Genomic DNA, 72,089 nt, shown 5'->3' with positions numbered 1-72,089 from the left:
TGTGTTCAATTTTGACAAAGAAATACTTGTGCCAAAACTTGCAACTTGCCCGGTCGTCTGTTCTGACCACCAGCCCTTTTGTACCACGGTGCCTCAAATGCACTATGGTACCCCTGTGGATGCTAGGTGAGAACAGGTGCAAAAGGTGATGGATGGAAACGTCATATTCCGCCAACTCCGCATACTTGGTCAACAGTAGGAGTATCTTAAGCGTGTACGGCGAAAGTTGTGCCGGACAAACCTGGTAGAATCTACATAATTCTTCTGCTAATGGGAAGAGAGGAAAAGTATAGCCAATCACGAAAGGGTACTCATAGAAAGCGCAGTACCCAGGTCTATGGACCTCTACAAAATCTCTCCCCGCTGGAACCATATTGACGTGGGCGGGAATGCCATACTTTACACGAAGAGCGTTAATGTGAACTTGCTCTGTATCAAAGAGCACGGGGTCAGGAGTAGGAGGGGAATCTTTGAGGAAGTCACTTCGAGACACGGGGTGTCTCGGGAGTAACTCCTCCACTGTAGGAAGGTTGTCACCATCTTCTACCACCGTATCTTCACCGCCCAAAGGGGACACCATGGACAATGGGGCAGCTTCAGGAATCCCTTCGCGAGATCGGTGTTGCCTTGGCATGCTTTCGTTAAAAGAGAAAAGAGGTGTTGATACCGTAGAAACAAGGGAGGAAGATGAAGTTGTGAACGAATAATATGAGAAGAAGAAGCAGAAGATTGTCAGTGCTAGCTCGGAGAGATAAGGAGGGGTATTCAAAAGTGAAATGGCCAAGAACTTTCAAAAAAACAAACCCTCTCCCTATTTATAGGATTGGGTGGCGCTAGAATCAAAGCGGAAGGTCATAGAGTGGAACCAGAATCGAAGCAGCAAGACATCAACTCCTGCCTCGAAAATACGTGTAATGATGATGCACGTGAAGATGACATCATATCCTAGGTAAAATGTATAACCTGGTGTCTTGCTAAGCACGTCGCCCGCCCACCATTGGCCAATGTCGTAACGCTTCTAAGGGTCAAATTTTCCCGTAGAAATGTGTGGTGTCCGCTCATCAAAGACGCACCAAGTTGCAACCTCGACAAGCGGAGGGACTAACTGTATGGGTCCAAATTTAACAACCACGACCATCGACAAGTACGACAAAACGGCGAGTTCCCCATAACTTGACGCCCTGCGGAGGATGACCTTAAGACAAACAAGAGATTGTATGACCCCTGTAATAATATAGGCTCGTTAGGGGATACTAAGAATATTCTTTCGAATATTCCTTATAATCTGTCTTTTACAGTTTAGAGGGGGCTCACTCTCTATATATATAGCGAACAATAACTTTGTATGGGGAGATAACTTTTTTTATGCTACAGTTCTACTTATGATTGAGAAGTTTTCTTGAAAGGATTTTACTGATTTAGATCAGTAAAGAAGTCTTATTATCCGTCTTCTCCTTACCCATCTTTCAATCTAAAAATTATTATACTTGATTAAGATTTACCCCTTCATTTTTTGATTGATTTGTTCAAAAAGGTTTCGATATCTTTTGAGTCAAATAGAAGTCACAATGTTTAACTAAATATTGAGGATCTCGGTCTATCTCAGTACACTCCTTAATATCCTTTGTACATGTCTCAGTTCTTTTCACTACTTTATCTGCATTTTAATTCCCGGCTTCAGTCTTCCCTTAATTCCTTTGTGCACGTCTATGTTCTAAATTGCAATCTGCTGTGTTTTTCCCATTTAAGAACAAAGTGTATAAAGATTAAAGAGTTAAGGTTATCTGGTTTATCAAAGTGTTACAGAGTGACGATTCACATGAATATGGAAGAAAAACAACTGATAAAATTACCCTCTTCGTTTGTTGGGCCAATAGGCCAACCGATTTTGGCCAATATTTCTATTTCTAATCCGGATTCACCAAGGTTGTACATGACCCAAAAGAATATTTCATCCTTTAGGCTATTACTATCCCCACTTTTTTCAATAAATAACGCATACTATGATATTCCTTGTATTGCACAATTTCATGTTGTAATGATATTTCTTGTAATTTAAAGAAAGACGGGAAGATAATTGTAACGACCCGACCGGTCGTTTTGAGTATCTTAGCCCCGATTCCCCTATTTGATGCTCTACATTGTGTAATTATGCTTAGGCGACTTGCGGGGTTGTTTGGTGTGATTTCGGGAGAGTTTTGGTGTGATTTGGGACACTTAGGGGTCGTTTGGTAGGAGGTATAAGAAAAAATAATGCAAGCATTAGCTCTATGCATTACTAATACCTTGTTTGGTATATTTTTTCAACCTGTGTATAACTAATACTTGTATTAGTTATACAACATGCTTGGCATTATCCTGTGCATAAGTAATGCATAGAAAACTATGGCATTAGTAATACCAAGGCCATTAATGCATGCATTAGCATGGTTAAAAACAAAGCTATCCTTAAAATCCCTTAAAGCTAGAGAATATGGAGAGCATTTTTGTAAACAACTATTTTTCTTAAAAATTATGCAATGTATTATAATTTTAATACACCACACCAAACAGTAGATAAGAAATAATATCTGTATAACTAATGCTTGCATTACTAACCCATGCATTACTAATATACCTTATTTTGTACTATTCTTATACACCCTACCAAACGACCCCTTAGAGGTCTTTTGTAAGATGCATTAGATAAAATAATCCACGCATTAGCTTTGTGTATTAATTATACCTTGTTTGGTATACATTTTGAACTTATGCATTAGTTATGCAAGCATTAGTTATACACCATATTTGGTATTATCCTATGCATAACTAATGCATAGAAAACCATGGTATTAACAATGCAATGGGTTTTAACGCATGCATTAGCTTAGTTAAAGACAAAATTATCCTTCAAAATTTATGCTTAATTAAAATATGTTATTATATTAATACAAGTTTAAAATAACTCTAATAGTGAGAAATAAAATTATATCCCTAGTAAATAAATAAATACTTAGCATATTTCCTTTTTTATAAATAAATATTCAGTTATATACTACAATATAGGTAGACAAATTAAATAATTTTTTTAAAACTTTTTTCATATAAAAACATTACTCAACATAAGTTTCTTTTAAAAATATAGAGTGATGGACTAGTTTTGAGGGTATTTTTATAAACAAATAATTCTTTTAAAAATTGTGCAATGCTTTAATACATCAAACCAAATAATGGATAAGAAATATGTCAGTATAACTAATGCCAGCATAACTAATGCAAGCATAACTAATACCAGTATTACTAATATACCATATTCAGCATTATTCTTATGCACCCTACCAAACGACCCCTTAGTCCTTTGGTTGAAGTCTTTTGTTGTAAGAGTTGACTGGAGTATGACTTTTGTGTAGACGACTCTGGATTGGTATTTTGATTGCTCCAATAGATTTGTATGATGATGTTGGACTTAGGCGTATGTCCGAATGTGAATTTGGAGGTCCGTAGGTTGCTTTGGCTTGAATTGGTGAAAATTAGAAAGTTGAGGTTTGGAAGGTTTATAGGTTTGACTGAGGGTTGACTTTATTGATGTCGGGCACGGAATGTGATTTCGGGAGTTGGTATAGGTCCGTTGTTTTATTTGGGACTTGCATGCAAAATTTGAGGTCATCCAGATTTGTTTAGGCTTGTTCGGTGCAAGTTTTGAATTTGAAAATGTTTATTAGTTCATTAGGTTGAATTGAGGTGCGATTCGTAGTTTTGATGTCGTTTGATGTGATTTGAAGCCTCGAGTAGGTTTGTGTCATGTTTTGAGATTAGTTGGTATGTTTGGACGGGGTCTCGCGGGCCTCGGTGTGTTTCATGTTGAGTTCGGATCATTTGGGGACTTAGAGGATTGCTGAAGTCTGCTGAGAACTGATGTTTTCGCACCTGCGATGTTTGGGCCGCAGAAGCGGATGTTTAGCTGCAAATGCGGTATTTGGCTAGGGGAGTTGGATCCGCAGGTACAAACATGGAACCGCAGGTGTGCAACCGCAAAAGCAGAAAATATCCACAGAAGCGGAGTAGAGCCAATTGAGTTGGGACCAGGTGTGGTGTTTGGTCTGCAGAAGCAGAAGCGCAGATGCGTATTTTTGTTCGCAGAAGCAGAATCTCTGGTCATTAGTGGAGCCGCATCTGTGCAGAGTTGCAGATGCAACTGTTTGTCCGCAGAAGCAAAATGCTTGGGCAGAATACAACTTGGTCGGGGGTTTTATTTCATTTATCACATTTTGAGTTAGATATCTCGGTTTTGGGCGATTTTGGAAGACATTTTCATGATTTGGTTAGGGGTAAATATTTTTTACTTGGATTTTTTATCATTTCATGATTTCCACCTCGATTTTAGTATTTGATTAGTGATTTGAATTGAAGAAAATGGGAATTTTGGTAAAAACTTTCTAAAAATATAAATTGGTGATTTGAAGGCCGATTTGAGGTTGGAATTGGATGATATTGGTATAGATGGATACGTATCGGAATGGGTGTTCGGAATTTATGTGTTTGGTTGGGTTCCGAGGTGCGAGCCCAGGGTTGACTTTTTGTTTTCATTAAAGATCGAATCTTTGTTATTCAGAATTATTTCCTATAACTTTTATTTATGATATTAAGTTATTTTGGATAGATTCGAACCGTCCGAATCTGGATTTGCCCGGGAAGGGCTTGTTAGTGGACTAATTTAGCTTGCTTGAGATAAGCATCTTGCCTAACTTTGGGGGGGGGGGGTTCCCCTTAGGATTTGGTTTGTTTGCATTATTTGTATTATGTGAGCGAAGTGTACATAAGGTGACGAGCGTGTACACGGACGTGTGTGTGTTAGCTTTGACCGGAATAGACCGTAGGCTATTAATATGCATTAATGTGATAATGAACTTTATATGAAATTTGTGAAATCACTTTATGATTATTTGATCATACTCATTTCATTGATATAGCCATAGACATGTCTTATTTATTGAACATCCCTCTACTTCTATAATTATTTGTTATGTCCTTGTGCACGGTTGTTGAAAGTTGCGAACTTACACTTTGATGACACTTTGGTACTATTATTGTGATATTGTAACACTTACCTTTATTATTTTGTGGTATCGTGGCACTTGTGGACATGTTGAGCGGATTGATTGGGATGTTAGCACGAGGTTTTGTCGTACGATGTCATTGTCTATGGTTGTATGCATGGGATGAAATAAGGGTGGAATATCACTTTATGTGCACATGCGGCGTAATAAGGGTGGTATTTAATGATGTTATGTGATATTTAGGGGTGTCCTCATTTTTGTTGTGATTGTTGAGACGAGGATGTTATTCTTATTTCATAATTGTTTTTGAAAGTCTCTGTTTTGCATTTTCATGAGATAAATGGTTGTATTTGATATTTCATCGCATGCCTTACCTCTATTTGTTGTTTCGTGATTAAAGATGAGTTTCACTACATTGAGTTGTCGTTACATATTCTAAAAGGGATTGTGATTTCTATTTTTAGATATATTTTAGTTATCCGTTTTCTTCGATATAATTATTGCACATGTTATTTGTCTGGTGAGTATCACCCGACTTAGACCTCGTCACTACTCCATTAAGGTTAGTTTTGATACTTACTGGGTATCGTTATTGCGTACTCATGCTACTCTTCTACATATCTTTTGTTCAGATCCAGGTACTTTGGACCGAACTGATCAGTAGTGAGGCTTAGCACACACACCGGAGACTTCAAGGTATCCCTGCATGATCTGACCGCAGGCCTTAGAGTCACCCTCTTGCTTCATATTTACTATTTATGTATTTCAGACTCTTCTGCACATCTTTTTTGCATATCCAGGTATTTCGTACTGGACTAATCAGCAATGAGGCTTAGCACACACCAGAGACTTCAAGGTATCCCTGCATGATCTGACTGCAGGCCTCAAAGTCACCATCTTGCTTCATCTTTACTATTTATGTATTTCAAACAGTAATATATTTTGAGATTGATTTCAGTGTGCTCAGTTAGAGCTTGTGACTCTATACCACCTAGTTCTGGGGTATTATATTGAGTATTTGCCGCTTCGTCTTGTATTACTCTTATTTTTGCTTTTATGTTAAACTCTGTTTTTGTTGTTTCATGCTTTTATTATTTTGAATAATGTGTCTTGACCGGCTTACCTAGTTGAGAAACTAGGTGCTATCACGACTCCTAAGGAGGGATTTTAGGTCGTGACAAGTTGGTATCAGAGCTCTAGGTTCCTAGGTCCTACGAGTCACAAGCAAGTTCGGTAGAGTTTTGTGGATCGGTACTGAGATACATGTACTTATCTTCAAGAGGCTACAGAACTTCTAGGAAATTTCACTTCTTTCATTCTTGTTCGTGTGGATTTATTTATTTCGAAGCTTGAGTATTGTGTTTCTATTATCTTGCAAATGGTGAGGACACACACTACCGGATCGAATGATCAGGCACTCGTTCCCACTACTGAAGCTTCTAGAGGTCGGGGCTGAGGTAGAGGCCGGGGAGGGACAAGTGTTACCTCTAGAGCACTTGCTAGAGCAGCGACTGAAGAGCCACCAGTAGCTCCGTTTGGGAAGTAGGCACCTGAGATGCCTACTGCTACCCCTGGACTCCAGGAGATTTTAGCATAGTTCCAAAGCATTTTTGGTACCTTGGCTCAGGCGGGATTGATCACAGTTGCACCAGCTACTTCCCAGTCTAGGGGAGGAGCTTAGACTCCCGCCACTCATACTCTAGAGCAGGAAGTCTATATCAGGTACCAGATGTTATGCGAGCACAACCCGTTATAGCGGTTGTGCCTGAGGTTAGGCCAAAGTCATCAGCGGAGAAGCAAAGAAGGCTTGAGAGGTTCATGAAGTATGATCCTCCTGCTTACAGTGGTGCAGTTACTGAGGATGTACAGGGTTTACAAGACAAGTTCCACATATTCTGTGCACTATAGGCATAATGGAAGTGAGCGGGGTCGACCTTACTACTTTCCAGTTGATGGAGTCATCATATAGGTGGTGGCAGGCTTATGAGGAGAGTAGGCCAACTGATGCAGCGACACTTACTTGGGCTTAGTTCACTTATCTATTTTTGAGGGAGTTTGTCCCATAAACCCTCTGGGATGCATGGCGCACAGAGTTTGAGCAGTTGCGTCAGGGGACTACGATGGTGTTAGAGTATGCCATCAAGTTTAGTGAGTTATCCTACCATGCACCTGCTTTGGTTTCTATAGTTAAAGATCGAGTTCGCGGATTTATCTAGGGGCTCAGTTATGGTATTAGATTCTCTATGGCATAGGAGTTGGAGACTAATACTCCATTCTAGAAAGTTGTGGATATTGCTAGGAGGTTAGATCATCTTGGGTAGGAGAGGGAGGATAGGGAGGCCAAGAGGCCTCATGGTTCTGGAGGATTTGGGGGCTCCTGCTCTGAAGGCAGGGTTCGTCACGGTAGAGGTTTTCTCAATTGATCGGTTCAGTCTGCGCTTCAGGACACTCATGGTACCGTAGACCTGATCGACCAACTTAGGGCCGAAATGAACGAGGTAAAGCCTCAGCCGAGGAGTTGAGAAGAAAAATTGATTTCCTGTCCTCGGAAAGGGATGCCACCAAAGAGTATTTGGCATTGACTAAGGATCAGCTCCGGATGGTAAAGGATAAAGCGAAAAAATGGTCTCGGATAAATGTTGAGCTCCAAGAACAACTGGTCTCGGCCATCACAGAATGCGATGCCCTTGGCCGGGAGTACACCGCACTGAAGTCCAAGTTGGAGGCGGCTTCAAACGAGTCCTCCTAAGTTGAGGATATGTTGGCCCAGTATAAGAACGACATGGAAATGGTCGAGGCTTGCATAATAACAAAGGCCGAGTATGTGAAGTGGCTATCCCGGAGGGAGACCCTTGAGGAGGTTCGATCTAGCGGCCAAGATCGAAGAGGCAAAGAGGTCGATGCCAAAGAGAGATACGAGCCTAGGGGTTGGGGCACCAAGTCATTCTCTGGTGAAGACTAGGCGAAATATGCCTTAGTTTATTTTTTGTTTTTCCTTTGAACATTTTTTTAAATTTTGGGGCCGATTCACAGTGCCTTTGTAAATACCTTTTGGTATATATATATAAATCTTTCCCTTCTGCTATATTCTGTCATTTACTTTTCAGTATTTGCTTTATGTTCGAGACTTATAAGTTGTGTATAAAATAAGCCATCGATGCCTTAGCATAGAGTTTGGCATAACCTAGACTTTTCGTTTCCCTAAATCCCGACGAGACCTAGGTCAAGCAACAACTCCGAGTTATTTTGACTTTAGAGGATCTGATAAAAAATGAAGTCTTTATTAAAATACTTGAATGTTTTAACTGGACATGATTATTCTTTGTCGAAGGTGGCTCTTTTTATGGCCGGGTCTGAAGTAACCTTTCATAGGTTTTAACCAAGTGTAAGGACCTTATTTTTTATGTATGGACTTGGACGTCTCGAAGCCGTTTAGCTTATCCGTAGCCTTTCATGTTTGGGACCTGCCTAGCAAGCTCGATGCCTCCGAGATTTGGTAGCTCGAATTGCTTGATCTTATTGTCAGGTAGTAGTCCGCAGTTCGGCAAGGCTCGTAGGCTTAAGGGTTATGGACCTAATATTTACTCTAAGTGATTTAGCAATAATATTGTTGGTGCAAATGTGAACTGACGAAATATAGAAAGCAAACTTCTTTCATTACTTTGAACGTAGAGTACATAACCAAAGGTACAAAAAAGCTTTCTGTCGTGGTGAGAATGAGCTACACGGGCACGGTTCATTTGACCATTACAATTAATTCTAATGTTCAAGCATTGGCTATCAATATCGAATAAGAAAAAATGCCTTCTGAATTCCCGAACTCATGATCTAGACTTAGGGTGTGATGGCCCATTAATATTTGAGACTAAACTTGTGAAGGCTCGAATATTATCGGTCTAACATGGGTGATCCGTAGTCCCGGTCTCAGGCCGGTCTTTAAAACTAGGGTAGCACATTTTAATGTTGGCTCGTTAAAAACCTTACCGTAAAACCCACTTTGGGAAAAAATTGGTCCAAGCGAAAAAGAGGGCAACACATTCTTTCAAACCTAATCATCAGGTTTGACCTCGACTGAGTACCTGCACGGGTTAGTTCAAAGTGTAATAAACTATAAAGGAAATTATGTTTGTACCTTAGCAGTAGTACTGCTTTAAGTGTGCCACATTTCAGTTGTTGGGTAGTTGTACACCGTTCCCGGACTCGATCTTATATGAGCCTTTCCCGGTTATACCGGTGACTCTGTACGGTCCTTCCTAATTCGAGCCTAGTTTTCCGTCATTCGAGTTCTTGGTATGCAATGTAACTTCCTTAATACCAACTTACCAAGTACCCGACTTGGAAGTGTCAAAGGTTTGCCCTTCGGTTGTAGTATCTCCCCATTTGTTGCTTTTGGGCCGCTAATCGGATTAGGGCAGCTTCTCGCCTTTCGTCCGATAAGTCTAAGCTAGTGGCCATGGCCTCTTCATTTGATGTCTCTGTAGCGTATTGGAATCTTAGGTTTGATTCTCCTACTTCCACCAGAATCAGAGCTTCCGCACCATACACTAAAGAGAACGGTGATTCACTGATGCTGGACTTCGAAGTCGTTGGATATGCCCATAGGACATCGGGCAAAGTTTCTTTCCATTTTCCTATTGAGTCGATCAATCTCTTTTTTAGGTTCTGGAGTATAGTTTTGTTTGTCGAATTCGCTTGACCATTCCCACTTGGGTAGTAGGGCATCGATAAGATCTTTTTGATTTTTTGGTCTTCAAAAACTTACTAACCTTGTTGCCGATGAACTGCCTCCCATTGTCGCAAGTGATCTCGGCCGGTATCCCGAACCGGCATATTATATGATCCCAAATGAAGTTAATGACCTCTTTTCCCGAACCTTCTTGAATGCATGTGCTTCGAACCACATGGAGAAATAATCGGTCATGAGTAATATGTATTGCTCTTTTCCAGGTGCCCATGGAAAGGGACCGACAATGTCCATTCCCCACTTCATAAATGGACAGGGAGAGAGGATTGGGTGAAGAATCTATCCCAGTTGGTATATCATCGAGGCATGCCTCTGGCACTCGTTACACCTTTGGACGAAGTCTTTCGCATCTTTTTCCATCTCGTTCCAGTAATAACAGGCTCTGATAAATTTCCGAACCAAGGACTCTGCCCCCTAATGGTTTCTAGAAGTACCCTTGAGTACTTCCCTCATCACGTAGTTGGTCTCCCCCGGACCCAAGCACCTTGCTAATAGCCTAAAAATGATCTTCAATATAATTTTCCATCAACCAAGCAAAATCTGGCAGCCTTAGTACATAGGGACCTCGATTCCTTAGGAACCAACATCAACTCCTTTCTGAAGGTAGTCTATGTATTTGTTTCTCCAATCCCAAGTTAAGCTTGTTGAGTTTACCTCGGTGTGACCTTCATCTATCACTGAGTTCATCAATTGCACTACTGCTCTGAAATTGAATTCATCAGAGTCGACTGATGATCCTAGATTATCCAATGCATCGGCCTCGTTATTTTAATCTCGAGCTACATATTGTAGAGTCCATTCCTTTAATTGGTGCAAGGTCACCTACAACTTATCCAAGTATCTCTGCATCTGGTCCTCTTTTACTTCGAACGTCCCGTTGACTTGGTTAACGACGAGAAGGGAGTCACACTTGGCTTCGATCACCTTAGCCCCTAGGCTCATAGCCAGTTCCAGACCTACAATCCTCATATTCGGATTCGTTGTTAGTCAATTTTACAGTTCTAATAGACTGCCTTATTACGTTACCCGTAGGTGGTTTTAATACGATTCCCAGCTCGGACCCTTTTGCATTAGCAGCATCATCCGTGAATAGGGTCCAAACCCCGAGCTAGTCCCTGAGGTGAGCATCAATTCTTTCTCAACCTCGGGGATCAAGGCTGGCGTAAAGTCGGCCACGGAGTCTGCTAAAATCTGAGATTTTATAGCAGTTAGGGGTTTGTACTCGATATCGTACCTGCTAATCTCTACGTCCCATTTGGCCAGCTGCCTCGAGACCTCAGGTTTATGCATAACATTCCTCAGCGGGTACGAGGTCATGACACAGATGGGGTGACATTGAAAGTAAAGTTTTAAGTGTTGATACCTTGTTTCGGTTTCCTAGATATGCTCAATAAGATGAGTGCTAATTTTTCTAAGTGTGGATACCTTGTTTCAGCATCGCCTAGGGTTCTACTAACATAGTAAATAGGAAACTGCATACCTTCTTCTTCCCAAACTAGGAAACCACTTACTGCTACCTCGGAAACTGCCAATTACAAGTATAGTTACTTGTTCGCCTTCGGGGTCTGCAATAAAGAAGGGCTCGATACGTATCATTTGAGTTCTTCTAAAGCTTGCTAACTCTCCGAGGTCCAAGAGAAGTTGTTCTTCTTCTTTAACCGTGAGAAAAATCGATGGCTTTTGTCGGACAATCTCAAAATAAACCAGCTCAATACGGCTATCCACCCGGTCAATCTTTGTAATGCTTTGATATTGTCCACTATGGTGATATCCTCTATGCTTTTATCTTGTCCGGCTTGATCTCTATTCCCCGATTGGATACCATGAAACCGAGGAACTTGCGTGAACCTACTTCGAAGGCGCACTTCTTCGAATTTAGCTTCATGTTGTATTCTCTCAGCATGTTGAAGGTTTCCTACAAATGCTTCAAATGGTCCTCTGCTCGCAGAGACTTAACTAACATATCGTCAATATAAACCTCCATTGATTTTCCTATTTGTTCTTTTAATATCCGGTTAACTAGGCGTTGATACGTGGCATCAACATTTTTTAGCCCAAACGGCATTACGTGGCAACAGTAGGTGCCGAATTTAGTTATAAAGGAAGTCTTTTCTTGGTCGCTCGGGTCCATCTAAATTTGGTTGTACCCGGAATAGGTGTCGAGAAAACTCAGTATCTAGTGTTGGGCCGTAATATCGATCATTTAGTTAATGTTAGGCAAAGGAAATAAATCATTTGGACATGCCTTGTTTAGGTCCTTATAATCTACACACATTCTAAGTTTGTTTCCTTTTTTAGGCATAACCACTATGCTAGCTAGCCAATCCAAGTATTTAACTTCCCGAATGGAACCTATTTTCAGAAGTTTAGATACCTCGTCTTTGATGAATACGTGTTTGATCTCGGACTGCGACATCCTATTTTGTTTTACAGGGTGGAATTTTGGATCCAAGCTCAGCTTGTGAGTTGTCACTTCTGGTGAAATCCCTATAATATCTAAGTGGGACCAGGCAAAACAATCTCCATTAGCTCTAAGGAAATCAATAAGTTTTTTCCTGAGATCGGGAGTTATCCCCGTGCCCAGGTATACCTTTCTATCTGATAGGTACTCGATTAGTATGATCTTCTCCAATTCCTCGATTATCAATTTGGTGGAATCGGTATCATCAGGTGTTATAAAGGATCTCGGGACACCGTAATCATCCTCCTCATTTGCTGGATGCTCGTCCTGTTTCCTCGGCCCAGTCAGGGTCGGGAACGTTAATTGCTATTTAGTTTCTTTCTCTTTGACTGGTCCCCTACTTTTTGATGTTGTGTCCGAGAGCATTGGGGTTCACTTTCTAGATGGAAAATATCTCCTTTAAGGCCAGTTGTTCCCCGTAGATTGTTTTGATCCCGTCCAAAGTAGGAAAATTCAATTCTTGATGTAGGGTCGAAGATACTGCTCTCATGTTGTGAAGCCATGGCCTCTCGAATAAGGCGTTGTATCTCATATCCCCTTCGATCACGTAGAATTTCGTTTCCTAGGTGGTCCTAACAGTGTTTAGTGGTAGGTCTATTTCACCCTTCGTCATCTCGCATGCCATGTTGAACCCTTTTAATACTCGTACTGCCAGTACGGTTTGGTCTAATAATCCTAATTGCTCTACGACCCTCCATCGGATATTGTTAGTCGAGCTACCTGGATCAATTAGCACATGTTTAACTCAAGATTTATTGATAAGTACGAATATTACCAGTGCATCATTGTGGGGCTGGATGGTACCTTTGGCATCCTTGTCGCTGAATGAGATAGACCCTTCCGGGACGTAATCCCGGGTGCATTTCTCCCTTGTGATAGAAGCTTTTGTGCTTTTTATCATTGGCCCTTATGGGACATCCACTCCCCTAATGATCATGTTTATCATGTAGTGAGGCTCCTCTTGCTCAATTTTTTTGTTAGCGTCCCTATTTTTGAAATGACTTTTGGCCTACTTACTTAGAATTCCTGACGAGGCCCTTTATTGAATAGTCGAGCCACTTCCTCCCTTGGTCGTTGACAATCTTTGATCCTGTGACCGTGAGTACCATGGTAATTACACATCACGTTGTGATCCCTCTATGAGGGATCGGACTAAAGCGGCCTAGTCCATTTGGTTTCCTTGATGCGACCAATGCCCGCCACTATACTTGCAGCATCCACGTTGAAGTTGTACTCTGATAGTCTCGGTGCTTCTGTACCCCCAAGTGATCTTTCAAAACCGCTCTTACTCATCAGACCCTAATTGCTAGGTCCTTGATCACTTTTCCTATCATTCTTGGTTGGGTGGCGACCGGTTCCGTATCCCCTTCTGTCTGAGATGTATGGTTGATACTGATCTCGGAACGACCTTGGCTCCTGGTCCACAATTATTTTAGATCTGTCGTTCGCCCTGTTAGGGTAAACAGACCCCCGAGGGGCCCAGCTAGTCGTCTTCGACTCTGATCTTCAACTGATACCTATTATTGACGTCGGCCCAAGTAACCGCCGGATACTCCACCAATTTTTGCTTCAATTGTTGAAAAGCAATGGAACTCCGGGGTTGGGTCCTTGAGTGAATGAATGCCTTGAGTAAACTCCCTAAGTATCTCATTCTCACTTCGATTGACTTTGAAGAGGTCTAATTTCATCGTCTAGACCTTGATAGTGACGACATAGGCTTTAATGAAGGCATCTGCGAGCATAGCGAATGAATCAATAGAATTGGGGGTTAAGTTATGGTACTATATCATTGACCCTTTGGATAAGGTTTCCCTAAACTTCTTCAACAACATCGGCTCAATCTCGTCATCTTCCAGGTCGTTGCCTTTTATTGCGCACATGTAGGAGGTTACATGCTCATTTGGATATGTAGTTTCATTATATTTGGGAATATCGGGCATCCGGAATCTCTTCGGAATTAGCTTCGGTGACGCACTTGGGGGGAAAGGCTTCTGAATGAATTTTTTTGGAATCCAGCCCTTTCAATATCGGAGGCGCTCCCGGGATCTGATCGACCCTTGAATGCTAAGTTTCCACCTTCTTGTCATTCGCCTCTATCTTTTTCTCACCAGACTCCAACCACTTTGTTAGCGCTTCGAGCATTTTCATTATTTTGGAAGTTTCTCTAGGCTCGGACTCACCTAGTTCTGTGATAAACTGTTCATCCCTTTGAGCTTCTTCCCTAACCCGCTCGGGTTCGGTCCTGTTCTGGGTGTGATTTTGAGTCTGCAGCTGTGCTTTTGCCGCTTGCTGAGCTTGTAGCATTTCAAAAATCAATCGTAAGTTAACTCCTTCACCTTCCCCTTCGGGTGTTTCTCGAGCCGGTGGTCGGGGTGTCCCGCGAATGCTATTTTCGGCATCAGTTGGCAGGTTGATATTGACAGATACTTGTAAGGTAGCATCGATCGGGTCAGCAATTGGCACACCATTAGGATCAATAAGAGGTACATCATTACTCGGCACTACATTGTTGTTCTCACCGTAGTGGCCTAACTCAGCGTCAACGTTCAAGTGAGCAGACTGAGAATTTGACATTTTTAGATAAACCTGAAATAAAACTTCAAAGAGTAAGTGTAAAATAGCGTGTGCTATGAAGATTTGTATTAGATTACCACTATTATCCTTAGCCCTATAGTAGACACCAAACTGTTTACCCTTAAAATGAGTAACAATTGAATTTATACGCGGTTAAATAATATATGATTTAATTTAACACGAATGAACTAAGCACAATAAATAATTGAATTAAAGAAAATTAGAGCGATCAAACCAAATGTAATGGATGAAAAAGTTCAGCTTTGCTTTGGACATCTATAACTTGGTTTTGATTTAGCCCTTTGTACGAGCTCGGTTATAACTTAATAAACATATAGCTGAAGAACACTTTGAACAATAGTGAAAGGACAAAAATTAAGTTTATTGCCTTCATATGCGTGCCAATTATGGTTTTAAAATGAAATTTCTCCCCTTTATATAGTAGGAAAGTTTCAATCCTAGTGCAAGTATAAATAAGGTAAAAATCTTCTATTTCTAGTAAATGTCAATCTGCAATTGATATCGGGCGAGATTCGTACCGAGGGAGGATATTACAGCTTCCAGCTTATCGTGTCTAACCGTCTTTTCCCGTAGTCTCGGCCCTTTACTCTGCTCGGACTTGATGCTCAGCCGTATCCTTGTCCCCGTTACACCATTTGTCCTCCTCGGGCTCTGAAACATGGAACCCCTCGGCTTTACTCGAGGTCATGTCAGATCGTGCTTTCCTCTCTTTTCTTTGCCAAATCGGGGGTAAATTTATACCCTATTTTACCCGTACACAATATCAATCATAAGAATTTAATTTAATAGTTTGTGTCCCTCTTTATATGTAGAAACATGCATTTTCCTGTTTGTTTGATTCTGCACTAATATACTTTGACTCATTGATGTTGTTCTTATGCCCGAGATGCGTTTTCTAATGCTCCTATGCAATAGGAGAAAATTAGCTCTTATCAATTGCAGTTTTGAGTTGCTCTCTAGAGTTTTACCTTCACATTTTGTCCTAATTTAAAGCTTTTTTTTCACGCTAAATTTAAAATGGTTAAATAACTTATTTCATTACTATTTTTCATGTAGGTCCATATAAGTTCACACTCTGACAGGAAAGCAAGTCTTACTTCTAACTTTTAGTTTTATCTTTTTACGTGTAAATACTAGCTTATGTGATTTGGTTAACATGTAATTATTGTTATATTCTGTATTCGAAAATATATTCAAAAACAAAAACGATATAAAACCAGAAATATAGAAGAACAGAATTATTCTGAGCCCACTCAATTCATAGTGTTTCCTTAAGGAGCTTAATCCCCTCCTAGTACCTAAGGTTTAGGATTATTTCCTCCTAGGATATAACGAATTACCCTCACTGGTGTAGCGGTACTTCAAACACCCAGTGACAACGAACTCAAAGAACAATTGCGATATAATCCCCTCCTAGTAGTTGAGGTTTAGGATTATTTCCTCCCAGGATAGAACGGATTACCCGCATAACTTGTGTAGCGATACTTTAAACCCCAGTGACAACGAACTCAAAGATTAGTAGTAAATCATACTTAATGCTTTCTTTTCTGTTAAAACAATGCAGAAAGAAGAAGGAGAAATCAGAATTTTCGTTAGGAAAATCTGAGGGAGAGTTCATTAATGTATAGCCAAAACATTAGGTAATATTGAAGAGTTACAACTCTTCATGTAAGGTTGAAACTCAAAATGGTTGTTTTATAAAACGGCCATTTATGCAAAGTGCCAAATTCAAACTATAACGAAAAAATTAAGACGGAGGAAAATTTACCGTTACAAAAATGGTCTGATTTAGATTAATTAATATTGTGTTAATATTAACAAATAAATTTGGTCCAAAAAATTAATCAATCAATCAAATCATTTGACCAAATCCAAATCCAAAATCAACTCAAACTCCAAAGCCGAAGCTGAAGCTGAGCCGAGCGAGTGAGCGAAGATGATGGCGCGAGGCTTGTCTTCTTCTCAACTCTTTAAGAGCTAGAATAAGTACAATTATATATATACCCATCAAAACTCTTTTCCTCCCCCAATATGGGAGAATGTCCCTTTGTCAAAGAGGGAAATTCAAAATTTTTTATTTTTCCTCCATTTCCTATTCATTCTATTTTAAACTCTAAGAAGCTTAAACACAACAATCCCACACATGAATGGGGAATGGCTATATAACTTAAATATGCATGAAAAACTATGTGATTTACAAGTAAGGATTAATCGCATCTAGATAAGTATGTTTCTCTTTGAACTTTCTGTAGTGACTTATGTCGGATATACTCGATCAATTGGTAGATTTGATATCTTTGAACCGTCGAACTTTGGTGTATACCTAGACAACCATAAGTCATAAAACTAACCCTTGATCGTCTTTGGTTCTCAGTGTTGTGTTCGTTTCAGCCATGAACGCCACCTGGTTTCATAAGTGCGTAGAATTCTGGCCTTGCAAAATTCTCCTTGAAGCGGTTAACACTTCACACTTACATAGGTGATTCCTAAATGTGTCATTCCGTAGATACACTCTTTTATATACCCGGTATCAAATTTAGAAACCATTAAAAAGCCTTAATGCTTTATCCTTGGTACTGAACATTGTCTCATCACGAGAATGGACCAAAAATTTTAGTTGACAATGTTGAATCGTCATTAATGACTTTGTTTGATCTCCACGAACCTAGATCTTGGGATATCCAGTCTTCTAGGTGGAGTTACCGCCACAGTGACTTGTCCTCATCCATAGTCCAATTCCCCTCGATGATCTTTCAACTACCTCTTTAGTTAGGCCTTTTGTAAGTGGATCCAACATATTGTCGCTTGACTTTACGTAGTCAATTGTGATGATCCCCCTAGAGAGTAGTTGCCTAACGGTTTTATGTCTTTGTCGTATATGACGAGATTTACCATTATGCATAATGCTCCCAGCCCTTCCAATTACCGCTTGACTATCGCAATGTATGCATATTGGTGCCAACAGTTTGGGCTAAAATGGAATATCTTCCAAGAAATTCCGGAGCCATTCAGATTCTTCACCGGCTTTATCTAAGGCTATAAATTCAGCCTCCATTGTAGAGCAGGCCATACTCATTTGTTTGGGTGACTTCCAAGATACTGCTCCTCCACCAATAGTGAATACATATCCACCTGTGGACTTAGAATCAGTTGAACCGGTGATCAAACTTGCATCACAGTATCCCTCAATCACTACAAGATAATTACTATAGTGCAAAGCAAAGTCTTGGGTATGATTTAAATATCCCAAAACTCGTTTCATCCCCATCCAATGCGATTGACCTAGATTATTTGTGTATCGATTCAATTTACTTATAGCACAAGCTATATCTAGTCGAGTACAATTTATGATATACATTAAACATCCCAACATACGATCATAATCCAATTGTGATATGTTTTGACCTTTGTTCTTTGCAAGTGCAAGATTCACGTCAATTGGAGTCTTTGCAACTTTAAAATCTAAGTACTTGAATTTTTTAAGTACTTTTTGTATGTAATGAGATTGCGACAAAGCCAGACCTTGAGGAGTCTTATGGATCTTAATACCCAGAATTAAATCGCCAACTCCAAAGTCTTTCATATCAAGCTTGCTAGTTAACATATGCTTGGTCACATTTATGTTGGCAATGTCATTACTCATTATCAGCATATCATCCATATATAGGCAAACAATCACTATGTAATTTGTAATATTTTTAATGTACACATATTTATCACATTCATTTATCTTAAAACCATTTGACAACATTGTTTGGTCAAATTTCGCATGTCATTATTTGGGTACTATTTTAGTCCGTAAAACAACTTAATAAGTCTACATACCTTCTTTTCTTTACCTGGAACCACAAGCCCTCTGGGTTGTTCCATGTAAATATATTTCTCCAAATCTCCATTTAAGAAGACCGTTTTAACGTCTATTTGATGAATTTCAAGACCATATACCGCAACTAATGCTACTAGTGGTCGTATGGATGTAATTCTTGTAATTGGAGAGTATGTATCAAAATAGTCAAGAACTTCTCGTTGTATGTATCCTTTTACCACAAGTCTTGCCTTATATTTGTCAATAGTACCATCATCTTTCATTTTTCTCTTAAAAATCCATTTAGAACCCTAAGATCAACCAATTCTCATGTATGCTTGTTCAGTATGGATTCTATTTCACTATTGACTGCCTCTTTCCAAAATAATGATTCGGAAGAAGTCATAGCTTCTTTAAATGTTCGAGGCTCATTTTTCAATAAGAAAGTCATAAAATCTGGTCCAAATGAAGTAGACGTTCTTTGACGTTTACTACGTCTTGGATCCTCCTGATTATACGTGCTTTCTTTTTTTTTCTTCTCGAAGTCGTTTATATCCTTCACCAATCGACTCACATTTTATTTATAGGTGATATATATTTTCGAAAAATTCAGCATTATCTGATTCTATAACCGTATTATTATGACTGTCGGGATTTTCTGACTTATGAACTACAAATCGATATGCTTTACTATTTGTTGCATATCCTATGAAAACACAATCAACGGTTTTTGGTCTTATCTTTACCCTTTGGGGTTTAGGAACTTGCACTTTCGTCAAACACCCCCACATTTTAAAATAATTCAAGTTGGGTTTCTTTCATTTCTATTTTTCATATAGAATGGACTACGCTTTGCAATGGGGTACTCGGTTTAATATCCGGTTACCTGTAAGAATGGCTTCCCCCCCCCCACAATTCTGTGGCAAACTAGAACTTATCAATAAAGTGTTCATCATTTCCTTTAATGATCGATTCTTTCTTTTCGCAATCCCATTGGATTGGGCCATGTAAGGGGCCGTTGTTTGATGAATAATTCCATATTCTAAACATATCTGTTCAAAAGGAGATTCATATTCACCACCCTATCACTTCTTATCATTTTGATTTTCTTGTTAAGTTGCATTTCAACTTTATTTTTATATTGCTTGAATGCATCTATTGCTTTATCTTTACTATTAAGTAAGTAAACATAGCAATATCGAGTATTGTCATCAATAAAAGTTATGAAATACTTCTTTCCATCGTGAGATGGTATTGATTTTATGTCGCAAATATCTGTGTGAATTAAGTCTAAAGGATTTGAATTCCTTTCAACTGACTTATAAGGATGTTTAACATACTTAGATTCTGCACATATTTGACATTTTGATTTGCCGCATTCAAACTTAGGGAATAGTTCCAAATTAATTATTTTTCGCAAGGTTTTATAATTGACATGTCCCAAACGTATATGCCATAAATCATTTGACTCAAGTAAGTATGAAGAAGCTGAAATTTTATTATTGTCAACAACCATTACATTCAGCTTAAAAAGTCCTTCAGTAAGATAATCTTTTCCTAAGTACACCATGTTCTTACTTATTACAACTTTGTCAGAAACAAAAACACACTTAAACCCGTTCTTGACGAGAAGTGAAATAGAAACTAAGTTCTTCCTTATTTCAAGAACATGACAAACGTTGTTCAAAGTCACCACTTTACCAGAGGTCATCTTCAAGAATATTTTTCCATAACACTCAATTTTAACTGTTGCAGAATTTCTCATAAAAATTGTTCATCGGGTCTAGCAGGAGCATATGAAGCAAATGCTTCTCTAATAGCACAAATATGGCAGGTGGCTCTAGAATCAATCTACCACTCCTAAGGATTTCCCACTAAGTTTCATTCATACAGCATAGCGCACAAGTCATCAATATTATCATTTGTATCAACCATACTTGCTTGACCCTTTTTCTTCTTTTTCTTTGGAGCACGACATTCTGCAGCTTTGTGTCCAACCTTTCCATAGTTGTGGCAGTTTCCTTTGAATTTCTTCTTGCTGGGATAACTGTTTGGTCCAGAAGACTTCTTCCTCTTTTTTGGATTAGTTGGAGCAGTCTCAACAATATTTGCTCCTATAATTGTTGAGTTCCCATGTGTCTTCTTTTCTGCAGCTTTATTGTCCTCTTCGATCCTCAATCGAACAATGAGACCTTCGAGTTTCATCTCCTTGAGCTTATGTTTCAAGTAGTTCTTAAAGTTTCTCCATAAAGGAGGCAACTTCTCAATCATTGCTACAATTTGAAATGCCTCATTGATGACCAAACCTTCAATAAAAAATTCGTAATTAATAACTAAATTAATACTTTCAACAGAAACATTAATTCGAATTATACCTTCAGCAAGGAGATCATGGATTATAACTTGCAGCTCTTGAACTTGGATAATGATAGGCTTGTTGTCTACCATCTTGTAGTCCAAAAATTTGGCTGCAACAAACTTCTTCAAACCGGCATCCTCGGTTTTATACTTCTTTCCAACTCATTCCATAGTTCTTTAGAAGTTTCTGCATTACTATAGACGTTGCAAAGATCATCCTCCAGTCTGCTAAGAATGTAATTCTTGCACAAGAAATCTAAGTGCTTCCATGCCTCAATCACAACAAAACGTTCATTATCAGGAGTTGATTTCGGCAGAACCGGAACGTCCTCCTTGATGAACTTCTATAGACTCAAAGTAGTCAAATAGAAAAACATCTTTTGTTGCCAACGTTTGAAATCAATTCTGGAAAATTTTCGGGCTTTTTCGTCGGAGCTGGTGGTGGCACAGAACGACTGGAAGTAGCAACATTACTCGTAGAGCCAACCACGGGGGTTCCTGTTTCTGTCATTTCTGTTAATCACAAAACACAAACAAAATTAATTAACGATGAAGTATTTAAAATCTTCAAACCGAATAACTTTAACATAAACACATTAAATACCACGGTGAAGATTTTATTTCTTCAAACAAAATACAAAATAAATAGAAAATCACAAAGATTTTAATCTCATAATGTCAACCAAGGAGTAGAAAATCTGAAGATTTTAGTCTCCAAACTTAGAGTAGAAATCACTAGGATCTAGTCTCCCACAAACCGATTATAAGATGACTACAGAAAGCTAAAACAAATTTAGTTCCTTAAGCTTGTTATATTCTTGTATTCAAAAATATATTCAAAAATAAAAATGATATAAAACCAGAAATGTAGAAGAACAGAATTTTTCCGAGCCCACTGAATTCACAGTGTTTCCTTAAGGAACTTAATCCGCTTCTATTACCCGAGATATAAGATTATTTCCTCTCAGGATAGAACGGATTGCCCTCACTAGTGTAGTGGTACTTCAAACCCCAGTGACAACAAACTCAAAGAACAATTGTGATTTAATCCCCTACTAGTACCCGAGGTTTAGGATTATTTCCTCCTAGGATAGAACAGATTACCTTCACTAGTGCAGCGGTACTTCATGTATTATAGCTAAAACGTTGGGTAATATTGAAGAGTTACAACTCTTCATGTAAAGTTGCAACTCAAAATGGCTATTTTACAAAACGACCATTTATGCAAAGTGCCAAATTCAAATTATAACGGAAAAATTAAAACAGAGGAAAATTGAATTATCGTTATAGAAACGGTCTAATTTGGATTAATTAATATTGCATTAATATTAACAAATAAATTTGGTCCAAACATTTAATCAATCAAATCATTTGACCAAATTCGAATCAGAAGCTGAAGCCGAGCCGAGTGAGCAACGATAACGACGATGCGAGGCTTGCTTTCTTCTCAACTCTTTAAAAGCTAGAAGAAGTGCAATTGTATATATACCCATCAAAACTCTTTTCCTCCTCCAATATGGGAGAATGTCCCTTTGTCAAAGAGGCAAATTCAAAAAAATTCATTTTTCGTCTTTTCTCATTCACTATATTTTAAGCTCTAAGAAGCTTAAACCCAACAATCCCCCACATGAATGGGAAATAGCTAATCATAGAACTATGTATGAAAAACTGTGTGATTTACAAGCAAGAATTAATTGCATCTAGATAAGTAGGTTTCCTTTTGAACTTTTCATAGTGAACTTATGTCGGATATACTCGATCAATCGGTAGATTGGATATCTTTGAACCTTCAAACTTTTGTGTATACCTAGACAACCATAAGTCACACAATCAACCCTTAACCGTCTTTTGTTCTCATTGTTGTATTTGTTTCAGCCATGAACACTGTCTGGTTTCATAAATGCGTAGAGAATTGACCTTGCAAAATTCTCCTTGAAGCGGCTAACAATTCACACTTACATAGGTGATTCCTAAATGTGTCATCCCGTAGATACACTCTTCCTGTATCAAATTTAGAAACCATTAAAAAGCCTTAATGTTTTATCCTTGGTACTGAACATTGTCTCATCACGAGAATGAACCAAATGTTTTAATTGACAATGTTGAATCGTCATTAATGACTTTATTTGATCTCCTTGAACCTAGATCTTAGGATCTCCAGTTTTCTAGGTAGAGTTACCGCCACAATGACTTGTCCTCTACCATAGTCCGATTCCTTCGATGATCTTTCAATTACCTCTCTAGTTAGGCCTTTTATAAGTGGATCCGACAGATTGTCACTTGACTTTACATAGTCAATTGTGATGATCCCCCTAGAAAATAGTTGCCTAACGGTTTTATGTCTTCGTCGTGTATGACAATATTTACCGTTATACATAATGCTCCCAGCTCTTCCAATTGCCGCTTGACTATCGCAATGTATGCATACTGGTGCCAACGATTTAGGCCAAAATAGAATATCTTCCAAAAAATTCCGGAGCCATTCAACTTCTTCACCGACTTTATCTAAGGCTATAAATTCAGCCTCCATGGTAAAACTTTCATGAGATGCGATTTTACTTCTGGCTTTTGTTTTGGAGGTAAATTCTTTTTTTTTATTTATGTTGTTTTAATATGTTGTCTTTGAGACACTGGATGGACTATCTCAATACCATGAGGTTAAAAATTATATTTATCTCTCCTAGAATACCTTTTTGATTAGTATACAAAGAAATTTTATTATAAAAATTCTAGCAATAATTAATTATCCATATTTTGATTCTCTTTTTACGAATACGTGAATCGCGGATAAATTAACTAATTTCAAGGAAAGGACCGAATGAGCTTTTTCTATTTAAGTTTTAATTATCAGCCCTGCTTTTTGTGAGGCAGATGGCGTGGGATAGCCACTATTTAAGGTGGTATTTATTTTTTATCCAGCAATTCTAATGTTGAGCAAAAATAGCCACTACTCTATTAAAATTAATATAAAAAGATATTTTTACCCTTCCTTCCATAGAACCGGAGCCCCGACAATGACTGTTTAGAGTTTGTTCGTTTTGTTTCAAAAGAAGATTGTCGTGTCGCTAATGACTTTCCGTCTCGTAGGGTAAGTTGGTTTCAGCCTAACTTTTGGTTTATCCTAAGGCTTGTTTGATCTCTGTCTCAATTTTTGGGGGATTTTTAAATTTTTGGTTTGGGTAGAAGACAAATGGTTGTTGTTGCTGGTAGCGCTTTGCTTGGAGCACCAAAAACACAAATCAAGTTCAAAAGTTAAGGACATGTAGTTCTGAAGTCCTAAACTTAGAGTTATATGTTCAAAAGTTCAAAAGTTAAGGACAATAGGTCCTGAACTTACAGTTACAAGTTCAAAAGTTAAGGACAATAGGTCCTAAAGTCCTGAACTTAGACTAACAAGCTCAAAAGTTAAGGACAATAGGTCCTAAACTTAGGCTAAGAAGCCCAAAAGCTAAGGACAATAAGTCCTGAACTTACAGTTACAAGTTAAAAAATTAAGGACAATAGGTCCTGAAGTCCTAAACTTAGACTAACAAGCTCAAAAGTTGAGGACAATAGATCCTGAAGTTAGGCTAAGAAGCCCAAAAGTTAAGGACAATAGATCCTGAACTTAGACTAACAAGCTCAAAAGTTAAGGACACTTCATCTAGAACTTACAGTTACAAGTTGAAAAGTTAAGGACATGTAGTGCTAAAGTCCTGAAGTTAAGTTCAAAAGTTAAGGACATGTAGTCCTGAAGTCCTGAAGTTAAGTTCAAAAGTTAAGGACATGTAGTCCTGAAGTCCTTAACTTAGAGTTCCAAATTCAAAAGTTAAGGACATGTAATCCTGAAGTCTTGAACTTAGGGTTACAAGTTCAAAAGTTAAGACATGTAATCCTAATGTCCTGAAGTTAAGTTCAAAAGTTAAGGACATGAGCAGAAGAGTATTTTCGTCCGGGAAGTTAAAGTTTATTAAAGCAGTAGTTAAAGACTAAAGATATTTTAAACAGTGGATTAAAAATAAATACATATGGTATTAGTGGACTAAACGTGTCAGGTATTTCAAAGTTTAAGGATAGTTTCTGTAAACACGTATATTTGAGGAATGTACTTTTGTGGTACTACTTACGGATATTTGCGTTGGAAACAATCCGACCCGCTCCGACCCTTTATTTGACCAAAGTATATACCTGTAAAACTGGTGTGTTTGCTGCAATTGGTAGGAAGAAAATGGAAGGACGTAATGACGACGAAGAAGGTGGAAGCAGCGCCATATTTTCTGAACTCAAACATTACTGCATAGAACTACTGGAACTCCGCTTAAACCCTAAGAAAAACTCCTCAACTCTCTCTCATCTGCTTCAACTTCTTCGCCGCTCCTCTCCTGTTTCTCTCCAGCCCTTCTTCGAGTATGTTCCTTTCTATTTAATCAACTTTTTCCCCCTGCTATCTCAATCCTTAAATTTTACTATGTAAGCTTAACTTTTTTGGATTTAAGTTTTATATCGTGAAAATACAAAGAATTCTTACACTATTAGTTCAATTTAACTGATTATAGCAGGTTATCACTCTATTTTCCAGGGTACCATACTGAGTTACCTATTGTTGTTGGTCAATTTTACTTGATAGTTTAAAACGCTTATACAGTGTCAGAGCACAAAACTTATAACTCAATTTTATTTTATAAACGTGGTGTCTGGGCCAGCCTGCCCGAACCTGGATACCTGCTGTCTTACACCAGAGCACATGTATCAGGTAACTGGCTTGAACAGCTAGGAAGAAATCACCTAATCTTTTTTCCCTGACAACTTATGGTTCTCAGCTCACCTCATTGATCACTAGGTTACACCTTTGGGTGCACTTAAGCTCAAATTTTTACAATAGATTCTTTATTTTTTTTATTGAAAATAAAGCGGATGTGTGTTATCCATTTCTGTCTCATGTTGTTACATAAGAAAAGAAAAGGAAGAAAAAAAGATGTTTAGCGATGTGCCAACTATTGGTCTGCTTGTAAGACTGCATGAAGAACAGACTCTGGAGAAAATTGCTTTTGATGTTTGATATACATTTTTCTCTTTCATTTTTTAGTCTCTTAATTCAGTGACAGGCAGATTTCTGATTGATTTTTTTTTTCAGCTTTACATTGTTACCGTTGCTGCTTCTACTGAATGCCGCCGTTGATAGCAGATCATCACACATTGATTCTAACGTGATACCACAGACAGTGAGTGATATCGTGATGGAAGATGCTCTTCATTGTCTAGAGGAACTTCTGAAGAAGTGTTGTTTGGGGTCCGTGGATCAGGTATTTAGACTTTCTGTTTAAGTGCAGTAGCATGATTACTGATAATTGAAGAAAATTTTTGCTACCTTTCATGCCATGCCATGCTTTTAGCATTATTTCTAAGCTTGAAAAACCTTTGGTTATAACGTCAATTCGAAATTCGCACTACCAATAGTAGATAAACTTTTATCTTCTTTCGAGAAGTACCAGTAGTGGATGAACTATTTGAGGGTTCACATCTCCTTTGTCTAAGATTTTAACACTTGGGTTTGATAACCTACCTGTGCAGAAGTAAAAAATATAGCCGTTGATGTTTGATTGGTACTGTTCTCAAGAATCCATAATTTGCTTTTGCAGTTCATTGAACTAACAAAGAAATTGAGTCGCGGGGCGTCACTTTCTCCTCTGGAGGCTTCAGAAGAGTTCCGTGAAGGAGTGATAAGGTGTTTCAAAGCACTGTTGCTTAATCTGCGTTGCTGTTCCAGTGAGTCCTGCTCATGCAAACAAATCAGTGGTTGGCCTTTGCTTCTGGAAAGAAAAAATTTGGATTCTCCACCTGTCTCAAAACTTAAATTCAAGGATGAAGAGTGTTTAGTTGCATTTCTACAGTCTGAAACTGCTTCAATTGCTGTTGGAAATTGGCTATCACTTCTGCTGAAGGTATAATTTTGGTCACCTCGAGGAAAATATATTCTTTAGCCATTCTTCATAGTATTTCTCTAGTATTACTTTTGAGAGTATTTATGGCTTTCTCAGGCAGCAGATGCTGAGGCAGCACGGGGGCAGCAAGGCAGCGCAAGCCTTCGGATAGAAGCTTTTTCCACTCTGCAAATACTTGTTGCTAAGGTTCCTTTTTTCTCCTTTCCAAGCTGCTTTTCCTCTCTTGTAAGCTTTATTATTGGCTTTTCGAATTCTCAGTTATTCCTTCATAGGTTCAATGGAGTTTACTCATGCGAGACCATGCCTTTAACATGATTTAACTTCTTTACTCCATTTAATGCTAGAATTTTTCCCATAAAATGACTGAGAAGTCGTCAAGCAAAGTAGAAATACATGAAAATTATGATTAAGATTCATTGTAGACAAGGTGTCTCTTCTCTTCGTGATACAATAGTATATCTCCAGGTGTTGTTTATCAAAATATACATGTTCATTACCTAGAATCTTGTCAGATTTTGTTAATTTTACTACTATCAGTTTGTTATTCTAGTGCTCAGTCCTAGGCAGCATTGTTCATATAAGTCACATCTTTACGATTTTGTATGATGTCTGGCAGGTTGGCACTGCAGATGCTTTAGCCTTTTTTTTGCCTGGAGTTGTTAGTCAAATTGGCAAAGTTTTGCATATGTCGAAAACGTTCATTAGTGGGGCTGCTGGGAATGCAGAAGCTTTGGACCAAGCGATTAGAAGCTTGGCAGAATTTCTTATGATAGTTCTCGATGACGATTCTAACTTGCCTTTTCTTGATCCGTCACTTGACGATGTCAAGAAAGAGAAATCACCATTGGCGTTTCTGGAGGCACTTCGTCATTTGCCCTCCACTATGCATGATCAAAATTTGAGTGAGGCTGTTGACAGAGGCACCCTTGTACTTAGCTCTACAGAGAGGGAAAGTGTCAGTCCTAGAAACGTGAATGGATCTTTGCGTGTAATTCGTACAAAAGACTGGATTGTTGATACCTCGTCGCATGTTGATAAGCTGTTATGCGCAACTTATCCCCATGTAGGTTATAACAAGTTTCTCACTGGCACTTGAGTTTAGAAGATTTTTTATCAAGTCAATTAAAATTGATAGTTCCATGTTTTTTGACAAACAGTTTAAATTAATAATTGCATTTGTGTTCTCAGCTTTGCATGCATCCAAGCAGAAAAGTAAGACAAGGACTCTTGGCGGCAATACAGGGACTCTTATTAAAAACCAGTTGTGTGTTGAAGGGAAGCAGCTTGATACTTTTGGTGAGGTCCAAACTGGAACTTATATCCTATAATATTTGTATATCTAATAGTTAATGTACAATGGGATTTGATCAGCCCAAGAAAGATTTCTCTTTCATAACAAGTTTCCTTTTCTCTTTCCTTATTCCTCTTTTTTTTTTAAAAAAAAAATTGTGTCAAAACTAAGATGCTCTATGTCTGCTCGAACTCTCAGAGTAGCATTGATTTTGAATTGTAGCTTAAATAGTGGGTCAATGTAGGTAGAGAGATCTCCTTTTGATAAGTTCAACATTTATGAAAATAGACATGGGATCAATGGGCTTTCGAGTAGTGAAGGGCAAACATCCCTCTTAAGAGAAGTATACCATTTTCAAACAGAACAACAAAAGGAAATTAAGACTGTCCGTTTTGGGATTGAGGGAGTCAAAAGTTATTGTGCCTATGGTAGTGCTTTTTGCATTTTCATCAGCTAACTTTCTTGAGATTTAAACTGGCTCTTTCAGACCACTTCCTAGTTGTGATGGGGTTGCACCAGGGTTCAGCTCTCAGCCCGTTTATGGACACACTGATGCGCCACATTCAAGGGGAAATGCCATGGTGTATGTTATTTGCACATGAAATTGTACTGGTTGACAAGACGCGAGGCGGTGTAAATGCGAGACTAAAGGTTTGAAGACAGACCCTAGAATCTAAAGGGTTCAAGTTGAGTAGGACCAAGACAGAATACTTGGAGTGCAAGTTTAGTGATAGGTTCAGTGAAGCGGATAGAGATGTGAGGCTTGATATACAAGTTATCCCTAAGGGAGAGAGTTTGAAGTACCTTGGGTCTATTATCCAATGAAATGGAAAGATAGACGAGGATGTTACACATCGTATTGGAGTGGGGTGGGTGAAGTGGAGGCTAGCATCCGTGTTTTATGTGATAAGAATGTGCCGCCTAAACTTAAAGGCAAGTTTTGCAGAGTGGTGGTTAGACCGACTATGTTGTATGGGACTGAGTGCTGGCTAGTCAAGAACTTGCATGTCCAGAAGATGAAAGTAGCAGAGATGAGGATGTTGAGATGGATGTGTGGGCATAGCAGGATGGATAGGATTAGGAATGAAGATATGCGGGCCAGAGTGGGAGTGTCTCCGCCTTTCCGGTGGAGGATAAGATGCGGGAAGCTAGGCTTAGATGGTTTGGTCATGTGAAAAGGAGAAACAGAGATGCCCCGGTAAGGAGGTGTGAGAGGTTGACACGGGATGGGTTGAGAAGAGGTAGAGGTAGGCGGAAGAAGTGTTGAGGAGATGTGATTAGGCAGGACATGACATTACTTCAGCTTACCGAGGACATGACCCTTGATAGGAAGATGTGGAAGTCGAGAATCAAGATAAACGGCTAGGAGTATTAGTGTTAGACCTGTATTCTGTTACTGTTAGATTTATTACTTGTTGTTCCTCTCATTTCGCTTTTTTAGTATCTTGTTGTTGTTATTGCTTGGTGCTATTGTTTTTCTTCTCGTCTTTCGTGAGCCGAGGGTCTATCGGAACAAATTTCTCTACCTTCAAGGTGAGGGTAAGGCCTGAGTACACACTACCCTCCCCAGACCCCACTTGCGGGATTATATTGGGTTTTTTGTTGTTGTTGTTGCTCTAGCTGATTTGGCTGGATGAGATTATTAATTGTGAAATAAAGTTCCTGCTAATATGCTTCCATATTTTATTCTTTTGAGAAGTAATATGCTTTCATGTTATATTCTGCCTATTAGTATGTAGAAATCTGTTGCATACCATTCAGACATCACATGTCTTAAAAGAGAAAATAAAATTAAAGCAAGACTTGTTTATTAGCTGGCGTTGTGGACCCATTCTATTAGCACTTTGGTCTTATGTAGTAGGTTTAAACTGGCTCTTTCTGTCATATTGCCCTTGGAAGTGGAATTTCATAGTGCTATACCTTGAGATTTAAACTGGCTCTTTCAGACCACTTCCTAGTTGTGATGGGGTTGCACCAGGGTTCAGCTCTCAGCCCGTTTATGGACACACTGATGCGCCACATTCAAGGGGAGATGTCATGGTGTATGTTATTTGCACATGAAATTGTACTGGTTGACGAGACGCGAGGCAGTGTAAATTAGAGACTGAAGGTTTGAAGACAGACCCTAGAATCTAAAGGGTTCAAGTTGAGTAGGACCAAGACAGAATACTTGGAGTGCAAGTTTAGTGATCGGTTCAGTGAAGCGGATAGAGATGTGAGGCTTGATATACAAGTTATCCCTAAGGGAGAGAGTTTGAAGTACCTTGGGTCTATTATCCAATGAAATGGAAAGATAGACGAGGATGTTACACATCGTATTGGAGTGGGGTGGGTGAAGTGGAGGCTAGCATCCGTGTTTTATGTGATAAGAATGTGCCGCCTAAACTTAAAGGCAAGTTTTGCAGAGTGGTAGTTAGACCGACTATGTTGTATGGGACTGAGTGTTGGCTAGTCAAGAACTTGCATGTCCAGAAGATGAAAGTAGCAGAGATGAGGATGTTGAGATGGATGTGTGGGCATAGCAGGATGGATAGGATTAGGAATGAAGATATGCGGGCCAGAGTGGGAGTGTCTCCACCTTTCCGGTGGAGGATAAGATGCGGGAAGCTAGGCTTAGATGGTTTGGTCATGTGAAAAGGAGAAACAGAGATGCCCCGGTAAGGAGGTGTGAGAGGTTGACGCGGGATGGGTTGAGAAGAGGTAGAGGTAGGCGGAAGAAGTGTTGAGGAGATGTGATTAGGCAGGACATGACGTTACTTCAACTTACCGAGGACATGACCCTTGATAGGAAGATGTGGAAGTCGAGAATCAAGATAGACGGCTAGTAGGTAGTCGAGAGTATTAGTGTTAGACCTGTATTTTGTTACAGTTAGATTTATTACTTGTTGTTCCTCTCATTTCGTTTTTTTAGTATCTTGTTGTTGTTATTGCTTGGTGCTATTGTTTTTCTTCTCGTCTTTCGTGAGCCGAGGGTCTATCGGAACAAATTTCTCTACCTTCAAGGTGAGGGTAAGGCCTGAGTACACACTACCCTACCCAGACCCCACTTGCGGGATTACATTGGGTTTTTTGTTGTTGTTGTTGTTGCTCTAGCTGATTTGGCTGGATGAGATTATTAATTGTGAAATAAAGTTCCTGCTAATATGCTTCCATATTTTATTCTTTTGAGAAGTAATATGCTTTCATGTTATATTCTGCCTATTAGTATGTAGAAATCTGTTGCATACCATTCAGACATCACATGTCTTAAAAGAGAAAATAAAATTAAAGCAAGACTTGTTTATTAGCTGGCGTTGTGGACCCATTCTATTAGCACTTTGGTCTTATGTAGTAGGTTTAAACTGGCTCTTTCTGTCATATTGCCCTTGGAAGTGGAATTTCATAGTGCTATACATTGAGATATCAAACATCCAGTAGCCATTCCAATATTATGAAATTATCCGGACTTCCAAATTCTTGTTGGCATGTCCATACGCTGCTGGCTCATAGCCATATTTTTTTTTTGAGAAGGGCTAGCTCATAGCCATATTGATTCACAAATATTGACATTGTAAGACATATCGGAGAGTAGGGATGAAATATTTTTTCTTTCTTATAACCAAATGCCCGAGGACTAGTGGCGCAAGGTTTGAAACTCGCTAGATAATTGGCCCGTCCCTCCACTTTTCTCTGCTTAAATACCAGGCTTTATCCGTGGGAGGGTTCGAACCCGTGACATGCGGCAAGAATAAGAGATGTATTTACAATTAATATCAATTAAAAGACACACACTACACATCTGGAAATTTTCCGCTGTGGGACAATTTCTAACTTACTAAACATTTCTTACATTTTCCCTTTACTTTTAATACTAACACTTAATATAACAGGCCTTCTCAAACTCAAATGGGAAGAACCACTAACTTTATTTATTTTGAAAATACAAAAAAGTGAACAATTTTCAGATTAGTGAATGTACTGTAAAATTGCTATTATTGTTGCGGGAACAGTTGTGGGAAAACTTGCTGGAAGTTGCTGGAATCTTGTCAGATATGGTGCTGGAGAAATGGTTGGAATATTGGCCAGATAGAGGCTGTGCTGCCAGAATGGTCACGGGAAAAGAGGCGCGATGCCACTTGAAAAGTTACAAACTAGTCATAGTGCCACAGGAAGGAGTACTGGAAAAGAGGCATGGTACCTTGGAACGATTATTAGAACTGGGCATGGTGCTGTTGGAATGAGCACTAAAATAGGAGAGATACTACTGAATGATCATCGAAATGATGCAAGAATAGTAAAATTATGAAAAGTGAAACACTTGTTCAGGTGGGCAGCATAGGGCCGACCTTCGATATTTGGAAGTTGATTTTTTCCAAGATCATAGAGGTTCTGACACCATGTCAAAAATACGAAAAAGAAGATATGTATTAGTGACTTGATTAGAATTGAATACAAGCCACAGTTATTCATAGGTCTGGAATACTCATTATTTTTACATTGTGGGACAAATATCTGAGTTGACCAACTCTAACTTAACAAAACAGTTATAACATTCTAATATTAAGACATAATATTCTAACAGATGCTGTGGATTGTATCCGTGTGGCTGAGCCACTTGCATAATCTATTGTGCTATACCTGTTTCTCTTGTGCTTTCCTTTCATGGAACTCAATACTCCATAATGTTTCTAGTGATTGCTGCTACAGTCTGTCAAAAGGGTGCATAAACCACTATTGCAACAAACACATTTCTTTACCTTAGACTTTGACTGTGTGAGGAGACTGTAATTGGCACTTGACACTTAGTTTAGTTTTCTGATAAATATCTGCCCCTTTTTAAATCTTCGTTCGGTAATACTTGCAAGCTTGCGATGCCATGGTTTTCGATGAATTGGTACAATTGTAAATATGAAAGTCGGAATTTATTGACATACTCTTGTATATAAGTGAATTGCATTTCTTTGTTTTTTTCTTTTTGGTGCTATTGGGTCCTTTATTAGCAGTCTTGAAGCTTCTTTGAAGTGCAAGATTTTGGTACAGGTATTTTTCATTTTTCACTAACCAAATATTTTATTCTGAATCTATTCTTGGCTCTTGTAAAATGCAGGAAAGTCTATGTGTCTTGGCATGTGATGACTCCGAGGAGGTGTCTTCAGCTTCACAGTTGTTCTTTGGGTATCTGCTCACTTCACATGGAAAGCATCAAATAAAAGATGATGTTAGGGAAGTTTTTAACAGGTCTTTGTAGTCCTAATCTTTTCTCTGTTGAAACATATATATTTGGTAGCGGCCTATGCACTAGAAGTGATCTAATGGACTTTACATCCTCTTCACAGGCTTGTTGAAAAGCTTCCAAAGGTGGTCCTTGGAGCTGATGAATCATATGCAATTGCACATGCCCAGAAACTACTCGTACTGATCTATTTTTCAGGGCCTTGGCTCGTGGCAGACTACCTCCTTCAGTCTCCTGTAGGTGCAACAGGCCTAGCGTTTTCTTTGTTTGTATCCTTTTAAGCAATTCTGAGCTATCAATTCTTAACTTTGGGGTCATTGTTCTTTTCTTTTATGGTTCTCTTTTGCTTGGAGAGGCGGGGTTGAGTGGATGAACGTAAACTCTCCCACCTGCTTGCTTACTTGCCACTGGACACTTGTGGAGCTGCTATTTCTTACATATATTTAATTGTTACAGAATTTATTCTTTTTTCTTTTTCCTTAGCATCATACCTCATTCAGGTCACACTACTTAAAGTGCAACGCCTTTCATCTTTTTAATGCCTTTCAGTGGAATGTGTAGGTGAGATCTGCTCAATTCTTGGATGTTTTAGCCCTCTGTCTGAGTCAAAATTCAGTTTTTTCTGGTTCCCTTGAGAAGAATGTTATAGCAAAGCCTTCCTCATCAGGGTTCATGCATTCCCTAGCAGAGATAAGAGCTGTTAGAGCTGCTGGCTTTGACAATCTGGGAAGTAGAGAGAATCAAAATAGAAGAGTACATGCCACAGAAAGTGTAAAAAATGAGCATCAGCTGCCGCGCATGCCACCTTGGTTTGTTTATGTTGGCAGTCAGAAGCTGTACCATTCTCTAGCTGGGATCCTTCGACTTGTAGGTTTATCTTTATTTGCAGGTTGTTTTTCCCTTCTGAACTTTTTAACCGTGTATTTACTTCTTTCCTGACCTAACGTTATGACATTTTCCTTTTGTTGCTTTGACTAGATTCTCGAACTGAGGGGTCTCTCTCTGTTATCATTGACCTTCCATTGGAGAACCTGCGGAAATTGATTTCTGAAATACAGATGAAGGAATACAGTGAAGAAAGTTGGCAATCTTGGTACAACAGGATTACTTCAGGACAATTAGTACGACAGGCCAGTACAGCTGTGTGTGTCCTGAATGAGTTGATATTTGGTTTGTCAGATCAAGCAATTGATGACTTTACCAGAATGTTTAGAGCATATGTAATGGCACCGCAAGAAAATAAGAAGTGTCAAGAAGATGAGAGTCAACATTGCAAAATTGAACAATCTGCACCAGAGGGATCTATTTGGAAGATTTGCCAAGTTAAGGGAGAAAGGAATCATTTAGTTGACTGCATTGGCAGCATATTACATGAATACCTAGCCCCTGAAATATGGAGTCTGCCCGTTGAACTTACGACTGCTTTACAACAATCTGATTGTGAGGATACGAACATTAGCTCGCATTTCTTTAATGACAACGTGATGTTGCAGCAGGAAATTTTCTTTTCCATCTCTTGTTGTGATTGTGGTTTCAATCTTATCAATGTCTTTTCTAGCGGCTCAAATAATGCTTGTCATATTGATGTTAGTTTTGCTATTATCAAACAGGTTATTATTGATGGAACTGGCATCTTTTCAATGTGCCTTGGGAAAGATTTTTCTTCGTCGGGATTTCTTCATACATCTCTTTATATGTTGCTTCACAATCTTAGTTGCTCTTGCTTCCAAATCAGTAGTGCATCTGATGCTGTATTGCACATTGTTGCTGCTATGCATGACTATCCAACAGTAAGCAGCAGCTATGGATTTCTTTCTTGCTGTGTCTTTGAAGGTTACTGACACTAATTATAAAACTTCTTGCAGGTTGGACACTTGGTTATAGCAAATTCAGATTATATAATTGATTCAATATGCAGGCAGCTGCGCTCTCTTGAGCTTAACCCTGATGTACCAAATGTACTTGCTGCCATGCTTTCGTACATAGGAGTGGCACACAGTATATTTCCTCTGTTGGAGGAGCCAGTATGTCTCAACTTTGATATCCTGAAAATTGGAATCAACAAAAAACTTTTTTCTAACTTCTCGTTCTGTTTTGTTGTCTCCAAATGCAACTAGTTTGGAAATGAGGCATATGTTGTTGTAGGTCCTGTCGTCTGTTTTATTATGTCTGCCTCTATGTGTGTGTGTGTGTGTGTGTGTATGTATAGTTTTTAGTTTAAGTTGCGATATGTTCAGAATGATTTTGTGATTTCTGCAGATGCGTTCTGTTTCCATGGAGCTTGAAATTCTTGGCAGGCATCAAAACCCTGGCTTGACCATTCCCTTCTTGAAGGTGATTTCTGACATTTGCTTACTGTAGTCTAATTTGATATGCACTTACTGATAGATATAGCTGGAGGAGAACAATCAGTTCTCTTAGTCATATTCTGTGTCTTAAAATTAGAAAGTGCATTTCTCTGTCTGTTATGTCTTGCCTGGAAAGAAAGCTCACTTAATTCATGTATCTCTGCATCAGACCTTTTGTTGTGATTTATTGAGCTATCGTTAAATTTCTTTAGATTCTGACTATTGGATGTGGTGCTCTTCTCTATTCAGTTACTTGGTTATAATCTTCCTCCACTCTTCAGGCAATGGCAGAAATAGTTAAGGCATCAAAGCATGAGGCTAGTGCTCTGGTGGATCAAGCAAAGTCATATTATGAGGATGTGGAATCTAGAAAGCTGAATCTGCAGAAGGGGACAGCAAAGATTATTGATGATTCAGGTTCATATAATGATGACAATGTTGGCAAGGAGTGGTCTGAATCTGGTATGTATCCATTAAATCATGCGACAATTGAATATATATTTATATATTATATTAAAAGCACGAAGGCCCTTAGCGAAATGTTGTTCGCCGTTTTTACCTTTTTATAATAGAGTTCACACCGAACAAAATAGTCATTTAATTGATCTTGTAATATTTAGGAGTTTTAAATTAGCTAAAATTATGGTTATTAAATCTTTTCCTATTCGTTTTGCGTAGGAAGTCCAATGATTTAGGATTTTGAGGTTCATTAAAACTTTACCTTATATAATTTTTTATTGGTTCTACATATCATAACTACAATATCTTTTATAATAATTTTTTAATATTTATATTATGTTAATTCTAACATAAATAAATAAATTGACCATAACGAAAACTCCTGAACTTTTTTTACCTGATACGCCTATTAAGGAGCACTTGTGTCACACCCCAAAACCGAGGGGCGCGACCGGCGCTCTACCGGGTAGCCCCAGTCGAGCGGACCTGGGTGCCTTTCCTATCCCACGTGTTACCCCGCGTTTTCATTATCCGTTAACCAAGTGAAATAGCCATTTATGATTTAAAAACATTCCTACGAGATTTACATAATATACATGGTTACTTAGCGTAGTTTACGAGTTACACTGCCCAAATACAAAATACATAAGTACATAACCCACATTTCCTATTTATGGAGCCTCTAGGGATACAAAAGAGTGTTACAATACTTGCCGGTAACAAGGCTCCGGCTATACCTTACGCAAATACCAAAATAAGATTTCCGGGAGGAAAAGCGGCATGAGCCACGCAGGGCCCCGAGAGGAAAAAGGGGCTCACCAATACAGCTGACGGAAAGTGAAGGAGTGCTACTGTTGGTGGACTGGAGTACCTACTATAGAACCACCTACAATCATAACACGAATGTAGAGCCCCCGGCAAAAGGGACGTCAGTACATTTGAATTGTACTGGTATGTATGAACTAACTTTACCCCAAGTAAAATCAAGAAATACACAGGTAACAAACAGTAATAGAATCAGCAATCCAATGCACATGAAAGGAACAACCAAAGCCAAACAAGTTCCACAATCTCTCCTTTTCCCCTTTCAACATTATTTCATCACATCAATGGTTTCACAACTTTCACATATTTTCATTTCAATAGTGATTTCGATCACTTTTCCACCCTTATTACCTCGGCCACCCTTATCACCACAACCCACACCTTATAACTTCGTGTTGCGGCGCGCAACCCGATCCCACCGGACAATCAAATTTCACACGACAACAACAATAATTCACAAAGAATTTTCATAGCATCAGTACCATTTCCATCATATGCAACAACCCGTATACAATTTAAGTCACAACGATAATTGCCCGCGACAAGTCACGTATGATATTACCACAGTTGTTTCAATTGCATCAATTACGATTTCTTTCCATCATTTGTTACACAGTTCTTACCATATGAACACATTCACACACACACACTTGGTTTGTTGCCATTTACTTACACCATTATATCGCGAGACTTAACCAACAACGTTCAAAGCATATTAATCACAAGAATCATCATTTCAAGGAAGCACAAGTTCATATCAACAATTCATAGATGTCACCAAGCAGTAATTCATGTGCAAGGTGTTGTCGTAATCGTTCAACTCATTTACGTCATTTCCCAATACCATCTTTCATTACTTACCACGCAGGGCCATTATACACATTCCCACATTTGGACACATTAACGTTCTTTCATTCGTTAACACATACTCCCATATCGTCATCCTCAAGCATTTACAAGCTTAGCACATAATAAGGTAGGCACATTAAATCACTTTTCACAATCACATATAACACGGTGGTGTGGAAATCAACTAAGACAAATACACATATTTTCATACAAGGTACACATACCGTATGCTCGTCACAACAAGGGGATTCTACAAGAGTTAAAGTTAGTCATACATACCTCAAAGAGCTTTTCCTTAAGTTACTACAACGTTCCGGAAATTCTAGCAATGTCAATCTACTTCGAGACATAACAAAATTGAACACAAATTAGGAAGATATTCATAATTATAGCTCATTCGAGCATTTTATCAAACACCATATGTGCGTTAAATCTTTATGGTCCTTTTATAGAGGATTTCATCAACCCACAACCCATACTTTACCATCTTTAGCTCAACAATGTTTTTACAACCTTTGACAACACATGCAAGCAAGATAACAACTCCAATACCTACAAACATTCTTTATAATTACCCATCTTTAGCTAGATTCAAAATTAAAGGTTAAGGTATAGAATCTTACCTCAAGGATGAAGGGTTAGTGTGGTTTTCCTTGTTAATCCTTTAAGATTTGAGCAAGAGTTGTAGAAGAATTGATGAGGGGTACTTTCTCACTCTAGGGCACTCTCTCACTCTAAAAATATCTGATTTTTGCTCAAGAAATGGTCCCTTGAATCTATTTGACGAAATGAGGTCGTTTTATAACAAAAACCCGATTTTTGCACAGCCGCGCCGCATGGGGCGGCGTGGTAATGAAAAATGTGTTTAGAAACGAAACTGGAGGTGCTCTGATAATTTACACAGCCGCGCCGCCCCAGTAGTGTAAAATTCTGCGCTGCTTTTGGTAATTTGGTCATAACTTTTGATAGGAGTGTCCGAATGACGAACGGTTTGAAGCGTTGGAAACTAGACTCAAAGACCTTTTATTTGATAGGTTGTGCATCACACAAATCCTTATATAACTAGAGATATGATTGTCCAAAGTGAGGTCTTGTGCGCACTCATTTGCAACTTTCGTCTCTTATGAAATTTTCCAACTTGGCTTAGACTTAGGCCTCTCTTTAGACCCCAATTCACTTCTACTATGACTTATACACTTATTAACATATCCAATTGATATCCATAATCTCCTTAATCCTCATTTGCACGCAAGGTAAAATATTTGGCCTACCTTGGCACCACGAAATCTTAAATTACTAAGCAAAATTTTCTGGGGCTTTACAACTTGACTAACCCAAATTTAAAAAATTAGAATTCACTTCTAGAATTCTTTTTCAATTGTGGTCAAATTACAAGTGGTGGAATGTGAATTTTGAGTAATCCCTCGGGGTCTACGGAATTGTCATTCAATTGTTTTTCAAATATAAATAAAATTTTAACTATTGAATCTTTACTTATTTACACTATATATTACTAACATAAGTTCAATTATTTACGTGCACAGATTATAGAAGGACCTGGTTCTTCTATGTGTTCCTTACACTACAGTTACAACAACAACAACAACAACCCAGTGAAATCCCACTAGTGGGGTCTGGGGAGGATATTGTGTACGCAGACCTTACCCCTACCCGGAAGGAGTAGAGAGACTGTTTCCGAAAGACCCTCGGCTCAAAAAGACAAAAGAAGACAATATTAGTAACACCGCAGAAATAATATGGAAGAAAATATATATATATATATATGAAAAATAAGAACAACATAAAATCAAGAAGAATGATACAAAGCAAAAGCAAAATAATGTCCCTACCAAACTAGTCTCACAAAGTTATGGCATAAGACAAGACTCAACTACCTCTTAACCTACAACCCTAATACTCGACCTCCACATGTTCCTATCGAGTGTCATGTCCTCGGAAATATGAAGCATTGCCATATCCTGCCTAATCACCTCCCCCCAATACTTCTTAGGCCGCCCTCTACCTCTTCTCAGGCCCTCTGCAACCAGCCGTTCGCAGCTCCTTACCGGAGCATCTGGGCTTCTCCGCTGAACGTGCCCGAACCACCTGAGCCTTGCTTCCCGTATCTTGTCATATATATATATATAATCATATACTACTATCTAATAAGCCTAAGATATTTAGGATTGCTTCTTCTTTTTTTCCTACATTAAATGAACTATACCAAGCATCTAAAAACGTAAGGTAGTGTTGGAAAACCGGAAAAGTCTCCAAAATAATTTCTTTCGCGACATTTCTACTTTTTTGCTCCTGTTTAAACTAACCAACTTTTACCAATTTTTTTAATTCTTATTTCATGTTACAAATTAATGGCGATAATAAGTAAATTTAGCAATATTGTTACAAGTTATTCAAAATAAAATCTCTAATTTTTCTATATTTGGTTAGTATATATATATATACCTCGAAATCGATTAAGAATTTAATATTTAAATTTTATATAAACTAATATTTTTAAATCTTGATCTTAACGGTGATTTTCACTTATTTCCAAGAATTTTGTGACCTTGTACAATCGAATTTTTATTTTATTCTGGAAAGAAGTTAATTGGAATTAATTCACCATGTTAAAATATAGTAAGAAAAGAACACATTATTCAAAAATATTGTATTAAACACGTTGTTTTCTATGCAATACCTAAATTACTGTTGCATAATCCAGTTAACTAAATGGAAAAGGACTTTAATTTTTTGATATAAAAGAAATTAATATTATTAAGAAAGTTTATTACATCATTTGACTAAAAATTAAGAATTATCTAAGAAATTCTTAGTAGGATTTTTTGGTAATCTGTCACTAATTTGTTGCTAAATAGGAGTAGCGATGAGTTTTTAATGTTTAGCTACATAATTTACCATCGCTAATTTCTTATTTTTTGTAATTGACATGTTTAGATTTCATTGTACCATGATAATCATTTTCAAACAAAGTTAAAACAAAAGAAAGAGATACACAGACCACTAAGCCTTCAAAAATTTCTAGGTTGTTTTCATGCTTAGCTAAATCATCTGCAACTTTGTTGACTAAATAAGTTCAATATTCATCATTTTCAAGAGTTTATATTTTAAAATTTTATTTTTAAAACTCAAACACATTGTTTGAATATTTGTATAATTTTTGAAATTTTACACTCATTGCTATAGGGTACACGCGCATCGCACGTATCCTAAATATATTTCTCTATATATATAGAGAGAGAGAGAGTGTGTGTGTGTGTTTTATTTCACCTAAAAATGAAGTAGTTATTCTAGGCTTTTCCTTTTGGTGAGTTGGACTTTATTTTATTTGACATAGGCTTTATTAAGTAGTAGGCTTTCTTGTCTTGTGCTCTAATTTTGGCTGCATAAGTCTGTCACATAAGTCAATCTTTTTTTCAAGCAAAAGTTCTCTCATGCTTCCTCTGTTATTATATTCAGTGATATAGACCTAGTAGCTCCGAGTTGGAAACAGGAATAAGAAGTGTTAAAGATGTCAAAGCCTCGTTTATTTTTTTAATAGTAAGATGTTCAAATTCAAATAAATATCTGATTGTTAAGATTCTTGTCTCTAAATGTGAACAATGAGAAGTTAAGGCTTATGTTTCCTCAACATTCGAATGTCTATAATTTTTCTTGATCTAGAAATAAAATATTGAGATTTAAAAAAGAAAAACTAAAACTCCCTCAATTTCAATTTATGGTACACTATTTCCTTATTAGTTAATTTAAGAAAGAACGACACATTTCTGTATTTGGAATTAATTTAACTTTAAATTTTCCGCTTTATCCTTATTGAGAAGCTTTTATAACCACACACTGTATGACATGTGTAAAATTACAAGTTTCAAAAGTCTTATAATCACACAAATGTTATGGCATGTTAAAGGCCACAAGTTTCAAATGTCTTAGGGCCCGTTTGGACATAAGAAATTTTTTCCTTTTTTCCAAAAATGTTTCACTTTTTTTCGAAATCAGCGTTTGTTCATAAAATTTCCAATTTTCACTTGAAGATGCATTTTGGAAATTTTCGAAAATTTGAAAAACTCCAAAAAGTTGTTTTTCAAAATTTGCACTCATAAAACTTCAAACACAACCTAAAATTATATTCATGTCAAACATAACTCTAAATTTCAAATACCATTTTCACTTGAAAAACTTTTTCACCCTATTTTGAAATTTTACAATTCTTATGTCCAAACGCCCACTTATAATCACACAAATGTTATACTTACTCCATCCCAATTTATGTGGCACTCTTTCCTTTTTAATCAGCCCTAGAAAGAATGTCATGCTTATTTAGAAATAATTTAACATTGAACTTTTCACTTTACCCTTAATGAGATGATTTATTGCCACATAAATATATATGTCTAATTTTAGATCACAAGTTTTCAAAAATCTTCATTTTTGTCTTAAACTTCATGTCGAGTCAAACACCGCCATATATATTGGGACGGAGGCCACAAGTTTCAAAAGTCTTCCTTTCTTTTCTAAATTCCATGCCGAGTCAAACTAAACAACAACAACAACAAACCCAGTGCAATCCCACACGTGGGGTCTGGGGAGGGTAATGTGTACACAGATATTACCCCTACCTTATGAAGGAAGAGAGGTTGTTTCCGATAGACCCTCGATTCAAGAACAATGAAAAGCACACAATAAACAAACAGTAACAATGTCAAGGAAATAAGAGAACAGAAACAAATAGCACAGCATGCGATAGCAAAGAAACTAGGAATACGAAGCTATAAGAGAAGTGCGAAAACTTCTCGACTGAAAGGAGAGGGAACAACCACAACGTTACACCCCAAAACTATACGGAGCCCTTCCGAATGACCTAGAATATAGTCTACTAGACTAGCCAAGAAGGAGTCTAGTAGACTATCTTCGCCCGTGGAGGAGAGTGGAGGAAGTTGTGAAGCTTCTAACTCTAATTACCAACTCGGGACTATATTAGTAAAAAGCCGCATTATCCCTTTACTCAATCCCTCCTTGCTTACCACCATGAACAACACCTTTCCCGATCAATTGGTTTTTAATTACTTAATAAGAAAGATGGCAAATCCTACCATTGTATTTCCTTTTTCCATTTGGATCCTATCAACTTGGAGAGTGTCTAGATTAAGACACTTCTCGTATTCGGACTATCAAGATCGACTAAATGAGATGTGGCTGACATGGTAAAAGACCGAAAATAATGCCACATCATCTAACAAGAAGTAACTCGGAATAGGAGAATACAAGACTAGTACTAATACTACTAGTATGACTAGAAGAGACTCTCGACTACCTGTCAACCCACAACCCTAATCCTCGACCTCCACACCCCCCTATCGAGTCAAACTATGTCACATAAATTGAAATGGAGGGAGTAAATAAATATGATATCAAAAAGTATTTTAAAAAAATCTGAATTTATATGGTGTTGTGAAAACTGTTTTTTCAATGAAGGCACATTCAAAAGTCTAGGTGATGGCAACGACGATGGTAGTTGCGAGTTGGTGGCTATTGATGGTGGAGGTGGCTAGTAGCGGTGGTTGTGCAAGTGATGGTTATTCGGTGGTGGTTGTGCAACGGTGGTCTGAAGTGATGGTTATGAAGTGGTGGCTAGAAATAGAGGTGGTTAACGGTTGTGGCAAGTGGTGTAGGTTGGCGGCAACGGTGGCGGTTGGTGGTAGAGATAGTTGGTTATTGTAGTGAAAGTTTTTTTCATGGTGGAGAGTTGGTGATTTTGCAGTGGAGGTTGATGGTGAACATGATTGATAGTGGTCGCAGTGGTGGTTGGTGGTGGGGGTGGTGCTGTTGTAATGGATAGAGTAATGATAATAACTCACATTCACGGAATTCTTTAGGTTGACGTTTAATGATTTTAATATATAAGATCTTAATGATTCAAACCTATTTATTCGACTCGTGTACCACAACACATGGCACATCGTAGTTGTCCGCTTTAAGTCCATTTGGGACAATGTGGTTGTTGAAGACGTAATTAAGTAAATAAAAGTGTGCTCTCTCTAACAACTTAAACTTTTAGATGAGATGATCATACACTTCAACATGGTATCAGAGCAGGCAGAGGTCCTGGGTTCGAGTCTCACTGCCACCTAATGTGAAAAAGAATTTGCATGTGTTTGACTCATCAAAAAGAATAAAGCCTCGTGTGAGAGGGCGTGTTGAAAACATGGTATCAGAGCACGCAGAGGTCCTGGGTTCGAGTCTCACTGCCACCTAATATGAAAAAGAATTTGCATGTGTTTGACTCATCAAAAAGAATAAAGCCGCGTGTGAGAGGGCGTGTTGAAAACATAATTAAGTAAACAAAAGTGTGCTCTCTCTAACCGCTTAAGCTTTTAGATGAGATGGTCACACACTTCAATAGTGGTGTTCTGAATCAACCCATCTTGGTTCCAATTTTTTTCTAGTGATGAGTGACGAGTTAACCTTACATTCTGAAGAAACAGTTATTGCTGATGAGTGAATTTCTGACTTACAACAAGCTCTGTTTGGTGTCTTTAGAATATTGGGAGTCGAGCAGCGCTACCCTACCTATCTATTATTAATATTTTCTCCAACTACGTTTGCGTTTTTCTAGCAAGTTAGAACTTTCTGGTTAATGTTGGATGTTTCCGATGGCTTTTTCTGGCAATCCCTGGTGGTAAACACATTGATCATACTTCACTTCTGGTCATGCAAAATCTTGTATCATCTCTTGGAACTTATCAAAGCATGCTCGAGAGGACTACTTCAATCCATATAGGGATCAATGTAATTGGCATACCAGACTATTGGAGTCCTTCAGGGCAACAAAGCCTAGCAATTGCTCCATGCATACCTCATCCTCTAAATCCCAGCTTAGAAGTGCTTTCTGGATGTAATACATTGGGCTTGACTACACATGAATTTATAGGACTAGTTAGGTATATATGCCTATAGAGTAACCACTAGGCTTTGTTGCCAGGGGAGTCCAGTTGCTAGGAATGGCGATTACATCGATCACTTCGTGGTCTTGAAATAGTTCACCTTGTGCATGGTTTGGTAAGTTAAACAAAGTTGTTCAGGAATTTGGCATGATCCACTATGGAATTGATTATTTGTGTTCGATCTACATTCTGCTTCAAAACTGTGCATGTATATGATGGTTTACATTGATGATATAGTTATCATATTGTAATGATTAAGAGGGTGTTAATAAGAGGAAACACTTCATTTCGAGACCAAGTATCAACTTCCTAGGTATTGAAGTTGCTCAATCCGCATCAGGTATTGTGATGTATTAAAGGAAGTATATTCTTGAGGAGATAGGGACGAAAGATTGTAGACCTATTGTGGCAGGTCCAGGAAGGATTGCTTTATGAGGATTGACGACATCAGATTGTTGGGTATATAGATGCAGATTGGGCAGGTTCACTCTCTGACAAATGATCTACTTATGGATGCTGTGTTCTGGTTGGAGGCAATCTGGTATCTTAGAAGATTAAGAAACAAAATATAGTTGCAAAATCAGTGGGAGGTAGCATGTATGGAATTACTCGAGGTGTGCGCAAGCTGTCTTAGGGAGAGGTGATTAGGTGGGACATATCGCAGCTTTGAGCTATCCGAGGACATGACCCTTGATAGGAAGGTGTGGAGGTTGAGAATTAGGGTAGAACATTAGTAGGTAGTCGAGTGTTTTCCCTTTGTCTCCCTTAGTTCAGTAGTACTAGTGTTGGTATGGTATCATTTTATCCTTAGATGGTTATTACTACATATTGTTTATCTCCCGCTGTTCAAGATACAGCCATGGGCGATGAGGCACACACCATAAGCACATTTATGCTTGAATTGAAGTGCTATGTATGTGAGGCACAGTGCACCGCTAGTGCGGCATCTAACTTTAGGGTTTAAGTGCACCTCAGCCGAGCTTTAATAACATTACTATTTTGATTTATCATCCTGCATATTATGCACAATTATTGTTTCTAGTTATTAAGTCGAATCTCTTTAAAGAAACCAAGTACAGTACATTTTCATAGTCAGTATGCATCAACTACTTTTGAACCTTTCAATAGTGTTCTTTTTTTAAGCTTAAAAGCTTAGGCAATATGAAAGCTTCTTTATAGCTTGAAAGCATGCCAGTAGAAAACCGTAAAAAAAACATAGTAGAGATGTTTTTATATGCAATATTAAATGTCAATCATGCTATGTGCTGTTTGTATGAATATAATTAGGACAATATCACAAAGACAATAGCTTGCTTTCGTGGCTGTGGTGCTCACAATTTTCTGTTTCCAGTGTAAGATGGTCTTTTTTATTAACTCCAACATGATTTTATCCTGTCCATTCCAATTATCACTCTGGCTCAGTCAACTTTCTGGTGCACTGGGTGTCTAGTTGTGCTTGTCTGGCCAGATTGTCTTCACAGCTCTGTTTGTGGCTCCAGGAATCATGCAGATCAGGCACTCGATGACAACAAGGGGAACTTTGAGAAAAGATAACACGAAGTTTTCTGCTGTCACAAAAGTATACTGAAAAAGGAGATAATAAAAGGTTTTAGTTTGTTGCATCTAGAAAAATATTTTAGAATAATGCTTATTGGTGGAAGGCTTAAACAGTTGCATGTATAATAAAATTTTGAGATCATTGGGATAAAGATGCTTTCACTAGTTCCACCTTGGGAGACACTCTTAAAGAGTTACTCATGAAAATACCAATTGCAAGCACTGACAACATAATAATATTAGAAATTTGTGCTCAACTCCATGATGCTGACATGAAGTATGGTGATATCTTATTCTTGAGTATCAAATTTTCTTTTGGTGTTGAATCATATTTTAAGGAACACTCGTATATAATATTGAGTATCATACCCGATTGATTGCATTGGCCATCTGATGGTATTCTTCTATTAATAGGGATGCGGATCTTCGCCAATGATGTTCATACGCAAATGGAGTGGGAGACTATGATGTTCAAAATGAGTGACTTCAGAAGGATTAGACGAACAGTTGGATCTATTGCAGGTTCATGTTTAACAGCTGCAACTCCATTACTTGCTTCAGCAAAACAAGCAGCATCCCTGGTAGCACTTGATATAGTTGATGTATGGTTTTGAGCTTTATTCTGTCGCAATTAAGTAATTTCACAATGAAATTAAAGTGTTTAAATGCTGAACCTTCTATCCTAATACAAAATAAATTATATGCATACGCAGTTAGGATAGCACGGGTCTTTGGAAATTCGTAACTTCATTTTGTTCCTGCTCAGTAAAAATAAGTTCATTCCTATTCATGATAGGATGACCTTACTGCCGCAGTCCCTCTTATATACCACTTTCCTTTTCTCATGTAAAAGCTTGTCTTAGTCGGCCAGTCTTGTTTTTGTAGATACGTTTTATTCTTCTGACAGAAGATGTAAGTTGAGGATTCCTAATCAAAAAAAGAAAAAATCTAAGTTGAGGATCCATCATACACTTTTGTCTCTTTTTGCTATGGTTGATCATTTATCCACCCTCATATTTATTAAATGCTGCATCTATGCAAATTCCTTGAAGGAACAAACTTATTTACTTACTGGAATATTGCACATGAAAGTTTCCTTTGATTCATTTATTTTCAAATGTCTTTAGGATGGATTTTTGACAGTTGCCAACGTGGAGGATGCCTACAAGCATGAGAAGGAAATCAAAGAGGCAATTGAACATGTGGCTGAAATGTGTTCATTCTATAGTCTTAAGGATGCTTTAGATGCTGATGCTGATGAATCTACTGAGAACAGACTGCTCCCTGCAGCCAATAAAGTATGGCCTTTTTTGGTTGCTTGTATTCGAAATAAGAGTCCATTGGTGAGTGGCTTTTTAACATTTTTTTGGAAACTTGCTAATCATTTCTGTATCTTTTTAAATTTAAATAGATATTTGACTATTTTCAATTTTATGGCAACTATAATTATGAGATGTGCTGGGGGAAGTACGATTGGAAACTAATAGAATTTAGAAGTTCCTAATATATGGTTTGGATTCTAGGATGCTGATAATAAGCAGTTACCGTGAAATAACTGAATCCATAGTGAGCGGGACGAGAACATGCATGTCCAGTTTGAGCGATCATGCAATAGATTGGACACTGGAAGCAATAGCCAAATCTGTGTCCAGTGGTCAGTGGCTAAGATTTCACGAATTTTGGGCCAAAAACATCCCTAAAGTTTATTTTATAACTTAAATTACATCCTTGAAGTATCTTTGCGAATAAAAATATCCTTAATGTTTTCCAAAGTGAGCAAGTTTCATCCTTCTGTTACCCATTGTTACAAACTAACGGACCCCTACAAAACCACACGTGACATGACATCTGCCCAAAACATCTCCTGCTTCTCCATCCCTGATCGTCAAGGCACACTTTTTGTACTGAAGGAAATACAGTTGTATATATGAAATAGTATTTCGGGTAATTTTCTCGTTTCTGTGATATCTCAGATTTTCTTGTTTTTGGAGTTTTTGATTTCTCCATATTCGGGTCTCTGGAGTTTCAGCATTTCTGTTTTCTAAAACTGCATGTTTTTTTAGCATTTTATGCATTTCTAGTTCTGCACTTCTGCTGCACTTTTTCACTTCTGGAGTACCAATTGATTGTTTTTAGGATGGGATCTGGTGGAAGCTTGTGACAGAACTTCCAAAATTAGTGTTTCTGGTTTAACCGCGAATCTTTATTGGTGAACAATAATGGTGAGACGATGAATTGGGTTTTAACATTTTTTTTTTCCTTTGATGAATATGGGGAAAAGGATGAAAAAAGATGGAAATCTTTTCCTGGTTATGCTGCAGTTATGCTTCATGTTCTAATTGTACATGTCTAGAGTGGAAAAGGATGATTGGATGGTTCTACAAAACAATTTGAAAAATTAATTCCTTGAAATCTCCTCTTGATCATGCTTCGTCTTACAACTTATAACTAGTGATAAGCATCACCCAGAAGCATGTCTAAGTGCAGGGGCGGATTTAGGGGGGCGCAAGGGGGTTCCCGAACCCCCTTCGCCGAAAAAATACACTGTATATATAAGGCAAAATCTGTTTTTTACCTCTATATATTTAGTTTTGAACCCCCTTAACACAATCCAAAAGTGTAGTTTAGTGGTCAAGGGGGATCAAAATCTACATAAGGTCATGAGTTCAATTCCCACTAGATACAATTTTTTTTTTGAACCCCCTTCGTGGAGATCCTGCCTCCGCCACTGTCTAAGTGGTTCTACCAGTGTTATGAGTACAGACTTCAAACAACTCTGTTTGTACCATAACTTTTTGTTTTTACTTCAGAGTTGGGCAAGGGGGTTGTAAAGCAGGGTGTTTGGAGTATATGACATGTGCTGCACGTGATTTTGAGGGATTCTGTTAGTTCTGTAACCATGAATAACAGAAGAATGAAACCTGCTCATTTCGATAAACTTGAAGGATGTTTAAAATGTGTGCTGAGATATTTTAAGGATGTAGTTAAATTACAGATATATTTAGGGATGTAATTGACCAAAAACTCATGATTTCACTGTTATCTTTGTTTCATGAGTACTTTTACATTCTTTAATGATTACCATTAGAGTCCTTAAGATATCTGGAGGTGAAACTTGGTTATCATTCTGACAATGAAATCTTTAGTAGGACAAGGTAAAGAGAATTTTGTCTGATTGGGAGGGACTTGAGAAACATCCCTACCATTTCTTTTTCCTGGTTTTACCATTGTTTGGTCTTTGCTTCCCTTGCCGACCCTCACCCATGAAGGAAAAAGAACTTGTCGAGCAAAATTGAACTTATAAGTTTGTTTCAAAGGTAGTAGTATCGTCAGTAAATCAGCTTTCTGACTATTGGTTTTTCTGTTCAATAATAAGCAGGCTGTTCGAAGATGTGCGCATACAATTAGTAATATTGTGCAAATATGTGGAGGTGACTTCTTTACTCGGCGTTTCCATACAGATGGGAAACACTTCTGGAGCCTTTTAAGTACTTCCCCATTTCAAAAGAGGGCTCCACATTTAGAGGAGGCTCACTTGAAGCTTCCATACCGAGGTGATTCTGCATCTTCAGGAGATCCAGTAGCTGAGATTTCTGATCTAAAAGTCCAGGCCGCAGTGCTCAGCATGCTTGCGGATCTGGCTCGGAATAAACATAGTGCTTCAGCACTGGAAGCAGTTCTGAAGAAGATCAGCGGTCTCGTTGTTGGGATAGCATGTAGCGGTGTTGTAGGCCTTCGAGATGCATCTGTGAATGCCCTTGCTGGACTCGCTTCGATCGATCCTGATCTTATTTGGCTCCTTCTAGCTGATGTTTATTACTCGAAGAAGATAGAGACACCTATGCCTCCTACAACAGTAGAGTTTTTAGAGATATCTCAAATTTTACCTCCACCTTTGTCTTCCAAAGGTTACCTTTATTTGCAGTATGGAGGGAATAGTTATGGTTTTGACATTGATTTTACTTCTGTCGAGACCGTGTTTAGAACATTACATTCCCAGGTTTTCAGTTCACAAATGTACATTTGAGTTCCAATATCTCTAGTGACTTCTTTCTTGTGGTTGGGGTTGAGGGTGCAAAGGAGCTTATTGAAAAAGAAAAAACAGTTGCTCTTAATTTTTTTGCTCAGTGCCTTTAATCTATTTGATAATCATTCAATCCTAGGCAATCTGCACTCTCGAAAGATCCATGGTGACAGGAAGAAGAGTAGCAAAGGGATGTTTTCAGTCAAGTCATGCTATAGATATCACGAAAAGAATTACACTTGAAGCCTTGGCCCTGGAAGCAGATCTGGAAAACAAACCGTAAAACATGGCATGTTTTTCTTGGTTAGTGTTAGTTTGATAGTTAAATAGTAGTAAATAACCCTAATATCATATGTATTAGGAGTAGGACATGTATTATATATATATATATATATATATAAGGTTTATTGTATCATTGTCAATATTAATTAATAATATAACTCTCCCGTGCATTCTCACATGGTATCAGAGCAATCGTGAGAGATTTATCGCTGTGCATAAATTCCAGCGACTTCGGGAAGAAAAAAATGAGTTAACCGGAGATCTTTTTCCGGCAAACACAGGTCTGCCGCAAGAAAAAGCCACTTTTCGTCAGTGTTGTGCAAAAACCAACACCACCACGAAGTAGATCGGTCTCGACGACCAACCCATAAAAAATTCTCCGTCACCCCCACGCGCTGCCGGAAGAAATTTTCCGGCAAAGCTCTAACGCCCACGCGCCGGCACGTAAGTGTTTCCGGCCAATTTTTGTAGAAACCTCTTCAGGGCAGTATATTCTCCTCGCAAATCCGAGTCTACCCATCCAATTTAAATCAATTTAAGACCACTTTTATATTTTTTTCGTTGTGAATAGTGATTTTTCCGGCGTGAACAGTAATTTTCAGAAGAAAAAAAACTGTTTTTCCCGGTGCAACATTATAATGGCATTCGTATTTGAAGCTTTTAACTCACAATCCGTTGGATCCAATGCATTGAATCCAATCCAGATGGTTTCTTTTCCGGATTATGTTGAGTTCCTTCAGTACAAAGCATGTAAACAGACATCTTCAGGGATAGCTTCCGTTGTTCAAACAGATAGTAGCGTGACTTGTGTCTCCCAACCTTCAACCTCTGAGTCTTGGGTCATTGATTCAGGTGCATCTGATCATATTTCTGGTAACAAATTTCTTTTCACTAGTATTTCATATTCTCAATCTCTTCCAACAGTCACAATGACCAATGGGTCTCAAGCCATGGCAACTGCAATAGGTCAAGCAAGTTCACTTCCTTCCTTACCTTTAGACTCAGTTCTTTATGTTCCTGATAGTCCTTTTAATCTTATAACCGTTAGTCGCTTAGCCAAATCACTTAAATCTGTTGTTTTATTTCTTGATGACCTTGTTTTTATACAGGAACGCAGTACAGGGCGGATCATTAGTACCAGACGTGAATCAGATGGATTGTATTACCTTATCCTTGCAAAATCACATGGACTCGCATCTTGTCTTCCTCCAATAACTTGTTCTGTTACTGATTCACCAGATTTATTACATAAACGGTTAGGGCATCTCAGTTTGTCAAAACTTCAAAAAATAGTATTTGGCTTATCTCACTTGTCCACTCTAGAGTGTGAGTCATATCAGCTCGGTAAGTATACCCGCTCCCATTTCCCCCGGTGTCTTGATAATCGAGCAGAGTCACCTTTTACTTTAGTCCATTCAGATGTTTGAGGTCCTAGTCGGGTTAGTTCTACCTTGGGATTTTGCTACTTTGTCAGTTTCATTGATGATTATTCCAGAAGCATTTGGATATTTTTGATGAAAAATCGATCTGAGTTGTTTTCTATTTTCCAGACTTTCCACGTTGAAATTCAAAATCAATTTGGGGTTTCTATCCGCACATTTCGTAGTGATAATACCACTAGAGTATTTGTCTTCCCCATTTCAGCATTTTATGAACTCCCATGGGATTATTCATCAAACATCTTGTCCATACACATCTCAACAAAATGGGGTAGCTGAAAGAAAGAATAGACATCTTATTGAAATTGCTCGTACCCTACTCATACAATCTCATGTTCTGCTGCGTTTTTGGGGGATCAGTTCTTACATTTTGTTATCTTATTAATCGTATGTCATCTTCAGCTATCCAAAATAAAGTTCCATTTTCTGTCCTGTTTCACCACTTACCTTTGTTCTCTCTTCCACCCCGTGTCTTTGGGAGTACGTGCTTTGTTCATGACCTTACTCCAGGAAAAGATAAGTTAGTTCCTCGTGCTCTTGAGTGCATATTTCTGGGTTACTCGAGAACGCAAAAGGAATATCGATGTTATTCTCCTGACCTTTAGCGATTTCTTATGTCTGCTGATGTTACCTTCTTTGAAACTCAATCATACTTCACAGGTCCAGTTAATCACTTAGATATTTCTGAGGTGCTACCAGTTCCTTCTTTTGGAAATTTAGTCTCTATCTCCTATTCATCTTCCTCCATAGCTCCACCACCTACAATTCCAGTTGCAGCTCCACCACCTACAGTTCCAGTTGCAGCTCCACTACCTATAGTTCCAGTGCCACCACCGAGTCTAGTTCCACCAATTATAGCTCCAGTGCCACTACCTAGTCCAGTTCAACCTTCTACAGCTCCACTACTCCTGACTTATCATCGTCGTCCGCGCCCAACATTAGACTCATCTGATTCACGTCCTTCACCTGACCCTGCTAATACTGCGGACTTGTCTCCCCTTAATCAACCAATTGCACTACGAAAAGGTACACGGTCCACATTTAATCCTAATCCTTATTATGTCAGTTTAAGCTACCATCGTTTGTCATCATCCCATTGTGCATTTATGTCATCTTTATCCTCTATTTCCATCTCTAAGTCTACAGATGAAGCACTATTTCATCCCGGATGGAGACATGCTATGATTGATGAGATGTCTGCTTTACATATGAGTAGTACTTGGGAGCTTGTTCCTCTTCCTTCGGGTAAATCGACGGTTGGTTGTCGTTGGGTGTATGCAGTCAAAGTTGGTCCAGATGGCCAGGTTGATTGCCAAAGGATATACTCAGATATTTGGACTCGATTACAGTTATATTTTCTCTCCCGTGGCTAAAATTGCATCAGTCTGCCTTTTTCTATCTATGGCTCATGTTCGCCATTGGCCTCTCTATCAGTTGACATTAAGAATGCTTTTCTTCACGGTGACCTTGAGGATGAGGTTTATATGGAGAAATCACTTGGTTTTGTTGCTCAGGGGGAGTCTAGTGACCTTGTATGTCGGTTGCGTTGGTCCTTCTATGGTCTAAAGCAGTCTCCTCAAGCCTGGTTTGGTAAGTTCAGCACAGTTATTTAGGAGTTTGGCATGACTCGTAGTGAAGCTGATCACTCTGTATTTTATCGACATTCTGCTTCAAATCTCTATATTTATCTGGTTGTTTATGTTGACGATATTGTTATTACCGGCAATGATCAGGATGGTATTAGTAAGTTGAAGCAACATCTCTTTCAGCACTTTCAGAATAAGGATCTGGGCAGATTAAAGTATTTTCTAGGTATTGAGGTCGCTCAGTCTAGCTCAGGTATTGTGATCTCACAACGGAATTATACCTTAGACATTCTTGAGGAGACAGGAATGACAGGTTGTAGACCTGTTGACACTCCGATGGATCCGAATTCTAAACTTCTGACAGGATAGGGGAGCATCTTAGCGATCCTGCAAGATATAGGCGGTTGGTTGGTAAATTAAATAGTCTCACAGTGACTAGACCTGACATTTCCTTTCCTGTGAGTGTTGTGAGTCAGTTTATGGATTCTCCATGTGATAGTCATTGGGATGCAGTTGTCCGCATAATTCGGTATATAAAATCAGCTCCAGACAAAGGCTTATTGTTTGAGGATCGAGGCCATGAGCAGATCGTTGGATACTCAGATGTTGATTGGGCAGGATCACCTTCTGATAGACGTTTTACATCTAGATATTGTGTCTTAGTAAGGAGGAAATTTGGCGTCTTGGAAGAGCAAGAAACAAAATGTGGTTGCTCGGTCTAGTGTAGAAGCAGAATATCGAGCAATGGTTGTGGCGACATGTGAGCTAATTTGGATCAAACAGTTGCTCAAGAAGTTGAAATTTGGTGAGATTAGTCAGATGGGACTTATGTGTGATAATCAAGCTGCTCTTCATATTGCGTCAAATCCAGTGTTCCATGAGAGAGCTAAACACATCGAGATTGACTGTCGCTTTGTTAGAGAAAAGATACTCTCAGGAGATATTGCAACAAAATTTGTGAAGTCGAATGATCAGCTTACTGATATTTTCACCAAGTCCCTCACTGGTCCTCGTATTAGTTATATATGTAACAAGCTCGGTACGGAGGAACTATATCAGCAACCAAAAGGTACGTATAATGTATTATATTCCACTTATTGCTTCAAGGTCAACCTTAAAAGCTTTGTGCTAATCTCAATCAAATAAGGTAATCATAATCTATATTTATATTTATACTATATTAAAAGCACGAAAGCCTTTAGCGAAATGTCGTTTGCCTTTTTTGTCCTTTAAAAATAGAGTTCATATTGGACAAAATAGTAATTTAAATATTTTCCTAATATGTAAGAATAGTCATTTAATTATTTTCCTACTAGATGGGACATTAAAATCAACTATAGTCCTGATTATTAAATTTTTCTATATTTGAATTATGTAGAGAATCCTAATATTCAGGATTCTAAAAGCAATTAAATTTTTATTTAATATAAATATTTTTAATTTAAAGCCCATCAATATTGAAGTTGTAGTAAACTATAATATTTTTTTATCATTCAAAACTTAGAGATTAAAAATACGTACCTATACTACCTTTTTTCCGTCAAATACTCAGATTACCCCGACTTTTGAAGCTACTAAAAGAAGGCACACGTAAGCTATATATATAACATAAAATAAAATACTCATTATATTTGGCAAAATTAAAAGCAACATCAAATTATTAATAAAAGTTAAAGAACAATAGTTATAATTTTTTTCGTTAATTGAATTTTCTCTAGAATACTTAAATGATATATTATCTAATTTATTTTTTGGCCAAGTTTGTCTAAGTAATTTTTTTACATGTTATACGTAAAACGAAGGAGCCAATTTTAAAATTGAGTTTGAAATATTTGCTTTCGTTTCTTTTTAACTATTTTGGCCTATTTTCCTTCTAATGTCTTTTATAACATGACACGGTTTAGGTATTTAGATTTTTAATATACATTACCACAGTAAAATTAGGAGTATAAATTTTCATCATACATTAATAATTGGCAAAATACATAAAATGCCACCTGACCTTGTAGTCAAATCCCTGTTACACACATGTTCATTATGAAAATAATTTTATACACTAAATCTTTTAAAAGTGTGTCTATTACACACCATTTTAACTACGTGGCACCCACGTGTTCTTCACATACCATAGGCTCGTGAATGCAAAAAATATAATGTAGAAGCTTTACAAAAAAATTTATTTTTTTCTCTTTTTACTATTTTCATTTTACACCAATTTAAGAAGGAAAAAAAACCCCTCTCACTCTCGTCTTCTTCCCTGTCCCAAACCATACCCCCCCCCCCCCCCCCAAATTGTCTAACTCTATCTAATTGCATCAATTCAACTATGAAATATATACAAAAAGGACATGGGTCTCTTACCCAAAAACATCCTCAATCACATACACACAACTCGCGAGAGCCCGTCCTATAGCTAACCCCCTCGCCCATCTCGTCTTCCATCGTCGAAGTAATGCAGCAGCCATACCCAACTGGGTTTTTTAAAATTATTTAATTGTGCTAGATTTTAAAGTTTATCACAGGTTTTGCGAAAGCTGGGTGAAAAATTCAGAAAACACCATTGTTGAGCTATTGAAAAAGCTTGAAAATTCAACTGGATCTTGTCAATTTTGGATTTTTGAACTGAACTTGTAACTCAATTTTGATTGACTAGTTAAGGTTACTTGGCAATCTCTTCCAATTTGTGGCAGAATGTTGAAAATCCAATTAAAACGCTACTTGATAATTTCTTCCCGTTTGTGACTCGATCCAGAAAGGAATAGTAATTACAAAGGGTTTTAAAGTTCTTTTTTTTGTCCTTTGATTCTAAATTATTGTTTTTTTGGGTCTTGCTGGAAATTTTTCTCACGAACAATGATAGTGGAAGACATGGTGGGAAAGATGAAGGGGGTATATATGTAATTTTAAGTGTATTTTTATTTTTTTTTAAATTAATGACACATGTCAGGAGCATATTGGTGCGTGATACACACACATTTTGTGAAGCTGGTAAAGCATGAAAGTGGTGTGTAATTGATACACTTTTGAAAGATTGAGTGTTTGAAAATATTTTCGTGGTCAACAGGTGTGTAACAGGGATTTGGAGTACAAGTTCAGGTGTCATTTTATGTATTCTGCCTTAATAATTTTATAATATTAATAAATAAATTTATAGGAATAACCGAATATAAAGATTAATTTTATCTCATTTCTAAAGATCAATATTCAGTTTAGGTAAATAAATATGCAACATGAACCATGTAATAGGTTAAAATTCAAGCGTGAGATGAAAGAGCTGTAATCCATGTTTTTATCATTTTTGGAAATGCACATACTTTTATTTTGTACTCTTGTAAAGACTTTTGTGTTACTAAAATTAGTATTTAATATATAATGCCGTTGAAGGGCAATTTGAAACATTACATAGATGTTATTATATATTGTCATGTGAATTTTGTTTCATTATAAAAAATAAAAATAAGAGAGGTAAGCGTAATTTTCAACCACAATAGAAGTTTGTGTTATAAATAGAATCACTTTCTTTAATCTTAAAATAAATAATTAAATAATTAAATTAGCTAAGTAGCAAAAGAATACAATTCAATTTTCCCAAAAAAATATCGTATAAGTAAAAGTATTTTTCAAATGGAAAAAACTCCTAGGATACATATATTTGTTCTATAAGAAGTGCATTAACAGTGAAAAATAAAAAAATTAAGTAAAATCAGTTATTTTGTAATATTAAGAGTCAAATCGGTAAAATACAAATTTGAAACAATAAAGATGAAAACGTAAAAGCTAAATTATATTCTATATGAGTTGCCAATAATAATTGTTAAATTTTTTAAAACATTCTTACAAAATCAAAATCACGATGAGACCATGGAACATTTGTTTGTGAACTGTCGCTTTACAAAGGAAGTATGGTAGAGAATCCTTCATTGGATGCAAAGACAGGATGTTGTGAAAGATAACTGGGACCAACATATGCAATGGGTGACAAAATGGGCTAAGGGCAGGACACAGAGAGCTCAACTCTACAGGATGGCATATGCTGAGATAACTCATGTCATTTGGATTGAAAGGAACCTGAGGCTATTTGAAAAGAGAAGCAGAGGAGCCGATAGTATTGCACGAGAAGTAGCCTACATTTGTAACGTGAGAGCCACCACTGGGATTAGTAGTTTGGTACAACATTTCATGTTTTCATAGAAATAGTTATGTAGGTTTTTGGAACTTGTAAGATTATAGTTGCCGAGGCATAAGCATGCTATGGATATGTAAAGCTTTACTGGTGATTAATAAAATTGTTAGTTACCCAAAAAAAATATTCCTACAAATTGAAATCCCTGTATATTTTTAATGCATTTAATTGTTTGTTGTAAAATATTAATTTAAAATTAATCATTCTTAAATTTTAGTCATATCTACCTTTTTTTCTTAAGAGCTATTGGGCAAATCTATCATTCCCAAATCTCAAAAAGACCAAGAGCTTATATTTATATATTTGTGTTATTTGCCAAAATCTTTGATGAATTGTGGTAAGTATTTTTGTGTTACCACCCCCCCCCCCCCCCGATATTAGATACAAAAATAATAACATTTTTTATAAGATACACATAATTTTAAAGACTTCTATGATGCATAATAACTTCTTTTATTGAACTAGCTAAAGCGTAACTAATATTCTATCAATTTTTAGGTTTTCACTTTTTTTTTTGTATCTCAAACACTTTGTTTGCTATTTATTTTAGTTTTTTAAGACGGTATATTTATTGATATAGGAAACGCGCGCAAAACGCGTACTCTAAGACTTATATATATATATAGGGTTCATTGTATCATTGTCAATATTAATCAATAATATAATTCTTCCGTGCATTCTCAGAGATAGTAGCCAAAGAGGCTTGCCTAACTCATGATAATCTTCAGAAGAGAGGAATGAGGTAATGCAGTAGATTTACCTTTGTGGATTACAGAGGCCCCCGACTACTTGTTTTTGCTCTGCTCTGTCGCATAAATGTGCCAGTTGTTTCTGAAGTTTGCTGGCACCAAATGGGCCATTCCTGGGACAATCATTGCCCGTTTGAGATGTTGGCAAGGAAAAATGAAGAACTAAGTGGTGGTACACTGCTCCTGCATGCATTCTGGTGGACTGTTTGATGTGAAAGAAATGCTAGATGCTTTGAAGATTAAGTTCAACTCTATCCAAAATATCAAGTTCTAGTGTACTTTGTCCTTTTAATTTTGATGTAAAGGGGAACTTATAGAAGAAACAGATTCAATACTTGGTTTATAGAATCACTTCATGGTTAGTCTATTGGGAAAAAACTGAGTTTATATTAAAGATGACGTGGCATGACACGTGGTTTGGTTAAATGGTCAAAGCGCAATAATTGACTAAGAGGCACGGATGGAGACAGTCACGGGAAGAGAAATTTAAATAGGCACGAGACGAAGTGCAGATACGAGTCTCGTACCAATTCAAGTCATTTAAAGCCAACGGATTAGAAGGCATTAAAGACAAAGATCTGATGACAGAAAGGAGTCCAAATTCATTATTAAATACCTGATACGTTAGAAAATTGGTATTTAATAGGAATGATTGTATAACGGCTTATTTAATATCATTTATTACTCATAATTATATCATTAAAGGTGAGGCTTCATTCCTTTACCTAGAATTACCTATAAAAGGAAGAAGTATCATCATTTGTAAGGACACAGAATACTATTGGGAACTTATTGAAATACAAAATTATTTGCTGCTTTACCATCATTCTCAAAAGTATTTTATTTTCGTCTCCTGATTATCAGTAACCCAAATTTCTTTTTAGCTTTGACCAAAGACTCAGATTTTTGGTTATACAAATTGGTTCCGTTACCGGGAATCTGATAATCTTTTCTTTTAAGCTATATCTTGTCCATTGTCGTCACCATGTCAAACAACAACACCGACAATAATAGTAATAACACATTGGGAAACCATGAGAATCAAATACATCAAAATCAAGATGACGTGGTTCCCTCCCCTCCAGATTCACTACGTCAATCTCGTGAAGGCACTCCTGTTACTGAATCCCGTGCTGATCAACAAGAACAATCTGAACACTTTGAAGGAGTTACAACTGAAGCTTTACAAAAGCTAATTGATGCACAGGTCGGCAAAGCTCTTCAGGCACTTGTTAGTCGATTGCCTGCCGCACCACCCACACCAACTCCTAATAATAGTACATTGGAGAATCCCCGTTCTGGTCTTGATAATTCTGGAAACGGAGCAACCCCCAGTGAACCACAGGAAGGGGGACCAGGTAATTCAAATAATTCATATTTGCAAAATTTAGTACTAACCTTGCAGAAATAGATTAAGGAACAAATTGAGCGTATTGAACAAATCCCTGGAGTTCCGCCTGTAATAAAAGGAGTAGACATGGACAAATACTCACAACAACCATGGAAGCCAAGTGCTGCTCCCCTTCCAATTCCGAAAAAGTTCAAAATGCCTGACATCCCGAAATATGATGGTACTACAGACCCACGTGACCACGTGACTGCATTTACAACAGGCGTGAAAGGCAACGACTTGACCAAACAAGAAATTGAATCAGTACTGGTCAAGAAATTTGGAGAAACACTCACCAAGGGTGCATTAACCTGGTATTCTCTTTTATCTGAAAATTCTATTAATTCTTTTGCTGAGCTTGCAGATTCTTTTATTAAAGCACATTCGGGAGCACAAAAGGTTGAGAAAAGAATGGAAGATATTTTCAAAATCAAACAAGGGGATTCGGAGTTGCTTAGAAATTTTGTTGATAGATTCTAGCGGGAAAGAATGACTCTACCTCGTGTGCCTGACAATTGGGCTGCAATAGCCTTTGCAAGTAATTTAAATGACAAAAGTTCTGAAGCCACGAGACGACTCAAAGAAAGCCTTCGAGAATCTCCTGCAACCACGTGGAATGATGTTTACAACAGGTATAGTACGAAGTTGCGAATTGAAGAAGATACCGTACCTAAGTTTCATCATGAAGAAAGGGGTGGTCCCCGAAGATCAGAAACCGAAAAAAGATCAGGTAAAAACAGGTACGATCCATATATGGGACCTGCAGGAAAAGACCCACGGTCGAAACAAGATAGCCAGCAATATGATCAAAAATCGAGGAACAGGGACTCTGGTTCTTCTTCAAAGTTCAGGAATGATCGGAACAGACAAGAATCACGAGATGATGACAGAAGTTTAAAGGCACGATTCGGCGGATATAATTTTAATGTCTCTACCTCCGAGCTCGTAGCTGTTTTAAGAAGCATGGGAGATAAGGTACGGTGGCCAAAAGAGATGCGGTCAAATCCAAATAGACGCAATCTAGATCATTGGTGCGAATTCCACAATGATCACGGGCACAAAACTTCAGAATGTAGATTCTTGCAGAGTGAAATGGATCATCTATTAAAGCAAGGGTACCTCACTGAGTTATTTAGCGAGAAAGGCAAACAAGCTTATATGAAAAACAGGCAAGAGCCACCACAACCTCCTTCACCCAAGAGGACAGTGAATGTCATAAGCGGGGGAGAAGATATTCACGGCATAACCTACACAGCCTCCAACAAGGTTTCTAAGGTAACAATTACACACGGGAAACGGGTGCGGCAGGTCCTAGAAAATGAAAGTATTTCGTTCGATGACGCAGATACCGAAGGAGTGACAACTCCACATAATGACGCACTGGTAATATCTTTACTTGTACATGATACTAATGTAAAACGAGTTTTGATTGATCCAGGGAGTTCTGTAAATATTATATTACTAAGGGTATTACGTGAAATGCAAGCTGAAGACAAAATGATACCCAAAGTGCACACCTTGTCAGGCTTCGACAATTCAAGTGTAGTAACAAAAGAAGAGGTAATTCTAACAACTTTTGCTACGGGTGTTGTTAAAGAAACTAAATTTCAGGTAGTTGATATGGAAATGGCCTACAATATGATCATGGGGAGACTATGGATACACGATATGGATGCTGTCCCATCAACTTTACATCAAGTTATTAAATTCCCATCACCATGGGGAATTTTCCAAATTCGTGGGGATCAGCAGATGGCTAGAAGTGTCAATGCTGTAACAAGTACAAGCACCGTAAATAAAGAAAAATAGCAATTACAGGAAACAGTTGAAGGTAAAAAAGATCAAACTTCAGCTGAACAAGAAAAGACAGATTTGGACTCAAGGTCTGACACAATTCAGGAACCTGAAGAAAATGAAAGCATCAAAACGACAATTGAAGAGCTTGAGGCACTGATATTATTTGAGCAATGGCCTGAACGGAAGGTTTATGTCGGGGCCAATTTAAGCTTAAACATGCGAGGTATGATAATCGAATTTTTAAAAGCTAACTTAGACTGCTTTGCTTGGTCCCACGCTAATATGACAGGGATACCACCGGATGTGATGACTCACAAACTCAATGAGGACCCTTCTTTCACACCAATAAAGCAAAAGAAAAGAAAGCAAGGTGATTTCAAGAACCAGGTGATTCAGGATGAGGTCCAAAAATTATTAAAAATCGGATCGATCCGTGAGGTAAAGTATCCTAATTGGTTAGCTAACACGGTGGTCGTACCCAAGAAAAATGGTAAGTGGCGTGTTTGTGTGGATTATACCGATTTAAATAAAGCCTGTCCAAAAGATTCCTTTCCCTTACCGCATATAGACTAACTAATTGATGCAACCGCAGGTCAAGAACTTTTAAGTTTTTTAGATGCATACTCGGGATATAATCAAATTAAAATGGATCCTGGTGATGAAGAAAAAACTTCTTTCATCAAAGACAGGGGGACTTACTGTTATAAAGTAATGCCCTTTGGTCTCAAAAATGCTGGGGCAACCTATCAAAGGTTGGTCACCAAAATGTTCCAAGAACATTTAGGGAAAACAATGGAGGTATATATAGACGATATGCTCGTCAAAACCCAGCGATCTCATGATCATATTTCTCATCTATTTGGCCATATCTGAAGTCGCGGTGAGTGCTGTTTTAGTCCGTGAGGAACAAGGTAAACAATCTCCTATTTATTATGTAAGTAAGTCCTTATTGGAAGCTGAGACACGATACCCACAGCTAGAAAAATTAGCATTAGCTTTGATCATGGCATCTAGAAAATTAAGACCTTATTTTCAATGTCATCCCATTAATGTAGTTACTGCTTTTCCGCTTCGAAATATTTTGCATAAACACGAACTTTCAGGAAGATTAGCAAAATAGGCTATAGAACTAAATGAATATGAAGTTGTTTATCAACCCAGGACCGCTATAAAATCTCAAGTACTAGCTGATTTCGTGACTGATTTTAGCCAGGGGATGCATTTAGAAGCAGAAAAAGAATTACTAGTTTTTAATGGTGCAAACCCGGGGACTTGGGTTTTATTCACTGATGGTTCATCTAATGTAAAAGGGGAAGGCCTAGGGATAGTCCTCGTACCACCTGCGGGTGAGACTATTAGACAGGCTATAAAATGTCATTCTATAACTAACAATGAAGCAGAGTATGAGGTTGTAATTGCAGGTTTAGAATTGGCACGAGAACTCGACATAACACATATTATAATCAAGAGTGATTCTCAACTCGTGGTCAATCAAATGCTGGGGACTTATACAGCCAGAGAGACACGAATGCAAGAATACCTCGCAAAGGTACGGGAGTTAATAAAGCAATTCCAAACTTGGAAAGTAGTGCAGATCCCAAGAGATGAGAATGTAGAGGCAGATGCTTTAGCAAATCTCGCATCTGCAGCAGACGTAGCAAACGATACAAATGCTTCAGTCATACATTTATTTCATTCCGTTCTCGAATCTGATAAAAACGAGGTAAATTTTAATCATTTAACATGGGATTGGAGAAACAAAATTGTTGCCTTTTTACAGCATGGTACCGTGCCTAATGACAAAGGAAAGGCTCACGCGCTTCGCAAAAAAACTGCTCGATATTGTTTATATCAAGGAAATCTTTATCGAAAGATGTTCGGTGGACCACTAGCAAGGTGTCTCGGACCCTCTCAAACAGAATATGTGATGAGAGAAGTGCACGAGGACATTGTGGGAATCACGCAGGGGGACGGTCACTGGTAAGAACATTAATTCGCATAGGATATTATTGGCCTAAGATGGAAGAAGAAGCAACCAGTTTCGTGTCCAAATGTGATAAATGTCAAAGGTATGGCAACAATATGCACAGACCAGCTGAGTTACTACATCCTGTTATAGCCCCGTGGCCCTTTATGAAATAGGGAATGGATATCGTAGGTCCACTTCCACAAGCAAAAAGTTAGGTAAAGTTTCTACTTGTACTTATAGATTATTTCACTAAATGGGTAGAAGCAGGGGCATTTAAACAGGTACGAGAGAAGGAAGTTAAAGACTTCATATGGCGAAATATAATATGCCGCTTTGGAGCACCAAAGGAGATCGTGTGTGACAATGGACCACAATTCATTGGAGCTCAAATCACAGAATTTCTTCAAAGTTGGCAGATCAAAAGGATAACGTCTACGCCATACCATCCAGTAGGTAATGGACAAGCGGAATCTACTAACAAAGTCATTATCAACAACTTGAAGAAGAGGTTACAGGATTCAAAAGGTAATTGGCCTGAGGTGTTACCTGGAGTATTATGGGCTTATCGTACAACGACCAAAACAGGCACTGGAGAAACACCATTTTCAATGGTTTATGGTGCGGAAGCCTTAATTCCAGTTGAAATAGGTGAGCCAAGCACACGGTACGATCAGGCAATGGAGGAATCTAATGATGAAGAGATGCGGGTCAACCTTGATTTACTTGAAGGAAGAAGAGAAGCTGCATTGATAAGGATGGCAGTACAAAAGCAAGTAATTGAAAAATATTACAATAGGAAAGCACGCCTTAGATTTTTCAAAATTGGGGACTTCGTGCTTAAAAAGGTGTTCCAATCTGCAAAGGCTGCTAACTCAGGAAAGCTAAGTCCAACATGGGAAGGACCGTACAAAGTCCGTAACATTACGGGAAAAGGAGCATACCAGTTGGAGACAATGGACGGCAAAGTTTTACCCTCACATTGGAATGCTGTCTGTCACACCTCCTTTTTCCGCCCCCGCGAGGGGCGTAGGGAGTTTTTTCCAAATAAAGGACAATCAAAACGGGATTTGTTTAATTATTTCAGAGTCGCCACTTGGGAGGTTTTAGGGTGTCCCAAGTCACCAATTTTAATCCCGAATCGAGGAAAAGAATGACTCCATATTACAGTCTGCGTACCAGAAATCCGGATAAGGAATTCTGTTAACCCGGGAGAAGGTGTTAGGCATTCCCGAGTTCCGTGGTTCTAGCACGGTCGCTCAACTGTTATATTCGGCTTGATTATCTGATTTTATACAAATATGAACTTATGTGCAAATTTTATCTTTTAACCGCTTTTATCATTTACTGTTATTTTTATCAAGAATTGCAACATCGTGGAAAACACACCTCGAACCACGTTACAATCACTGTACCCGTGGTTAGAGCTACGTTTCAACTATGTTGAGATTGGGATTTGGGTCATATAAATGTGCACCCGAGTTTAGGAAGATAACATTATTAAATACGCGCCTAAAGCAACTAGCGTATTGTTATTTTGGGAAAGGCCGTGAAATTCGCTAAACAGCCTGTCCCGAATTCTAAGTATTTTAATATATACATTTAGAGGGCCCCGCAGCTTGTGCATTTTTTGTTTGTCGAGGCTCGTCTCATTCATTATTTTTAAAAGGAATTTGCAACGTCATGGAAATGCATCTCAAGACCACGCCACAATCAATATACCCGTGATTAGAGACACATTTCGATTCCGTTGAGATTTGGATTTGGGTCACATAAATGTGCACCCGAGTTAAGGAGAATAAATTATTAAAGGCGCGCCTAAAGCAACTAGCGTATTGTTATTTTGGGTAGGGCCGTGAAATTCACTAAATGGCCCGGCCCGGAATCTAAGTATTTAACACATATATTTTTGTGAGGCCTACGCAATCTGTACATTTTTTATTTGGCGAAGCTTGTCTCGTTTTTTTTTTATTTTTTACTTTAAAAGGATGCCATTTTTATGCCTTTAACAATACTAAACCTTACAGCCCCTTTACAACTAAAATCTCATAACTTGTTAGAAATTTAATAAAAGGAGTTTAGCGAATGAGTGTTTCGGGAGTAGTAACAGCATGTACTAATATTAATTTTGTCTAAATGCACTAAGTAAAAGAAGGGACGAACCAATTAACGTCAAACTGTGTCATAGAACACGTAATACAACTTAATCAAATGACATCAAATAAACAACAATACATAATGCAAAAATGGACAAAAATGCATACGGTGAAGACATAAGCAGAAAATTATCATACCAATTTCTATATTACATTTTCGAACATTTAACGTAACATTTCCTTATCTAACACTTGAGGTTTACTAACCTGAACAAAACAGAAACGGATGGAGCCATGGACCAGCCCTCAACCTCGGCCTCAATGGATAACCTCGAACGGGAACCCATGGAAATAGTCATCAAAACTCAAACGGAACAGCTCGCGCCAGAAATTCGAACGCGAACGGGCTGAGGATGAATCGTGGATGCTATTGGTTTTTTCGAGAGGTCCTTTGAACGCGAGGGGGCTGAACGGAAGTTACTGTTTGGCGGTGGCGTTTGGACGCAAGGGAGTGGGGTCGAGGGACAGTGACGACGCAGCAGCAACAGCTGCTGCTCGACGGGGCTCCGGTGGTCGTTTGGCTTGAGGAAGTAGCAGCTATGGAGGGTGCTGGTGGCGGGCTATTTGGAAAGAAAAGATGGAGCAGTGTTTGTGGGTCGTCGATGCTGTAGTGGTTCCGACGAGGAAGCAGCAGCAGCTGCTGCTTGATAGCAGCTGAGGCATGGGGGGTCGTTTGCGGGTTCAGCTAGTGAGGCAGCCGATGGGGGAGTTGGGCGACGCAGCAGCAGGTTGGTTTGGGTGGAGCTGGAGCTCGTAGCGGGCAGCAATGGTGATTTCACGGAGGGAGCTGGTGGCGGGCTTTGTTGATGGTGGTCGTGAGACGGAGAGGGAGTCGGACGCAGGTGGTCGACGATGGTTATGGCGTTTGGACAGTAGGGTCGTTAGGGTTTTCTCTTGTTCCTTCTTCTTTTGGAAGAAGATGAACAGTGCTCAGCCTTTTCAAAATCCAATCCCCCTCCTCCTGTGTTTTCCCCGTGCATTTGTAGCTCTTGCTAAGAAAAATGGACCCCACGTGTGTAGGGGTCCAAGATTTGTGTCCCCCATGCGCGGTGGGGTTCCCCGTGTACGGTGTTCCGTCCGTGTTCCCCGCGCGTGTCCCCCATGTGTGGTGTACTCGGATTATTATGGGCTAGGTCCAAAAATTAGGCCTAAAAACGGGTAGTTTGAACCCGAATATTATTCTTTTGCCCGGACCCGAGAATAAGAACACGACGTTGCTCAACTAATCCTATGTAAGCAAAATAACTACCAAAATAAGACTAATATTTAAAACAAAACTATATCTTTTTTTTAAATATTTTTTCAAGATTAAAATAGCTACAAAATATTAATAAAACTATTTTTTTGTAATTTTCGTTTTTATATAAAGATAAAATATAAAGTAATATTTTTGTATTTTTTTCAAAATTAAAATGACTACAAAACATTAATAGAACTATATTTTTTTTTGGTAATTTTCGAAATTATATAAAGTACAAAAATAAAGTACAATTTTTGTATTTTTTCAAGTTTATGAGGAATACATAAACTAAAATTTATATATATATTTTTTGTAATTTTTTTCTTTTGCGACGAAATAAAGTAAAAATAGTCAAAATAGTTATATTAGACCTAAATTAAATATTTACGCTAAAAATGTGGAAATTCCCGGGGAGGGTCAAAAATCACGCGTCTACAGCTGCCCCTCTTTGACTGGAAACACGAAGAGTTTTCCGACAAAGAACGACTAGACATGTTTTTGACCCGACCATTATTTGGAGGGACTACACTGAGGAAAGGAAGGGAATGTGACCGAGCCCTGGTATCTGAGCTGCCTACATATCCTTGGTTATAAAGGAATCAGGCCACGTGTAGTTCGAAGCTGAGAGAGATGGTAGAGTGTACCGAGGTGAAGAGCCGATCGAGGTGCCAATCCGTTGAGGTTCCGGTCCGCGGTCCTGTCATTACATCAAAAATGAAAACTGAAAAAGACTAACTAAGCATATCAGCCACTAGTTACAAGGATTCCTATCTATAAGTCTTCTGAAACTTGATCTTGAGTCTTGAATGGTGCTTCATACAGACTTTGGATTTGAACCTTAATACTTGATAGTTGTAGGCGCTAGTTCTTGAGCAGACCACATATGTTCTCCACTTCCATACTTTGGATTCCTTTTCTTTTTTTCTTTTTTTTTCGTGACTAGCTTCTGTTGATCATCTTAGATTGTTGACTCGCATTCTTGAGGTGAGCTTCTACCGTTTACAACTTGGATTGAATACTGGAGATTTCTGTTGTAGCCTTCTGCCTTCCAGTGGGTTACTGCTTTATCCTCTGTTCTACAGGCGGACTCCTGACTTCTTCAATCTTCGACATACAACAACCTACGCTCTACAGGCAGGCTCCTGACAACCAAAACAAACAAAACAAACGAAAATTTCCTAACCCAGTTTGCACTGGGAAGATTTGTGAGTCGTTAGCAAAACTGTAACACACTTATACTACTGATGCAATGATGAGAGTAAACTAAAGACTAGACTAGGATGTGCATCTCCTACGAGTAAAACCAAAAACTCTTGCTAGCAAATGTGTCTGCTAAACTAAAACCTCAATGACTCAAACTAGGAGGTGCATCTCCTATGGTTGAATCGGAATGAACTAAACTAGGAAGTGCGTCTCCTAGGGGTGAAAACTTTGGTGACTAAAACTAGGAAGTGTGTCTCCTATGAATAAAATCTCAATTTAGGAAGTGCGTCTCCTAAAAAACTTGAAAGACCTTGATTGGGAGGTGCGTCTCCTACAGGTAAAACTTCAATAAACTAGACTAGGAAGTTCGTCTCCTATGGTCGAACTTAAAATGGATCAAACTAGGAAGTGCATCTCCTAAGGGTGAAATCTCAATTCCGGAAGTGCGTCTCCTGAAATAAAATATAACCTGAAAAAGCCAAACTAGGAAGTGCGTCTCCTATAAATGAACTATCAATCCTAGGAAGTGTGCCTATGGGTAAAATCTCAATGACTCAAACTAGGAAATGTGTCTCCTACGAATGAAATCTTAAATGAACCAGACTAGGAAGTGCGTCTCCTAAAGCATAAATATAACCTGAACGACCCAGACTAGGAAGTGCATCTCCTATGGGTGGAATTCTAATGATTTCGAACTAGGAAGTGCGTCTCCTATGAATAAAATCTCAATTCAGGAAGTGCGTTTCCTATGCATGAAATTAAACTTAGGAAGTGCGTCTCCTAGGGGTAAAATAAACTTAGGAAGTGCGTCTCCTATGGGCGAAATTTTAACGATTTTGAACTAGGAAGTGCGTCTCATACGAATGAAAATAATTTAGGAAGTGCGTCTCCTATTGGTAAGACTAAACTTAGGAAGTGCGTCTCCTATGGGTACAACTATACTTAGGAAGTGTGTCTCCTATTGGGTGAAATAAACTTAGGAAGTGCGTCTCCTATTGGTGAAACTATTCTTAGGAAGTGCGTCTCCTCTTGGTGAAACTTAACTTAGGAAGTGCGTCTCCTGTTGGTGAAACTATTCTTAGGAAGTGCGTCTCCTCTTGGTGAAACTTAATTTAGGACGTGCGTCTCCTCTTCGTGAAACTTAACTTAGGAAGTGCGTCTCCTATTGGTGAAACTATTCTTAGGAAGTGCGTCTCCTATTGGTAAAACTTAACTTAGGAAGTGCGTCTCCTATTGGTAAAAATAAACTTTAGGAGGAAATGCATCTCCTATGGGTGAAACTAAACTTAGGAGGAAATGCATCTCCTATGGGTAAAAATAAACTTAGGAAGTGCGTCTCCTATTGGCAAAACTAGACTTAGGAAGTGCGTCTCCTATTGGTAAAGGCGTGGAATGTATTCCCTTGTTATACATGTGGGCGCCTAATGGTAAAGACATGAAATGTATTCCCTTGTTATACAGGTGGGTGACTGAAATATGAAATGAACAGACAAAAAGTATTCCTCTCGTTATTCAGGTGGGTACCTGTCTTCATCAACTTTTCAAAATAAAATCCTATTTGAGGGCGAATGAACCCAACATATCCTATTTGAGGGCGGATGAACCCAAACTATCCTATTTGAGGGCGGATGAACCCAAGCTATCCTATTTGAGGGCGGATGAACCCGACATATCCTATTCGAGGGCGGATGAACCCGACATATCCTATTTGAGGGCGGATGAACCCAACATATCCTATTCTAGGACCGATGAACCCAACATATCCTGTTTGAGGGCGGATGAGCCCGACATATCCTGTTTGAGGGCGGATGAACCCGAACTATCCTATTTGAGGGCGGATGAACCCGACATATCCTATTTGAGGGCGGATGAACCCGACATATCCTATTCGAGGGCGGATGAACCCGACATATCCTATTCGAGGGCGGATGAACCCGACATATCCTATTCGAGGGCGGATGAACCCGACATATCCTATTCGAGGGCGGATGAACCCGGCATATCATTAAAACTTGAAAATTTCTTACCTCAAAACTTGTCGGGGATAACACTGCTGAGGAATTATTTACTTACCTGTCGGGGGATAAAATGTTATGAGCTGGGGATAACGCTGTTGGGGGATTTTCATTCCTTGAAAATTGGTGCTCCACTCTTCTGAAGCCTGCTGGGAGCGACACTGGCCATTTGCCTTTCCAAACACAAGTTTCAATCTTTTTGTTCGGTCCGTTGGGGATTCAGCTTCCTTTATTAAAACTTGGGGATAACACTGGTTCAAAGATCAGCTCCCTTTATCTTTCTTTTTCCCCAAATAGGTACCTGCCTTCAAGAAAATTTTCACAATGAGAAAATTTTCTGCCCCGGTTTGATGATTTTCTTTATGGCTTGTCTTTCCGCCATCAATAACGTTCATTTTCCCTGTTTCTAAATCAAAGAAAATTTTGTTAGTTTAAAACATGGTAAGCGGTCATGCCACTCTTGTTGGGGATGGTTTCCTCTTTCTCCTTTCCCAGCTTTGTGTTTCATTATGCTATCAAACTTGCTGGGGATGATATTAATTGCTGACACTGGCCCATCCCTTTTATCAATCTCATCTTGCTTGTTCCTTCCTGACTTATCTTATACCACTTGGGTGTACTAGTCAGATCCCGTCTTGCATAATTGGAAAGCTGATGGCCTATTTTGAAGTCATTTCCCACTGGTTCTGATCAAACAAACTCTACTGGGGAATGTTTCTATGAAAGGAAAAAGATAAACAAAAAGGGGGACCTATCAAACGCCGATACCGACTCTAATAATCATGACATGCACGTGTGGCCTATCCTCTGCCGTCAATCGTCTTTCAAGACCTTCCCTTGACGATTCCCCATCTGATTCACAATCTTATTCGACTTGTAGTGCCCGAAGGGTTTTCACTATCAAGCCTCTCTCATTTTGGTTTTTCTCTCAGCTTTCATCGCCTTATGGTGCCTGTGAAGGTTTTCACCGATAAGACTCTCTCATTTGTATCACTTTCCAGCTGGGGATTTGGAGTGTCGCCGGTATGACTCTTTCTGCTGGGGATTAGAGTCCTTTCTGCTGTGGAACAGAATGTTATGTTCACCGGTAAGACTCTCCATTTGTCTGACTTGGCATCTTTTGAAGACTGATCAGAAGGTCTTTCTTTGGACCGTAATGTGGGTTTTGGATAGGGCTAGAAAGAAGGGTATTAAAGGCTCAAAAATGCATCGATTTTGGGTTATTAATTACAACCTTCAGAACTAGATTTATTTACAACAAACGCAACATATGACCTAGTTTCTTGCTTGGGGATATTTTAATTGATTGATTTTTTTTCATTTTTCAAAACTATGACCGAGCTGTGAAGCGCCTACGTATCCTCTTTGAGGAATCAGGTCAAACGTAGTTCCCAATTCCTCTTTTTCTTCTGACTTTCTTTTGTTTTTGTTATCATTTTTCTTTTCTTTTTTCGTTTTTTTTTTCGTTTTGTTGTTTTCTTTTCTTTTTTTTTTCTTTTTGTTTACCTGCCATGCTTGCGTTTTCCAGTCGTTGCTACTGATTCCGAACGAGGGGTATGAAAGAAAATAAATAAGGCTCAAAAGGGGTAACGAAGGATAAAGTGTTTAGGTAGCAGAACAAAATGCCTTCGTCATTCCA

At 38.3% G+C, this 72,089-nt stretch overlaps 1 protein-coding gene across 1 annotated transcript; it reads left to right on the top strand.

The window, feature by feature from the left end:
* The first annotated feature begins 25,169 nt into the window (after positions 1–25,169).
* On the top strand, positions 25,170–50,587 carry LOC107801993 (uncharacterized). Its single transcript, XM_075219830.1, has 17 exons — positions 25,170–25,385; positions 26,113–26,281; positions 26,618–26,920; positions 27,017–27,106; positions 27,537–27,983; positions 28,109–28,216; positions 33,298–33,428; positions 33,527–33,659; positions 33,985–34,312; positions 34,402–34,920; positions 35,035–35,213; positions 35,289–35,447; positions 35,683–35,757; positions 36,053–36,233; positions 46,835–47,022; positions 47,548–47,763; positions 49,800–50,587. Exons 1-17 carry the CDS (start codon positions 25,207–25,209, stop codon positions 50,445–50,447), a joined length of 4,053 nt encoding a protein of 1,350 aa, XP_075075931.1. The 5' UTR covers positions 25,170–25,206; the 3' UTR covers positions 50,448–50,587.
* The last annotated feature ends 21,502 nt before the right edge of the window (positions 50,588–72,089 follow it).

This window comes from Nicotiana tabacum, chromosome 8 (genome assembly GCF_000715075.1).
Source record: "Nicotiana tabacum cultivar K326 chromosome 8, ASM71507v2, whole genome shotgun sequence".
Taxonomy (NCBI): domain Eukaryota; kingdom Viridiplantae; phylum Streptophyta; class Magnoliopsida; order Solanales; family Solanaceae; genus Nicotiana; species Nicotiana tabacum.
The sequence above is the reverse complement of the archived record's forward strand: the minus strand, read 5'-3'. Positions and strand labels throughout refer to the sequence as shown.

What these genes read in the sequence shown, in the direction of transcription:
- LOC107801993 (XM_075219830.1), top strand. Translation starts at nt 25,207, where the DNA reads ATGGAAGGACGTAATGACGACGAAGAAGGTGGAAGCAGCGCCATATTT. An exon ending in ACTACCTCCTTCAGTCTCCT is followed by an intron (nt 33,660 to 33,984) that starts GTAGGTGCAACA and finishes TGGAATGTGTAG; the next exon opens with GTGAGATCTGCTCAATTCTT. An exon ending in TTCCTCTGTTGGAGGAGCCA is followed by an intron (nt 35,448 to 35,682) that starts GTATGTCTCAAC and finishes TGATTTCTGCAG; the next exon opens with ATGCGTTCTGTTTCCATGGA.